Source organism: Ovis aries, chromosome 21, assembly GCF_016772045.2.
Source record: "Ovis aries strain OAR_USU_Benz2616 breed Rambouillet chromosome 21, ARS-UI_Ramb_v3.0, whole genome shotgun sequence".
Lineage (NCBI taxonomy): Eukaryota > Metazoa > Chordata > Mammalia > Artiodactyla > Bovidae > Ovis > Ovis aries.
Window position 1 is genome coordinate 43,095,077 of NC_056074.1, and position 70,506 is coordinate 43,165,582.

At 54.9% G+C, this 70,506-nt stretch overlaps 2 long non-coding RNA genes and 1 other non-coding gene across 3 annotated transcripts; 1 reads left to right on the plus strand and 2 right to left on the minus strand.

The window, feature by feature from the left end:
• Positions 1–11,157: 11,157 nt before the first annotated feature.
• LOC132658379 (uncharacterized) lies at positions 11,158–20,807 on the plus strand. Its single transcript, XR_009597958.1, has 5 exons — positions 11,158–11,224; positions 11,340–11,428; positions 12,176–17,065; positions 17,569–18,177; positions 18,780–20,807. It is a non-coding gene; the product is annotated as an uncharacterized LOC132658379 (long non-coding RNA).
• Positions 20,808–23,111: 2,304 nt separating this feature from the next.
• LOC132658380 (uncharacterized) lies at positions 23,112–24,703 on the minus strand. The gene is made up of 2 exons (XR_009597959.1): positions 24,594–24,703; positions 23,112–23,451 (listed from the first exon to the last, which is right to left on the minus strand). It is a non-coding gene; the product is annotated as an uncharacterized LOC132658380 (long non-coding RNA).
• Positions 23,220–23,322, minus strand: LOC114110190 (U6 spliceosomal RNA). Its single transcript, XR_003586517.1, has one exon. It is a non-coding gene; the product is annotated as a U6 spliceosomal RNA (small nuclear RNA).
• Positions 24,704–70,506: the final 45,803 nt, after the last annotated feature.

Genomic DNA, 70,506 nt, shown 5'->3' on the forward strand with positions numbered 1-70,506 from the left:
CTGCTGGTTTTCACAGAGCCCTTGGGCACAGGCTTGGCTTTATTCCCATTTCACAGAGGGGGCCACTGAGGCACAAAGCAGTCCAGCATCCCAGGACCCCAGGGTTGTGCAGGTCAACTCCACACTGTCCCTTCTGACAGTCTCTGTCAGGAAAGGGTCACTGCTTGCCTTTAAGTGAAACTGTTAGTTGCTCAGTCATGTCTGACTATTGGCGACCCATGGACTGTAGCCCATCAGGCCCCCCTGTGGGATTCTCCAGGCAAGAATGCTGAAGTGAGTGGCCATGCCCTTCTCCAGAGGATCTTTCCGACCCACGGATAGAGCCTGAGTCTCCTGTATTGCAGGCAGATTCTTTACCACTGAGTCACCTTCTCACCTGAGAAGCCTTGCAGGGGCTACAGAGACATCCGTCAAGTGTCTCCTTCCTCGGCACTTCTCACATATTAGCAATGTCCCTAAAAGCTAATCTCTGATGGCTCAGCGGGAAAGAATCCACCTGCCAACGCAGGAGACGCAGGAGAGGCAGGTCTGATCCTTGGGTTGGGAAGATGAGGAAATGGCAACCCACTCCAGTGTTCTTGCCTGGAAAATCCCATGGACAGAGGAGCCTGGCAGGCTGCAGTCCAAAGGGTCGCAGAGTCGGACATGGCTGAGCACAAGCCCTGGAAGCTAAAACCTGCAGCCCTCTCCAGAAGCTAAATCCACCTTCAGAGACAAAGACGCGCTTCCTTCGGGTGAAAAGAATATGCAATCAGCTCTCTGCATCTACAGGTTTCTTGTCTGAAGATTCAATCAACCATTCATCAAAAATACTGAGGAAAAACAATTTCCAGAGAAGTCCAAGAAGCAAAGTTTGAATTTTCCATACCAGCAACTGTTTCCAAGCAATTATATTGTGTTAGGTTCTTGTACGTAATCTGAGGGTGATTTCTAGTATTCAGGAGGTGAGCAGGCTATAGGCGCACACTACATCTTTTTATATGAGGGACTTGAGCATCTGAGGTTAACAGTCTCCACAGGGCTCCTGGATCCACTCCCCCCAGACACTGAGAGGCAGCCTTATGCCCATATATACCTGTACGTGTGTGCATGCTCAGCTGTATCCGACTCTTTGCGAACCCAAGGATTGCAGTCCAGCTGCCAGGCTCCTCTGTCCATGGGATTATCCAGGCAAAAATCCTGGAGTGGGTTCCCGTTTCCCTCTCCAGGGGATCCTCCTGACCAAGGTCTCCAACCGGCATCTCTTGTGTTTCCTATATTGGCAGGTGGGTTCGTTGCCACTGTGTCCCCTGGGAAGCCCATATGTGTACTTACAGAGATGGTGAAGGGCATGGAAGCCTGGGGTGCTGCAGTCCATGGGGTCACAGAGAGCTGGACACAGCTTAGAAACTGAACGATGACTATGCACGTGTGTGTGAGTACATTTGCACGCGCCTTCATATGTCTATCAGTGCAGATGATTCATCTGTATCGAAATATCATCAAGTATTTACCTGGATATAAAGGAAACTGACTGCACTGGTTGCCTGTCTGGAGGAAAGTGGCGGAGGGGCTGGAGGACCCAGGGAGGAGGATTTATAGCACGTACTTTTTCTTTGATACTTTTAAAATTTTAAACCATGTCAAGGAATTATTACAGATGAAAATGTCTTTAATGAGTCTTCTTTGAGAAAATTCAAAAGTATGTGAAAGGGTAGCCCTGAGCCCTTTCAGTCTCAATCGATCCTTCTTCTGTCTGAAGTCCAGCCGTGATGGCGTGTCTCCTCCTGTTGGCTGTGGGCTCAGAGCCCCTTGGCCTGGCATCCCTGGAGGGGCAGTGAGAGAGAGAGGCTGGGATGGACACCCCGCCCCTGCTTCCCCATCTGTCTCCCGCAGTGATTCTGGGCCGGGTGAGGCCAGACCTGCCGCAGGGCCAAGGCCTCTGCAGAGTCAGACCTGGAATCTCAAAAATGTCCTGTGGTCAGGCCCATGCTTTGCTGGTGACTCAGCAGAAAGGCCCAGCCCGCCCCACCCTGGGGAAGGCCAGCTCAGCCCTGGGTGCAGCCATGGGATTGCAGCTCCCAGAGCCAAGGTTTGTGGGAATGTGGGTCCAGTGGGAAATGCCTGGGTCCTTGGCCCGTGTCCTGGCTGGGCATGGAGCATGGACAGGACTGGTGCCTGCCTGGGGTGCGTGGCTCAGCTGTGCCCTGACTCACCAGCTGACCCTGCTCAGGTCTCTTCCCCTCTGGGCCTGCTTTCCCCTCCATGGGAGCAGGTACCAACAAAATGATCTTCAGTCCCTTCCAACATAAGGTTCTGTGATTCCATGTGAGAAATGCAGTGTTTCCTGCCTTATCAGTAAACAGAGGATGTCACCACCACAGGCAGGGATTGCAGCCACCATGGATGGTGAGCTGGTGAGCCCTGAAGGAACTCAGGAAGGAAAGAATGCCTGCTGTCTAGCAGCCATCAGACTGCAGCCACTCCCTAGGGTGAGCCTTGAGGAAATGCAGGATGTGAAAACACAGGATACTGGCCCCAGATAGCAGAGCTGCATATCAAAGAAATGACTTCAGTGAACCCACACTCTTGCATCTTTCCATACAAGCTCTAAATTCCTTAACTTGGGATATCTGGTTTTCTTTAATTAGCAATCATCTTTTGATGTTCAGAGGACCTGCCCTTTGTTGCAAAACTTCTCTATAACCTGGTCCCTCCCCTCACTTCCTCAGAGCAGTTCTCTCAGAGTCGCTTGAGATGCTGCCTCCCAGGCTTGAAGTCCTAAACATTCCTGTCAGGTAAATCGTAACTCTCAACTTTTACGTTGTGACTATTTTAAAATCTACACTCAGAAGTCACCAGAACTGTCGAATACAAGCTGCAGGTAAACAGCTGGATTTAAACACTGGATTTAAAAATGTAACATGGCCATTCTGCTACCCAGGCGTGTCAAGAGTGAAAGGGCAGAATCAGAGGGTCCTAAGGTCACACCAGTGCTGTGTGGTCACTGATCATCATGCGTGCCCCAGAGTTCCTTTTTTCCTCCATAAAATGGAGACGTAAGACTCACTCTGGAATGCATGCTTGAGAGGGTTAAGTGAGATGACACCTGGTCCCCAAGATATAAGACACTTGGGTGACACCTTCAGGCTTCTGCACACCTGTATTTGCCATCATATCTACACATGACCCATCCCATTATTGACCTAATGCTTCCAGTCTGCTTATTTTCATAATTAGATGTATTTGTTAAACAAATTTTAATAATAATGCTGTACATGGAGAAGAATCTAAGATACACACATAAATTTCGTCCTGAGGACACCAAGAGATGGAACTTGTCAGGTACGGATTGAGAGGGGGTTGGCGGATGTGTCTGGGGTCTTAAGAACGGGTTGCTTGCAGACAAAGAAAACAAACTTATGATTGCCAAAGGAAAAAGCGAACAGGAAAAAATTAAGAATTTGGGATTAGCAGTTACAGACTACTGTACATAAAATAAATAAACAACAAGCACCTACTGTATAGCACAGGGATTTATATTCAATATCTTGTAATAATCGTAATAACCTATAGTGGAAAAGAAGCTGAAAAAGAAATATATATGTGCATGTATAACTGAATCACTATGCTTTACACTAGAAATTAACACAAAATTGTACCTCAACTGTGGGGCTCCCCAGGTGGTGCTAGTGGGAAAAAGCCTGCCTGCCAACGCAGGAGACATAAGAGACGTGGGTTTGATCCCTGGGTCGGGAGGATCCCCTGGAGAAGGGAATGGCTGCCGACTCCAGTATTCTTGCCTGGGAAATCCCACGCGCGGAGGAGCCTGGGGGGCTACAGTCCGTAGGGTTGCAAACGTCAGATGTGACTGAAGCCTCTTAGCGTGCACACACGTGCGTGGACTCCAGCTCCCGGTGCCACGCTGTAGGACTGTGATGCTTGTCCATGCTAGATGTGGTAGTCTGTATGCACCAACCCCAAACTCCCGGTCCATCCCTCTCTCTCCCTCCGCCCCCGGATTGCATACCTCTTTCACCTTTTACGAAGGATGATGGACTGTTGATTTAGTTATTGCTCATCTCCCTGAACTACAGAAGGTCAGCTCCACAGGGGTGGAGACTTGTGTTGTTCCCTGCTGGGTCCCCAGCACCCTGAAGAGTGTCTGGCTCTGAGGGACGCTCTGCCGGTGTTTGCTGAATGAATGGATGAAGGGACACTATCCAAATGTCTAATCTAAGTCAGGGTACAGACACCTACCCCACAGAGAGTCAGTTGCCCCTGACACTCTCCAGAAACATGAGAAAATCATCAAGAGGGAAAACTGGAGGTGCAAATTCACCTTGAGGTGGTGAATAAAAGCAGTCAGTGTCGGGGGCAGGGACCGGCACCCCGAGCCATGGGGTCCAACCCGAAGGCCCAGGCGCTGCTCCCACGCTGGTCGGAGGGACGGGACCGGCCAGGCCGGGCTCCGCGTGGCGGCCGCCGTCAGCAAATTCTGCCAGAGGCTCCCCGTGTGTCCCTCTGTCCCCAGCTCAGCCACGTCTGGCTCCCGTGGAGCTTCGGTCCCAGCCAGTCAGTCAATGCTGCCGTCTTCCCCACGCTGGACGGCTTCCAAGCAAAGTATTTCCATTCCTAACCAGGTTCACCAGAGCCGGCGCCGTCCTTTGAGTTGAGGAGGCGGCCGGGGTGAGAAGGAGGGTAGTGGTGAGGGGCTGGCCCAGGGCCGGCCGTGAGCTGGAAGCGGAGGGGCTGGCTTTCCGGGAACCCTGGCCCAGCCCGAGAGTTAATCCCAGACGGAGGTACCAAATGTGAGGGGGCCACAGGGCTAACGAGGCGGCAGCAAAGCCCTTCCAGGATAATTGCTGCAGACCCCTGAGGAGGGGGCAGGGCAGAGCAGGGGGAGGAACAGAAGGCACGACCCCACCCCCTCTTTGAAGACAACTTCAGGCATCTCTGCAGTCGTGCTGGGAAGTTGCACCTACTTGGGATGCTGTGAAGATGGGAGCAAGGGTGTCAGAGCCACACTGAGGACTCAGCATTTCGGGGTCCCAAGGTCCTTGTCATCACCACGACCATTGTTGTGATCTCCACCGCCAGAGGTTAGCTGGACCATCCTGCCCTGCAGAACATTCGAATCCCTTTATTCAATGGTGGGCTTCGTGCTGAGAGGGAAGGATGGTGCGGTCCCTTCCAGAACCCTTTCTCAAATATCAGGAGAGAGAAAGCTCCCCATGGTTCTCTTTGTCACCTGCAGGATAAATCTGGGTCAGGAGCACGACGGCAAAGCCAAGGAGAGCCCTTCAAGGGTCTGAACAGCCTGACTTCAAGATGCTCACACCATCTTGGAGTTGGGGAAACACACGGACACAGACACCTGCCCACACGGGCACAGACACCTGCTCACATGGACGTGGCGGTTTTACTTGAAATTCCCCCAAACTTGGGACAATCCAAACACCTTTCAACTGGGAACACATGTGCATGGAAACTGCTTGGTCTCACACACACACACACACACACACACACACACACCTCCTGAGATGGGCCTGAGACAGGTGACAATGGGGAGGACCCTCAGAGCATAAGATTCTATTTGCAGGACATTCTCAGAGTGCCAAGCTGCTGGGACAGGGGACCAGTCTGTGCTGTCCAGGGAGGAAGGGGAAGGTGTGACTCCAAAGGGGAAGCTGGGGGAGGCTTTTGCGGCACTGGAACCGGCCTGTGCCTTGACTGCAGTGGAGGTCACACCACTGTGTTTGTCAAAACTCACATGACTGCGTGGTTTAGGACTGAATTGCATTGCAGTCAAATTTTACTGTAATAAAAATGTTTTAAATGGGCTACTATATATTGTAAGTGATATACTCATTTGTTGACATTAAAAATGTTTGTGTGTGTGCATTTGTCTTAGGAGTCTGGGCTGCAAGTGACAGAAACCCCCACCCTCAAGTGAAAATGGAAACTGATTGGCCAGAGTAACTAGATAGTCCAGAGGCAGAATCTGGACACCACATGACCCAGGGCCACTAAGGAGGCTGTCAGGACCCCAGCTCTTTCTGTCTGTCCATCTGTTCTCCCTGCATTGGCCTCAGTCTCAGGCAAGTACTCCTGTTTGATGGGCAGCTGCTCCAGGCTCACGACCCTGAGTTCAGTAATTCCATCAGGAGAAGGACACCTCTGCCCAGAGGTCACCATGATTGCAGGCTTGCAACACGGAAGGCTCAGCGAAGCTGAGCCTGGACTCAGGACCCACCCAAACTAAGCATTTATTTTTAGACTTTTTTTTTAATGCGGATTATTTTTAAAGCTTTATTGAACTTGCTGCGACATTGCTTCTGTTTTGTGTTTTGTGATGTTTTTTGCCTCTGAATCACGAATCTCGTGGGATCTATCTCCCCAACCAGGGGTCAAACCGGTACCCCACGCATTAGAAGGTGAAGTCTTAATCACTGGACCACTAGGGAAGTCCTGAAGCTTTTAACCAGGGTGTTACTTTGTTACACAAAACCCAGCACCCGGAATGACTTCCGGAACCAGGCACAGATCCTGCTTGGACAAGCTCACCATCGAGAGGCAGAGATGCTCTCGTGGGCTGATTCCTTCATTCACCCGTTTGCTGTGGATCAGGCACACAGTGGAAGATTCTGGCGACGTGCTGGGCACGGGGGCTCCCACAATGGACCAAATGTCGCCCTGCCCCTCGGAGCCCAGAGAGTGTGTGGGGGCATCTCCGTGGAGGCCCCGAATGCCGGCGGAAGGCCGCACACGGGGAGGACACAGTGCTGCTTTGGCTACAGAGCGCGCGCTGGGGACCCTAGAGCTGACCACAGTGGCGAGGGCCCGGGGCCCTGGGTCCAGCTGGCCGGCCTTGGTCCCCTCACATCCAGACATAAGCTGTCTGCTCTTCTAGCCAGACTCTGCTGCAGGCTTTAGCTTCCCCTCCCCTAATTGCCTCTGGCCCTGGCCCTGCCCTGCGGGTCAGCTCTGCCTCGCTGTCCTCTCAAACTGCCCCTGCGTGACTGGCCAGGTGAGTGACCAGGCCTTGTTATTCTGTCCCAGGACCATCCAAGGGGCCGCCCGCCCACGCTGCTTGGACTGCCGTGTGGCCAGGAGGCACTGGCCTGGGCTCCCCCATGGTCAAACATGACCCCTGACCCTGCCTGCCTCACCAGCACACGCAGCCCTGCAGGGGACGAGCCCTGTGGCCTCCGCGTCCTCCCTGCCATCAGACTGACCCAGGCTCAGAGTGTCTCCCAGACCTGAGCCGGCCCAGGCCTGTGCCAACCTCCCTGGTGTCCGGACTTCCGGAACCTCCCCCGGCCACGTCATGTGGGTCACTCAGAGCCTGGCGAGTCAGGTCAGGCTCCCAGACCCACCCCACGGTAGAAGCAGAGTCTGGGACTGGGGACACGGCCTGCCCAGTGCCCTCAGAGGGACAGCAGAGGATCAGACGGGAATCTGGGCACCCAGGCCCTGCTCTTGCCCCAGCAGCTAGACAACTGCACCCCCAAGGCCTGTACTAGCCATTCACTGGCTGATGGACATAGTTTTTTTTTTTTTTTCCCACTTGGGGCTATTACAAATAAAGCTAGTATAAACATTTGTGGGCGAGTCTTCAGGAGGCTGTGCATTTTAACTTCTTTTTAGTAAATGCCAGACGTGGCATTTAAATTTGGAGACTATCCTAGAGAGCTTTCCAAAGTGGCCACACTGTTATAAGCTCTCACCTTCAGGGGGATTTCCTGCAGCCCCCCACCCACACCAGGACTGAGAACGGCCGAGCTTTGGGATTTTAGGCGTTCCCTTAGGTGGGCTCCCCTCGCGGCTCATGGGTAAAGGAACCCGCCTGCCAGGGTAGGAGACATAAGAGATCCTTGGGTTTGATCCCTGGATCAGGAAGATCCCCTGGAGGAGGGCATGCCAACCCACTCCAGTATTCTTGCCTGGAGGATCCGCATGGACAGAGGAGCCTGGCGGGCTACAGTCCATGGGGTCGCATAGAGTCGGACACGACTGCAGCGACTTGGCGCGCGTGCAGTGGGTGGTGGCAGCTCTGTGGCCGTCAGGGACAGAGTCCCAAGCATGCCGGGCCGCTCAGGGCTGTCGCGGACCTCGTGGCGGCTCTCTGCCCCCTTCTCGCCTCTGTTTCCCTGTGTCTGTGTCCCTGTTTCCCTGTTTCCCTGTGTCTCTGTGTCTCGTCCTGGAGAACCTCCACCGCTCCATCTTCAAGCTCACCATTCTTTCATTCTGTAGCGGTCAATGCCCCTCCCCCGTATTAGTTTTACTCTGGGTGGCATTTCCTTTCTAGAAGCTCAGAGTGGGTCTTCTCCTGAGCCCCAGTCCTCTCTCCCCTGGGCAGATGCAGGGCCCCCTGCTTCCACAAATGCCCCCTTTCGAGTCATTCTCCCCATAGAAGCCGGAGGAGTTTCCTCTTTTTTTTTTTTTTGAAACCTAATGTGAATTCCTCCAATGTCTTCCTTTGTTTTTAAAATAGAATTCAAACTCTTGTCTGTCATAGAGAGTGGAGAAAGTGAGAAAGAGACGAACCAGTATCACACGTGAACACATACGTATGGAGTCGAGGAAAATGGTACAGATGAACTTACGTGCAGGGCAGGAATAGCGACGCAGAGGATGGCCTTGCGGGCACAGCGCGGAAGGGAGTGTGGGGCGAGCAGAGAGGATGGCAGTGACGCGTGCGCTCCCCCGCGTAACGCAGCCAGTGGGAAGCAGCCGTTCAGCACAGGGAGGGAGGCGCGATGGGAAGGCGGGAGGGAGGCGCCAGGCGGAGGGGAGGTTCACAGTGCCGTGCAGCAGAAACGAGTGCAACATTGAAAAGCAATTATACTCCGATTAAAAATTAAATTGAAAATAAAAGGAAAATCTTCAAACTGCTGGTCACGTTCACAGGCTTTTCATAGCCCAGCCTCCATACCGCCCCCTCCGGTGGTCCCTCACTCCCACCCCCAGCACACAGGTCTTCTGGACCACATGCCGCCATGTCCTCCTGCCTCAGAGCTTCCTCCCGCCCACATTTCTCTGTCAGGAGTGCAACACACACATTCGCGTGCACACGTATGAATGCACACACATGTGAAGATATACACACGTACATGGACATGTATGCATGCATCCACAGAGATACGCACTTGCATGTAAGACACACCCGTGCATGGACAAACGTGTGTACAGAGACACACGGAACACACAGAAAGACACACACACACACAGGCACACGCGTGTGACTGACCTCCACATGGCTGGCTCCTTCTCCTCTTTTAGGCAGCCCCTGATCATTTTTCTGATTGTACTGTTTATTTGTCTGATTAATTTGGATGCTTTTTTCCTTCATCTCCACCAGCATGTGACCCTCTTGAGGTCAAGGATGGGTTCTATTTTGTCCTCCGTTTCATTTCCAGCACCTTAGTATAGGGGCCAGCACACTCTAGGTGCTCAGTAGATGAATGAACAAAAGGATGATGAATGGACGGGTGGGGGGATGGATGGGTGGCCAGATGCATGATTGCAAGGTGGGTGGGAGGGTAAATCGCTTTGAATCCTGGATCTTCTACCTCTGTTCTGGACCTTTGGCAGGTCGCTTAGCCTCACTGAATCTCGGCTTCTCATGAGAAGAGCAAATGGGTTCAGGCAGCACAGTGCTCTGCTCACGGTTTGTCTTTCCCCACAGAGAACACATCCTCGGTCCTGCCTCTCACGCTCCCAGCTCTGTTTCCTGCGCCTGGCACAGGATCCAGCATGCAGTAGGTGCTCAATAAACGGTCTGTTGAAAAGATCAATACTCGAAAAGCTAAGTCACAGCAGAGATGCCCCAGCTTGCGCAGTTCTCTCTCCCTCTAGCCAGCGTCTTTAGCGTATCTTTTGTTTGTCTTTCTGCAGAAGAGCCGAAAGCCTCAGTCCTCGCCCGTTGCCCTGGGCTAGGTGTGCCCTGAGAACCTGTGAGGAGGGAGGCTGGAATGACAGTGGCCTGGAAGGCCCCTGAGCCGCTGGGGCAGGGGCCAGTTGGGCAGCCCCTCTCTCCCTGCCAGTGGCTGGGGAAGCTCTGAGCCTGTGGAGCCTTCCCTTTAAGGAGGTGTGACCTCCATTGTGTGGCTGTCCCTTGGAGCATGCCACTTCCCTGTGCCCTGGAGCAGGCCCCCAGGAGGGGCAGGGAGCTTTCTCTCCCTCTGCAGGGCTGCAGGGAACCACCTGGGCCTGGAGCTGCGAGCTGCTGTGGGAGGGAAGGGAGGCTGGAGGGAGCCAGTGTGGTGCAGGGAGGCGGGGCCGGCTGGCATCATCAGGCCGCTCACAGTTGGGGTGCCCAGAGCCTCTGTTCCCCCACCTGTCAAGCAGGGGGTGAAGCCATGCCCCTTCCTCAGGTGGGCACCACTGCAGCCCCTTCAGTGTTCTCCAGGACCAGGTGAAGGACAGGCAGGAAAGAAAAAAAAGCACAATTTTACTCTGATTTGATTTCACCTGCTCCCCAAGCCCAAAGGCTGGCGCCACACGCCGAGACTTCCCCAGTATGGCCAACTGTGCAGGTACCAGCAGGGGCGGGGTGGTCTCGACTCTCCAGACCTGGTGTGTCCCTGTAAACTGTTTCCACCCTCTGCCCCCCTCCCCCAGGGGACTGACTTCACCCTGAGCACAAGGCCCTGGGGCGTGGGGAGCTGCCACTCCGCAGAAGAGGAAGGCCGCCTGGGTCCCTCTGTGTCTTCACTCAGAGTGGCTCCCAGCCATACGCTGCCTCCCAGCATCCGCAACCCCCTCGCTGACTTTCACAAAGCCTCATCATGGAAGGCAGGACCAAGGTGCGGACGGTGAGAGAGTCTACAGAAATGCGATGCTCACATCTGGGGATGGAGTCCTGGGAGCGAGGATGCAGGGAGAAATGCCAGGGAGACAGAGGCTTCCGGAGCGAGCCAGCGGAGCATTTGTGGTAGGGTTTGCTAAGCCTGGGACCATAGGGTGGGGGTGGCTGGGAAAAGATTGGGGAGAAAAATCCAGAAGCCCAGCTTGGCCATGAGCTGTTTGACATGTCTGAGAGACCCCAAAGGGAGATGTCAAGTGGCTGGCCGGATACGCGGGTCGGAGTTCAAAGGAGCGGTCAAAGCTGCAGGGACAAATTTGGAAGTCATCAGCTTAAGGATATTTAAATCCATGGGAACTGGTGAGATCACCCAGGGAGAAGGATGGAGAGATAGGAAAGAAACCCTGGTCCAACCCCCCAGGAACCCTGAAGACGGTAAGTCCCAGGGGCCCAGGGACCCCCCCCCCACCCGGGTGTTTCAGGCACGTGGTCCCCTAGGCCCAGAGCAGTGCCCTGCTCCTGACAAATTTACTATATCCTTGCCATTTAGGGGTCTGCAGGCGAGCAGGATTGAGGCGGGAGGAAAAGAGGGGGAGCGGAGTCAGAGAGGCCTGGAGAAGAACGTGCTGGAAGGATCAGGTAGCCTCCTGAACGGACTCTCTCTGCCCAGGAAGGCGAGGGCAGAGAAGTGGCCTGGGGTTTGGCAACAACAGAGGTGGCTGATGCGGGCCCTTCTGGTGGGGTGGGCAAGGCACGGGCAGATGGGTGCCGAGAAGGGCAGTGGGGGCAGCTGGTGGGGCAATGAGGAGGTAATAGATGCCCCCAAATGAGAGGTAGCTGGGTGACCTGTGGGCCAAGTGTCAGTGGCTCAGGCGTGTCCAACTCTTCCCAACCCCGTGGACTGTAGCCCGCCAGGCTCCTCTGTCCATGGAATTCTCCAGGCAAGAATACTGGAGTGGGTAGCCATGCCCCTCTCCAGGGGATCTTCCTGACCCAGGGATCAAATTCAGGTCTCTTGCATTGCAGACAGATTCTTTAGCCACCAGGGCCAAGGGGACCCAGTTCAACAGAGAAGGAGAGACAGCGAGTGCTGGTGGGAGGGTGAAGTCAGAGGGGAAGAAGCCCTTGGGAAGGGTTAGGGGGAGCATGTCTGCACTAGATGGGAAGCTGGGGAGCCAGGGAGTAGAGACTAGGAGGAGCCTGCCTCCATCAGCCTTTTACACCCGGGGAAACTGAGGCTGGGAGGGAGGCGGGCTGCAGCCTTGCCATCAGGGAGGGGGCTGGGCCACACACTCAAGCTTTCCCTACGGGACCTGAGCAACCTGGAGGTCCACCTGGGACTCCTGCCATCCTCTCTCCTGTTATGTTTTCTGAATTTCCCACAAGGAAGCATCTCGGCTGCTGGCATTCTGCTGGAAGATGAAGTGTCCAGATGGGCACAGAAAGCTGCAAGGCGATCAGCTCCTTGGGGACCCTCTGGCTCCTTCTCATCCCACCCACCCCTGGACAGTGTCCCATCCCAATCCCGCCCAGCTGGGGCCACTGGACTCCTCAGGCTGGGCCCTTCTCCCAGCGCCTGCTTCCAGCCTGGGGGCCTTGGGAACCAGGGCCCCAGGATAAATTCCTAGGGCCTGATGGTGTATGGTGGGCAGACCCTCTCCTGGGAGGTCAGCGGTTCATGAACTGGAGGGATCCTCCCAGCAAGAGTTGAAACCTGAGACCTGCGAGAAAAGCAAAGGGCAGTCTCTGAAATCCAAGGCCAGACAAAGGCGACAAGCAGGAGGCCTGGGCTCAGGAATGGGGTGAAGCTTGGGGGCTCCTGGAGGGCAGCCTGCTGGCCTGAAGGGGAGGGCCCGGAGCCAGCCCCAGGTTTCCAGGTCCCAGAAGCCCAAATACACCCTTCATAACACTCCCCAGAGAAAGGAGGCAGGGAGGAGGCGTCAGACCCCACCCCTAGAGACTGGAGGCTGTGGGGGCCACACCCCACAAGTTGGGAGTGGGCGGGGTCGTTGTAGCCCAGACTTCCCAGGGATCTCCATCCTGAGTCACCCCCTTGCCTGGGGTCTAGCAGAAAATGTGGGCCTCAGACTGCCCAGGCTGTGTGACTGTGGGCAACTCACCCACCCTCTCTGACCCTGGTGCCCTGTCTGCAAAGCCAGACTCCAGGAAGTAACCTGCACCAGGCTGGGACTGCTCCCTAAGCAATTGCTGTATCCTTACCCCGGTGGAGGGGGCAGATGTTAGGAATCCAAGCTGCAGGCCCAGGTCAGGGGCCAACTCCCGCCACCCTCCTTGCAGAATTCCGCCCGCCCGGGGTGGGCAGCGGGGTGGGAGGGTGCGTCCAGGAGCAAATTGCATTCTTGAGGGTTTTTTACAGTCTGCCCTCTTGTCCTTCCCCTTTTGTGTCCATCCCTTTCTTCTCCCACTGCTCTCTTCCAAGGCTCTCAGGCCTCCGAATTAGCTAAACCCTGGGGAAGCAGCAGGGCCTGGAGCCTCGAGCAGATGTTAATCTGGTCTCCTCATTTGGAGGACCAGACGAGGCCTTTGTCCCCTGGGCAGTGCCTGCTTTCGCTGCCGCCGCTGGGCTCAGAAGTCTTCAAATAGGCCCCCATCCCCTGGCAAACCCCTTTTGCATAATCCACTGGAATCTCCCAGACAAAGGCCGCTTAGAAGTTACTTTGGGAAAGAGGTAGCCAGGGAAAGAAGGTTCCTGGGTGAGAAGAGGGCCCTGAAGGAAGCTGTCCTGTGGATAGATGCTCCTGGGTTATCTGAAGCGTCAGTTCATGCCGAACAGGGATGGGTTTGAGCCCTGAAGCCCAAGCGAGCAGTGACTGGTCAGGGAGTGTGAGCTTGAGCCGCCTCGCGGCTATCGGGTGCTTCCCGGTGTGGGGTTACTTGGGCTTCCAGGAAGCCCCTTAACCAGAGGGTGGCTGGGGCTGCAGACCAGCTGGGCTGCCCAGGTCACCAGGCGACCGAGGAGCTTTGGAAGCCCTGTCACCGACAGGTGACACATGCGTGCTGCTCAGCCGGGCGAGTCTGCGTGTTACATCACATCCTCGTCAGCCATTCGGCAAGCAGCTGCTAAATGACCAAAGTGAGCCGGCACTAGGAACCGCGACCACACCCTTATGGGCTGACGTTCTAGTGGAGGAGACAGAAAACAAGATAGATACACAAAGAAAGCCAAGTCCAGAAAATAAGGCAAAGGAAGGTACTTTGGGATGAGTTGCATTGCCCCCGATTCATGTTGGAGTCCTACCCCCCAGCACCCCAAAATGTGACCATATTTGGAGACGTGGTCTTTACAGAGGTCATCGAGGGAGAGAGAGGTCACTGGCGTGGGTCCTCACCCCATAGGATGGGTGGCCTCGCAAGGAGAGGAGAGGAAGACACGGATATCCATCGAGGGACCGCCAGGTGAGGACACAGGGAGGAGACGGCTGTCCACACCCGAAGGAGAGAGGCCTGGAACAGACCGCCCCACCTCCGCCCTGAAACCCTCAGAAGGAACGAGCCTGCAGATAGCTCCACTCTGGACTTGAGGCCCCAGAACCGTGAGACGGTCCATCTCTGTTATTTAAGCCATGCCATCTGTGCAGCAAGAGCGAGTGAATCGAGAAGGCAATAGAGGACGGCAGGGTGGGGATTTAATGGGGCGTCTGGGACAGCCTCTCTGAACAGAATTAAAAGTAAGAGCCAGCCCTGGACAGCAGAGGGGCAGGGTGAGGTCCTGGGAATGGGGAGAGCTTGGCCTGCCCTCCCAAACCAGCAGAAAGGCAGCGAGGATGCAGAGGAGCGAGGGAAGGGCAGAGAGGAGAGGCAGCAGGGGACGGATTTGTGTGCTGTGGGAGTTGGTCCTGGAGTGGCTGTCAGCTCCAGCCCTCTTCTGCCAAGCAAACCCCACGAGCTTGGAGCTGACCTGCAGCCAGAGCCCACTTGCCTCCTGAGCAGAGGCGATGGTTCTCAGCAACGTTCTTCCTGCAGAGCTGCCCTCCTGCAGCTGTGGGGTTGAGCGCCACGGGAGCCTTTGGGTTCTGAGCTGCATCGGAACCCAGACCATGCTCCCCATACCCCAGCCGCTGTCATCGCCCCTCCCTCTGGTCTCTGGACCATCTGTCTTGATCCTGTAGCGCCAGGCTTTAGCCCCTGGGTCCTCATGCCTCAAAAATGAATTTGACATTCAGTCGCTCAGTCGTGTCTGACTCTCTGTGACCCCCATGGACTGCAGCCAGGCCTCCCTGTCCTTCACTACCTCCCAGAGTTTGCTCAGACTTACGTCAATTGAGTTGGTGATGCCATCCAACCGTCTTATCCTCTGTCGTCCCCTTCTCCTCCCACCTTCAATCTTTCCCAGCGTTGGGGTCTTTCCCAATGAGTTGGCTCTTCATATCAGGTGGCCACAGCAGTGGAGCTTCAGCTTCAGCATCAGTCTAAACATGATATTATTGTTTTTTGTTATTTTCCTTTCTGCAGGGTGGTGATTCTCCTAGCTCAGCTCCTGCTGGGGCCCTCTGGCAGCTACACTGGGCTGGACAGATGTGCTCCTAGAACAGCTGAAGTCGGGGGTCTGACACCCTCCCAGCCCAGCTCTCCACACCAGGTCATGAGCCCCCCACATCCAGGGCTGCAGGCCCTTCCTCCAGACCCAGCTACCCAGGGCCTGGCCCAGGGGTCCCCCTGCACCCTGACCCCCACTTCCCAGGGGCCCTTGGCTCCCAGAGGTGGAGCTCACGGGGTGGCAACCAGGCCTGCAGACTCTGGAGACTGAGCCCACCCCTGCTGGGCCCAGCTGCCAGTCTCCCAGGGGACAGTGTCGCCAGGCCATGGCGTGGTCCCTGGGTGGTTTTCCCAGCCAAGAGGGGCCAACAGGTATGGACAAATGGCCGGCCAGCCCTCTCCGCCCGGCATCCCAGGAATGTGATAAGCCACCCATGCCGCTGACCCCCCACCCACCCCAGCCCGGCTTCTTGTGTCTGCCCAGCCTCCTGCCCTTCCTTCTAGCCCCTCAGCTGCCTCCCAGGGCCACCGCTTCACTGCTGACTAACCAAGGGATGAATAAAAACCAGGACGAGGCTGCAGAGGCCGAGCTCCCCAGGGCTCCGTGCAAAGGGCCTGGAGGCTGCGGTTCTGCACTCAGAGGAGAGACAGAGACGGGGGGAGAGAGAGAGACAGAGAGACAGAGAGACACAAAGAGAGACAGAGATAGGAGGAGAGACGGGGAGAGACACAGAGAGATAAGGAGAGAGAGAGAGGTGGAGAGACAGACAGGGGGAGAGAGAGAGAGACAGAGAGACAGAGGCAGGGGGAGAGAGAGAGACAGAGAGACACAAAGAGAGACAGAGATAGGAGGAGAGACAGGAAGAGACACAGAGGATAAGGAGAGAGAGAGAGGTGGAGAGACAGACAGGGGGAGAGAGAGAGAGACAGAGAGATGGAGAGACAGAGGCAGGGGGAGAGAGAGAGACAGAGAGACACAGAGAGACAGAGATAGGAGGAGAGACAGGGAAAGAGACACGGAGAGACAGAGACAGGGGATAGGAGGGTCCTCCAGCCCACACACTGCTTCAGTTTCAGGGCTAGAGGGTCCCCTGGAGAGGGAAGGGGTCCAGATTCAGACACGTCAGTTCCTTTGGTGACTAATCCCTAAAAACTTTCCAGAGTACTGGGGGTGCTTCCACCCCATCTCAGGAGGGCCTCTGCTTCCTGCTTATCCTTCAGAGAAGAGGCGAGAAGGGCCATGGAGACACAGCCAGCCAGGGCGCGGCGCTGGCTGCAGCCAGGAGGCTGCAGGCCTTGCGTTGCAGACCAGAGTGGTCCCCCGGGGTCCGGGGTCAGACGGGAGGGGTGTGGCTCTTCTTTGAAGGCAGGGGACCAGCAGGTGGGAGGTGGGGGCTTCACCTCGAGGGAGCCCACTCCTCTCCAAATACCACCTCCAGCCCCTCCCTCACTGCTTGGGGTCCATGGGTTCCCCTTTCCTCAGACATCTAGACTGTGTGCCCTGACCTACTGGAGAGGGCAGGGGGTAGTTCTGGACATCAGGGATCCATCAAGTAAAGACAGGTACTCGGCAGGGAGGTTCCAGCCCCGCTACATCACATTTGACTTTGTATCCCCTCCACCAAGCTCAGGGTCTGATCACTGCAGGGGCCCCAGACAGACTGGACTTAGACCAGTGGATACACCCCTCACTACATCTTCCATCAACCCTGCAAAGAAGGCAGATGGCCCCATTCCACAGCGGAGGAAACTGAGTCAAGGAGAGATTAAAGGTCTACGGTAAGGCCATACGGCAGGGGTGGAGCCAGCCTCCTTCCACTGTGCACCCAGCACTTGAAGGAAACTGCATACGAAATGTGACCCCCGTTGTCTCTGGGTGGGCATGGGACCCTGCTGGGGACCCTGGTGGCTCAGGTGTGGGCGGGTGGGAAAACCTCAGCCTTTCCAGAATCGAGGAAGTGCTGAAGGCGCCTCTTGTTCCCCAAGGAGCCAGAAACTGGCTCCAGGACCTAGGTGAAACCCAGGCAGGCTCTGGGTGGTGGGGTGCCCCTGCCCACAGCCCTGACAGCTTCTGTTGCCCTAGGTATGGAGCAGGTGAGTACTGGGGACTTGAAAAGATGTCCCCAGGACAGGCCAGCTTCGGGGAGGTCCTGGCAGCTGAGCAAGGCCAGGCCTGGAGGCAAAGGCTAGTGTGCAAATGAAGCCAGCCCCCCGGGCTCACCACCAGTGCCCAGGCAAACCAGGCACTGAGTTTAAGAAGTCAGGGCCCCTCTTTTCTTTAGGAATGCAGCAACGCAGACCAACTGAATTTCATGCTGCGTCCTCCGCGGACATCATAAGCTGCCTCTCGGGTCTTCCCCGGGACCACCCCAAGGCTCAGCTCCACCTCCCCCCCTGCATGTCATGTGTTTCCATCCACTCCCAGGACGGGCCCTGTGTCGGTGAGGTGGCCTATTTGCTTCCGGCAACTTCGTCCTGCAGGGAAAGTGCTCACTGCCCCTGGAACCCCTGCTGGCCACCACATCTGCTGTCCAGCCTCATCCCGGGGCACCCAGCCCTCTGCCTCCCACGCCTCCCACATCTCCCCCACCAGACCTCCCACCTTTCCCTCAGATGCCTCCAGCCAGCTAAGGCCCAATATCTCTGAGCTCCAAGCCTCCTCCTACCTGGATTCCTCTTCTGCTCAGCAGTGATTCCCTTCAAGACCCAGGTGGGCATCACCTCCTCCAGGAAGCCTTCCAGTTGTCCCGAGCAGTACTTCCTGCCTCTCTCCTCCACCTTAGAGTCCTGCAGGAAGCCAAACAGTGATCTCTCGCTCCGAAAGATGTGTCCACCCAGGACCTGTGACTGTGACACTACTTGGAAAAAGAGTCTTTACAGACGTAATTACGGTAAGGATCTCAAGATGAGATCATCCCGGGTTGGGGTGGGGCCTAAATGCAAGGACAAGGTCCTTAGAAGGAAAGGGGAGGACATGGAGAAACATGCAGAGGAGAAGGCCACGTGAAGGTGAGAGGAGAGATCAGAGTGATGCTGCTACAAACCAAGGGCTGCCGGCAACACCAGAAGCCAGGGGGAGGCCTGCGCTGCTCTCTTCCTCACAGCCCTCAGGCGGAACAACCTTGCCGACAGTTTGATCTTAGACTTCACATCTCCATAACTGAGATGGTGAATTTCTGTTGTGTGAAACCACCGAGTGCACGGCTGTTCATTACAGCAGCCCCAGGACTCGGACACAAGCTCTTCATCCGCAACTGCCCCCACCCCATCAGCTGCAATCTCGTCTCCCCCTCCCTGCAGGCTGCCAGCTCTTCACTGCTGCTTGTTGCCAGCATGGAGGTTGCTTGATTCACAGCAATAATACTTCAATAAACAAAAGTGAAGGGACTTCAAGGATGAAAGGCCAGGTTTTCCTGGAAAACCCTAGCCTTGCCGGGTGGCTCCATCGTGCCCACAGTTGACATACACTTACTTCCTCTCTTCCTCTTGCCAGCCTTCACCATGCCTGGGAAGAGCTGACTCACTGGAAAAGACCCTGGTGCTGGGAAAGTTTGAAGGCAGAAGGAGAAGAGGGCAACAGTGGAAGAGATGGTAGGATGGCAACCCTGGTTGAAAGGACGTGAACCTGGGCAAACTCCAGGAGACTGTCGGGAGTAGGGAGGCCTGGCACGCTGCAGTCCATGGGGTCACAGAGGGTTGGACACAGCTTAGCAACTGGACACCACCACCACCACCACCACGTCTGGGGACATCCGATCGTCTGGAGGAGGGAGAAGTCGGCCAGATCCCCACGGGCAGACAGGCATGGAGGGTTCTTCGTCCATCCAGAGGGACTCGGCACCATGCCTTCTGGGACGTGCCTCACCTTCTCACCTGTCCCTGCATCCTGCATCCGTGACAGCCTCGCTCATTTAATGCAGGAATAGTCATCACCTGACTGCTGTCCACTAGGGGTTGGGAGCACCTTACATATATGATCTGGTCCCAGCTTCCAGGGACCCCCCCACACACACCCCCAGTCTGGGAGACGAGAACAGCAGAGCCAAGATCCCCACTTGAGGGTCCTCATTTTGCCCTTCCTATAGCCTGGACGGCTCTTTCTCTTCCCAATCAGATGCCTGCGTCCTACCCATCAAGATCAGATGCTCCATAGCTTCTTTCAGATCAGATCCAAGGCTCTTCTGGCCTACCCCACCCACCTCTTCAGGGGAATGTGGGAGAGGGCAGTGGCAGAGTCTGATATTTTCTGCTGAGTGCATCCTTGGCACTCACTGGATTCTCCCAGTGTTCTCTAACGTGTTTAATAAGGTCTTAAGCCTCACCTCTCACCCACCTGCCCAAGCCTTCTTTTAGCCAGAGGGCCACTCTCCCAGAAGGCCCCTCTCCATGTGCAAAGCTGAAGGGGAGCTGGGCTTCTTAGTAGAACACTGACTTCCTGTCCTATAGGCTACAGGTCTAATACTTTGACCACCTGATATGAAGAGTCAACTCACTGGAAAAGACCCTGACGCTGGGAAAGTTTGAAGTCAAAAGGAGAAGGGGGCAGCAGAGGATGAGATGGTTAGATGGCATCACTGACTCAATGGACATGAACTTGGGCAAACTCTGGGAGACAGTGAGGGATAGGGAGGCCTGGCATGCTGCAGTCCACTGGATCGGAAAGAGTTGGGCACGACTTAGTGACTGAACAACAAAACAAACATTTTATAGCACCGATGCTGGTTTTTGTTTCTAAAACAAAACTTTTTAGCCTAGGTACTGGCATTTGGTGATTCAACACCCGTCTCACAATGGGAACAGGAGAGCCATCCACAGGCCAGGTGAAACTTGGTGGTTCTGGGGCTTTAGGCATGTGCCGGGCCTTGGTTCTCTCACAATGTGACCTACCCCAGCCTGACTCCCATCCACTGCCCCAACCCTACAGGGCCCATGCCTGCTTCTCCCACTCAGACTGCAGGCTCACTTCCACAAGCCACCTACTGCATTCTCAGCAAGTCTCTGGAGGGCAGCATGTGGTGGGGCAGTGAGTCCTGGCTGGGTCAACACCAAGGTGCTCTGCTTCCAAGACAGCTTTCTGCTGTGACCTGCCATGTCTCACTTGTCACTGGGTCTCTCACCCATCTGTGTTCCAACCCCTCCCAGGGTCGTATACTCAACCTTCAGCCAACAGGGAGTTCATCCATCCTTGCAGGCATAATGACACCAGAAAGCTCAGGGCTGGGGCCCAGACGCGTAAAGTAATATGCTGATCAAGGGGCAGGTTAAGCCACTGCAAAGGGACCCCAAAACAGAGTGGCCTAAACCAGGTAATTGATTCTTCTTTCTCATCGGAGCCCAAGTAGGCAATCCAGGACCAGTCTGGAAACGTGATGAGACAGGGTGCCCCTGGGTCCATGAGGCTTGAACTGACCCACGTTTCATCTCATCCCAGCCTGTGGCAGAAGGGGAAGGTCATCGTCTTTTTATTTGTGTGTGTGTGTATATATACATGTATATATATAATTTTACCTTGTTTTTTAAACTGGAAGACAATTGCTTTATAACGTTGCGTTGGTTTCTACCACACATCATCACTAATCAGTCATAACTATACATACACATGCCCTCCCTCTTGAGCCTCCTTCCCTCCCCCTCCAATCCCATCCCTCTAGGTCATCACAGAGCACCAGGCTGGGCTCTCTCTGTGTTATACATCAGCTCCCCGCTAGCTATCTATTTTACACACACTATGGTTTTTCCTGCGGTCATGTATGGATGTGAGAGTTGGACTGTGAAGAAGGCTGAGCGCTGAAGAATTGATGCTTTTGAACTGTGGTGTTGGAGAAGACTCTTGAGAGCCCCTTGGACTGCAAGGAGATCCAACCAGTCCATTCTGAAGGAGATCAGCCCTGGGATTTCTTTGGAGGGACTGATGCTAAAGCTGAAACTCCAGTCCTTTGGCCACCTCAGGCGAAGAATTGACTCATTGGAAAAGACTCTGATGCTGGGAGGGATTGGGGGCAGGAGGAGAAGGGGACAACTGAGGATGAGATGGCTGGATGGCATCACTGACTCGATGGACGCGAGTCTGAGTGAACTCCGGGAGCTGGTGATGGACAGGGAGGCCTGGCGTGCTGCGGTTCATGGGATTGCGGAGAGTCGGGCGCGACTGAGCGACTGGACTGAACTGAATGTATATATGGGCTTCTCTGGCGGCTCAGCAGTAAAGAATCTGCCTGCAATGCAGGAGACCAGGAGACGTGGGTTTGATCCCTGGGTCAGGAAGATTCCCCACAGGAGGAAATGGCAATCCGCTCCAGTGTTCTTGCTGGGAAAATCCCATGGGCAGAGGAACCTGGCAGGCTGCAGTCCATGGGATCACAGAGTCGGACACCACCCGGCGACTGAGCACAGTGTATACATCTCGGGGCTACTTCCTCAATTCGTCCCACTTTCTCCTTCCCCCGCTGTGTCCATGTCTGTTCTCTACATCTGTGTCTCCATTCCTTCCCTACAAATAGGTTCATCGGTACCATTTTTCCTAGATTCCATATCTGTGTGTTAATACACGATATTTGTTTTCCTCTTTCTCACTTACTTCACTCTGTTTAACAGGCTCTAGGTTCATCTACCTCATACAACTGAAATGCGATCCTTTTTGTGGCTGAGTAACATGCCATTGTGTAGACGTACCACAACCTTTCTCTTATGTGTGTATGTTTAAAGATCTGTTTATTAGGTCGCACCAGGTCTTAGTTGCGGCACGTGAGGCCTCCAGTCCTCACGGCGGCATGTGAGATCTCTAGTCCCGGCGTGCGGGAATCTAGTTCCCTGACCAGGGATCAAACCCAGGCCCTCTGCATTGGGAGTGTGGAGGCTGAGCCACTCGTCCCCCCAGAGAAGTCCCGAGAGCTCGCTGTCCTCCTTTCAGAGGTGGGACTTGGCCACCGCAATGTCGTCTCTGCTCGCAGTGCTGTCTCAGCGCACAGTCAGCGTCCACACGTCACACGTGTTACACATATGCCTGAGTGCTGGCTGTCACTGGCCACAGCCTGCCAGCCAGGGCCCACACATTGAGACCCTGCCATCAGGTCATCGGACAGCCTCAAACTTCTCCTCAGAGACAGAAACAGCAGTTCTCCACGTGTGGGCTCAGGAGGTCTGAGGGGTCAAAATTACTTTCACGATGACCCTGAAATTGTATTGCTGTTTCCCCTCTCATTATCTCATGAGCACACAGTGGAGTTTTCTAGAGACTGCATGAAATGGGACAACGTGATCACTTCTGATATCTAATAGAATATATGCTTCTGTATTCTTGTATTTTAAATGTTTTCTCCACTGAAGATTCTTTTTTTATTTTATTTCAATTTTAATTTATTTATTTTATTTTTTTGAGCTAATTGGTTCTTTCTTTTTTTAATTTAAATTTTATTTTTTTACTTTACAATACTGTATTGGTTTTGCCATACATTGACATGAATCCACTACAGGTGTACATGAGTTCCCAACCCTGAACCCCCCTCCCACCACCCTCCCCATTTCATCTCTCTGGGTCATCCCAGTGCACCAGCCCCAAGCATCCTGTATCCTGTATCTAACTTAGACTAGCAATTCGTTTCTTACATGATAGTATACATGTTTCAATGCCATTCTCCCAAATCATCCCACCTTCTCCCTCTCCCACAGAGTCCAAAAGTCTGTTCTTTACATCTGTGTCTCTTTTGCTGTCTCGCATACAGGGTTATCATTACCATCTTTCTAACCTCCATATATGTATTGGTGTTTTTCTTTCTGGCTTACTTCACTCTGTATAATCAGCTCCAGTTTCATCCACCTCATTAGAACTGATTCAAATGTATTCTTTTTAATGGCTGAGTAATACTCCATTGTGTATATGTACCACAGCTTTCTTATCCATTCATCTGCTGATGGACATCTAGGTTGCTTCCATAAAAATATGGAACACTTCACGAATTTGTGTGCCATCCTTGCGCAGGGGCCATGTTAATCTCTGTATCATTCCGAAGAGAGCACTGAAGATTCTTTAAAGTCCCTCGGACTGCAAGGAGATCAAACCAGTCAGTCGTCAAGGAAGTCAATCCTGAATATTCATTGGAAGGACTGATGCTGGAGCTGAAGCTCCAATACTTTGGCCGCCTAATGCAAAAAGCCAACTCCTGATCCTGGGAAAGATTGAAGGAAAGAGGAGAAGAGGGCGACAGAGGATAAGATAATTAGAAAGCATCACTGACACAATGGACATGAATTTGAGCAAACTCCAGAAGACAGTGAAGGAGACAGGAGTCTGGTGTGCTGCAGTCTGTGGGGTTGCAAAGAGTCAGACACGACTTAGCAACTGAATAACAACAGCGATAAATATCAACAGATGAAACCCACATCAACAAAATTTTTTGAAATATTCAATAATTTTTAGAATGCAAATGGACTCTGAGATTTTAAAAATTATAAACTACTGAACTAGAAGATAAAAACAAATTTGGGGGGAGACAGCTAGCAGAAATAGCTGCTACAACAGCCTATAAGGACTCTTCAGGCCTGGCCCTGGCTACCAGCTCACAGATTCATGCAACCACCTGGAAGCTCAGTCTGACTCTTAGACATTTGGAAACAGATATATTCCTTATCAGTTAGGAGCCTCAACAGCAATTCAGGGCCAGGCCTGGAGCTCAGTGCTCTAACTGTATTGTTACAAATCCTCACACTGCTCCTGCAGGCTTGCAGCCCCGTGGAGGTACACTTCCTCCAGCAGAAGGCAGAGCTGGGCTCCGTTCCGGGCTTGCCACTTCCAGATTGTACCACTTCTTTTTGCAGACTACTCGGAACCTCAGTTTTCTCATCTTTAAAATGGGGATGATGCCCCAGAGCCTTGTCGATCAGTCGGAGTAACCAGGAGTTCCAGAAGGCAGTTTGCATAGGGTTAATGCTGCAGTTCCTGAAATGGTGAGCCCTACCCAGGATCAGAGTGGGGCGGGAGGCGGTGGATTAGGACAGAAATACCACTCCCCAGCTCATCAGCTCTCCTCCTCTCCCAGGGCTCACTCTGACATTTAAGGCTCTGTCCACATGGCCACAACCTACATTACAAGAGAATTTCCTGTCCCACTTTTGAATTCTGCTGAGTCTGACTTTCCCAAGCAAGGGGTCGCCCCCTGAAGAGCAAAACCTGCTCTGTCAGCCACACGACCACGTTGTCTGGGGAGAGGAGCCGGGAAGCGGCCCCCTTAACCACGCTTTCTCCAAACAGCATTTGTAAACACATGCCTGGTTTATAACATCAGCAAACAGAACATGTTTTCCTACTTACCAGGAAATGCAGTGGAATGGCTGGGTTCCCCCACTGCGGCCCCAGCCTTCACACGCGTGCAGCAGATGCAGCTAGGTCAAGGTCAGTGAGCAAGAGGGGGCGGGGGGGGGGGGGCGCGGGGGCGGGGGGCGGCGACCAAGCCCTCCGTTTTGCACAAGTTCCCAGCGTTCGCACATGTTGGGAGCCCCCTGTCTCCCTGCACTGGCCAGGGAAACTGGCCCCACATCTTCCCGCCCCGCTGCCTTGCCCCCTGGCAACCTGCCTGTTCACGCTGGGGGGCTGAAGAGCTTTCTCTGGGACTAGAGTCAGATGGAACCATAAGCAAAGAAATGCGTTTCTAACTGCTCAAGCCCTTTCGCTGTCACAAGATCTTGAATGTCAACACTGACCACGCAGGGAAGCCCAAGGGCTATTGTCAGGAGCCGCAGCCAAGCCTCAGATGACACAATTGTACCAGAACCTTGAAAGGTCTAAGGAATTAAACACACACACACACACACACACACACACACACACACACACGCACACACCTCCTCCTCAATCCCCTGGGGGAGGGGTCTCCGCAAGGTAGGCGTGGCCGCGCCATTCATAGTTGCGAGGGACCGAGGCCCCACGCAGAGTCTAGGCGTTCCGCGGCCGCTGATTGGGCCTCGCCGCCGGCTGTTCAGCCAATCCGCTGTCTGGGAAGCTGGCCATTCATGAAAGCAGTTGCGGAGAGGAAGCTGGGGCGGGGAAGTACCGGGTTATCTGTGTGCCTCGCGGTCCCCCATTACAGCACCGGGCCTTCAGTCCTGGCCCTCCCGGGGCCAGCAAGGCGCGGGCCCCTCGTAGGGGAGACCCGACTAGAGGCTCAGAAACAGGCTAGGCTCTTTGGAAGTGCCTCCCGGGCAGGGCCTGGCAGCCAAACTCTGCCTCCTTCAGTCAACTGTGGCCATGAAGTCATTTTTTTCCCCCTGCTGATTGAAATCATCTGTTTTCAGTTCCCTGACAAATTCATTGAGTTCCCTCTGAGGCTGGGGCCCCTCGGCTGCACAGGCTGGAGTTGGAACTGTGGCCCAGACCCACAGAGTTTCATCTTCTTGGATTTACATGGGCTCCGGTTTCCAGAGACCCAGTGAAAGAAGCACTGTGTGAGCGGTGGCTGGTGGGCTTTAACAGCCCTCGCTCCAGCAGGGATGCTTCTTAAAGGGCTGTTTTAGGAGCATCCCTGTGTTCCTCAAGGGGCCTGGGCATGGCCCCCCAGCCCTGGTCTTTCAGATTCCAGGGGCTCCAGGTGACAGTGTGGACAAGGAAAGGCCCAGAGCACCACACATCTGCTCTCTTAAAAGGGAAACGGCTGAGTGGAATGCTTGTCTCATCTTCCTGCAGGATGAGCCCCTCATTTCCTCTTGCGATACAGCTAGTGGCTTAAACAACACATTCACGGGTTGAGTTATATTTTGGGAGTGACTGTTCCGCAGTTGGGGGAAGGGATGGTGTCTGCTTTTGCACTTACTCCTGCAGGATCATGCTGACTGTACCCTGACTCTATGGCCTGCCCTCCTCTGGCCTCAGTGTTCTCCTCTGTAAAATGGACATAGGAATACCTAGCCCTCAGCCACCGAGTGCATCCAGCAAAACAAGCAACACAGGGACCCAGTGCGTCATTAAGAACTCCATCATTGACATCGGCTGTTGGTTTGAGGTCAGTGATGACTAACTCAGAGGGCAAGAAAAGGGTCAAGTTGCATTCCCTGGTGCCAGAATCGAGACGCAGAGCCAACAGAGGGCAGTGGGCTCTGGAGTCTTGGAGATACCCCTTCTGAAGCCGCTCACAGTCCCCGGTGACGTGCTGGAGACACCGGAAGCATGAGCACTGGGGGAATTTTTCTCAATGGAAAGATTTCTTCATAACAAGTGTTTTGCAAACCCCTCCTGGGCTGTTGATAATGAATCTTGGCTCCTTGACTTCCAAGTGTGTTACGTAAGCCCAAGAGGTTGGCTGAAGGGAAAAAAAAGAAGTATGTAGCTTGAGATAGCAGGCAGGCAGGTTCTGCAGCTGTTCAAACTTTCATCCACCTTCCCAGGCCAAGCGGACTCCCAGCTTCGGGCCTGTCAGGACCAGGCTGGGGAATGTGAAGCATGAAATCTGGGTAAGAGAAGCCAAGGATTACAGCGCAGGCTGCAGGCGGGCCTCTCACAGGCCTTTCTAAAGAGCTAGCACCCCAGATTCCACTCCAGCAGCCTCCGTGCCTGGGGTGGGCAGAGAAGGATGCCCATTCCCACCCCTGTGCCCATCATGCTTGGCTCTGCAGCACCCATGCAGCAAGCAGGCATGGGGAAAACAAGGCCCAGGGACAAGACGGGGGGGATGGTTTCCTCTGAGGCCACGTGAGCCTCGGCGGTGGCAGCCACTGAGAGCAAATAAAGGAAGCAGAAGAGGAGCTGGGCTGGAGGGGAAGCCAGATTTCACCACTTCTCACTTCTGCTCTGGGCTCAATGGGCTTCTCTTTTCATCTGTTTCCTTAAACTACAGGTGTTGGGGTAGAAAGGCCTGTAACTTTCCTAATCTGGCTCTGGTTCCGGCTTTGGCAATGCAGATAAAACTGACGAAGACTCAGTGACCTATTTCAGCGTGGGGGTCAGAGGCCTGATTAAGCCCTGGGTAACTCAAGAAGGGCCACTTGTCTCCCTGAGCCTTTCTTCACTGTGTGCAAAATACTGACCACAGTGGGCTGTCAGCAACCAGCCAGTGGAAACAGGTTGGAGAAACCTTCAAGGCCACACAAATACATCTGGTATGTCAGAGTGTTGTAGCGTGCAACCTGGCATTCAGAACATGTGAGCCCAACTAGAAAGTGTAGTAGTTCGAACTGGCTAGCTCACTAACAAAGAACTTGTGCCCATCCCCAATCTGAATGACTTAAATCAAGGTCAGACAGCAGTTTCTGTAGAAATACTTTAGACTCTGTGGGCCATACAATCTCTGTGCAACTCTTCCACAATTATTTATAGTACAAAAGTAGCTTCAGATAAAACCTAAGTATGTTCTGATAAAACGTTATTCATAAAAACAGACGGTAAAAATTCTAAAAGATACATGTACCCCAATGTTTATTGCAGCACTATTTATAATAGACAGGACGTGGGAGAAATCTAGTTGTCCATCGACAGATGAATGGATAAAGAAGTTGTGCCACTACATATATATATACAATGGAATGTTACTCAGCCATAAAAAGAAATGAATCTGAGTCAGTACTAGTGAGGCGGATAAGCCTAGAGCCTGTTATATAGAGTGGAGTAAGTCAGAAAGAGGAAAACAACTATTGTATATTAATGCATATATACGGAGTCTAGAAAAATGATACTGATGAACCTATTCACAGGGCAGCAGTAGAGACACAGACATAGGGAACAGATTGTGGGCACAGCGGGGAAAGGAGAGGGTGGGATGAATTGAGGGAGTAGTATTGAAATATACACAGTGCCACGTGACACAGGGAGCTGAAACCCAAGGCTCTGTGGCAACCTAGAGGAGTGGGATGGGCTGGCAGGTGCCAGGGAGGTTCCAGAGGGAGGGGCCTATGTATACCTATGGCCGATCCATGCTGATGTATGGCAGGAACCAACGCAATGTGGGCGTGTGTGCTAAGTCGCTTCAGTTGTGTCCGACTCTCTGCAACCCTATGAACTGTAGCCCGCCAGGCTCCTCTGTCCGCGGGATTCTCCAGGCAGGAATCCTGGAGTGAGTTGCCATGCCCTCCTCCAGGGGATCTTCCTGACCCAGGGATTGAACCCACGTCTCCTGCATTCACGAGTAGGCTCTTTACCCCTGAGCCGCTGGGGAAGCCCCAATCAACACTCTGTTGTAAAGCAATTATCCTCCAATTAAAAATAAATAAATTAAGAAAACAGGCGGTGAGCCCAAATTTGGCCTTTAGGCCTACTGATTCTTGACTTAAAATGACAGACTCATTTTTCACTTGTGCCGCACCTCCAAGGTGGAGGGGGCCTGTGCAGTGCTTACTCCAGGAACCCAGGTGAGGGTTCATCTCTAACCACGCTTCCACCATCACCAAGACCAGACTCGTGTACTGGTTCTTAATACTTCTGCTCAAGTTTCACCAGCCAAGCAAGTCACTCTCAGCCACACCTGACTTCCAGGGGGATGAGAAAAACAATCCTATCATTTGTCCAGAAAGCAGGGAGCTGAGAATCTTTATTCTTACCTCCAGAGTAGGAAGCCTCGATTCTGGTCCTTTCCCCTGCCACCAGCTGGCTCTAGGGCTCTGGCAAGTCCGTTCCTGTCTCTGGACCCCAGAGGCATATTTTCTAGCTTCCTCTCAGGTCTGTGAGCACCACCACCATCGCGGAGCCCACTTTTCCAAACAAGGGACAACAATTTCATTCCTGCTGCACGTCTAAGGAGCGAAGACAGGCGTCAGCCAAGGTGTTTAGGTCCCCAAATTCTTATGCTGAAGCCCTTCCCTCTAATGTGACAGTTTTAGAAGGTGAGGCCTTTGGGAGGTGATTAGGGTTGGCTGAGGTGATAAGGGTGGGCCCCTTGATAGGATTAGGGCCCTTTTAAGGAGAGTGTCCCTCTACCTACCCGCATCTGAGTCTGCTTTCAGAGACGACACACACTCTAGGCCCAATCACGCCCAGCCCTGGCCTCAGAAGCATCGTGGAGAAGCTCAGAGAAGCCAGTGGCAGCCTGCTCATGTGTGCAGGCATGCTGCCTGTCGAGGCTGGATCTCCTCCCAGCCCACTCTGGCCATCCGGGGTACAGGTCCCCCTTCTAGAGGGTCTGGAGGGCCACCCTCCCTGTGTCTTCTCTGGATCTGCAGGTTTGCAGGCTCCTCCAGGGTCTCCTGTGGGAACTGCCCTCCAGCCCCCAAGTCCCCCTGACAAACGGAATCGTGGAAAATCAGCATACAGTTCAAAATGGAGGAAAATGCCCAAGAAAGATGCCTTTTGGAGTCTGAAGACATTTCTCTTTTAAGAGGGAAATTTGGATTGGGGAGGGCAGGGGGACGCCCACCCTCAGGTGTCCTGGCAGACAAATCGGGAGCTGAGGGGCCTCGGCGACCCTGCTTGCCGAGGGCAAACTCTTATAAAGAGGAAAATCACAGCCAGTGGAAGTGGAAATTCTAAACATAGAACTGGGAGGTAGGGAAGTGAAAATCTTTCTTCATCTTCCCCTAGCCCTCGTGGTTTTCACCCCCCATCTCTTTCGCTCCTAACTTTTAGGGGTGGAGGCTGGGGGGACACACTGGAGGCGAAGAGGGTGGTCAGACCAGCAGATGCTGCACCGTTTATGGAAGGACCACAGCAGCGTGTGGCCCAGCACACAGCACCCGCGGGCCCCAGCTGCAGGGCCCCAGTGCAGATACCTGGGGTGCAGGACGGCAGCTAGGTGGTCAGTGTGGGCGCCAGCTGTGCCAAGGAGAGCCAGGACCAAACGAGCTCCTGCTCAGAGGAAAAATCTGACTGCCCGTTTCCTTTTCTGGGGCTCTGAGAGGCCTGGGCTACCGCCCTGGGCCCCATGTGTCACTCCGGACCTGGGGAGGTGATCTGTCCCCAACACAAGCTGGGCTGGTGGCTTTCGTGATGAGCAGGGCTGTCACATGACTTGTTGAGTTCAGTGCAAAGCTCCCAGTGCCGCGGGACCTGTTCATGGCGGGAGCAGAGGAAATGCCCTGAGCCCTGAGCTAATGCACGGCGACCCTGAGGTCTGGCCACAGTGATGGTCTGGTCCCCACTCCGAGGCCAGCTTGGCGCAGGGGCAGCTGACCCCTGGCCCCTCCTGTCAGTGAAGGCAAGGTTCTATGTGCCTCCAAGTCAGGCGTTCCTGACAGCTTTTCCTGCCCGAGTCAGAGGGCAGGCCAGGATAGGGTCATCCAAGCCTCAGCTCCTAAAGCTTGCCTCCAAAAATAGGCCTTTCTTCCTGTGTCCGGGGCTTGCCACGGGCCCTGCAGGAAGATGTACATTTCCGAGGCGGACGGAGCATCTGAAAATTCTCGCTAGCCCCACGCTCCTGGGTCAGGCTACAGCCAAGAGTCCCAGGGCCCTGGGTGACACCTGGCCCTCGCTTCCTTGCCTGTCCCCTACACTGGGTGAAAAATGTACATTTTTGGAGCCTGAGTCAGGGCGGCATCTGGATGCATTAAGACTGTCAGGTGGGCCCCCCGGGGACGCCCCCCTTGCTGTGACCCGGACCAACCTCCCAGAACGTTCTCTTCCCACCGCCCTGGGAGCATGTGGCCACTCAACCCAGCTATGGGGCCAGGGCCACGGCCCCGGGAAGGCCATCCTCCCTGAGAGAACTGTCCGGCTGCCCGCCGTGAGTCTCAGCCCGCTTCGGGCAGCGCCCTGCAGATTCAGAGGTGGGAGCCCGTTTCCTGCAGATAAGTGATGACGGCAGGGGGACCCGGCAGGGGGGGCGGCCCATGGGGAGACTGTGCTTCCTTCAAAGCACCCCCCTAAGCGCTAATGAGCAATTCCAAGCATAGTTTCAACAGCATTTAGGGATTTCCTCATCCAAATAAACTTCCTCCCGTGTTATCTTCGCTTTTGGCATCTGGTCAGGTCCTTTTTTTTTGGGCTCATTTATTTATTTTTTTCGCTCCAAGATTCAGGGTGAGCCGCACGGAGCCCCGCTGCGGGCGGATGGGCAGGTGAGGACACGGGAATGTTTGAAGCGTGGCCAGTGGGGCCACGAAAGCCCATCCCTGCCCCCAACCCTGCCACCCCATGTGAGGCCCGCCTGGACTCCCCTTCCCTGGTGGGTGAGCCGCATGTTTTGGTCCCATATGCGCTCTGGGCTGTTGTGGAGGACACCCAGCTAGGTGGGCGCCCTGGGCTCCCCACAGGGTCCTGCTGCAGTTTTCTTAATGCCCCCACCCAGGCAAGGTCATCCCTTCGGGCCTGGGTGTGCCCGTCCGCCCTGCCAGCCGAGGCCTTGGGATGCGTGTCCACTGGAACTGGCCAGGACAAGCCCTGGGGGGCCTCTGGGCTGGCCTGGGGACTTCCACTGGGGTCCCCCGGGATCGCTGCGTGATGCAGAGTGTGAGATAAGAGCTTGGCTGGGAAGGTTGCCCATGGCCACTGCCTGCTGGACGCGAGCCCTTGGGTGGGAGCCGTGGATGTGCAGCCCCTGTGGGCAGCGAGGCCGCTTTGTGTGCTGCGGCTCCAGGCCTCCGGCCGTCACTTCCTGCGGCTCTGCACAAGCTTCGGAAGGCAAATTTTAGCCACAATAGGTGATTTCCTGATGGATCTGCTGATGCCAGGGGTTGACAGACCTCTCCGGGCCCGAGATGAAACCAGATAAGACGAGTTCTGTTTGGGGCTGGACGATTGGTCAGGAAATGAGGTAGCAGTTAACGGAAGTAGCATCAGTGCCTGGTATCTGGGGGAAGGCGGTGTCCCTGCAGGGCCCCCCCCCCCCGCCCAGCGCCTCCATGATGCTTCTGAAGACCACTGAGCAGGCCCCGCCAGGGAGGAACAGGCTGCCCACTCTAGGCTATGCTCCGGATGCCAGCCAGGGGCACAGGGGACCCTCTGTCCAAAGGACAGTTCAGGCTGGACCTCAGCTCACACAGGAGTCAGAGGGTGTCATCAGAGCAGGGGGATTACTGTGACCCAGGGCTGCCTGGGGACAGCCCAGAAACCCAGGAATCACTGTCCAGCAGGAGGCAAATGGAAGAGGAAGGGGGGAGAAAAAAAAGGAAGGAAGAAGCAGATAGATAGATAGACTGAGAGGTGGACAGACAGACAGATGGAGACTGTGTGGATAGACAGGAAGGAAGGAGAGAGGGAAGGAAGGTTAGCAGCAGACTGCTTGAATTTTTTTTTTTTTTTTTGAGAAAGAGAGAGAAGAAGAAACTAAACAAGAGTAAAGTTTGAACCCCTCCGATTGCTGCAGCTCAGGTGGCTGCCTAGAGCGCCTATTTCTCAAGCAGACAGGGCGCTGGCCCCGCCTGAGAGGCAGCAGCTACGCAGAGGTCCAGCCTGCAGGCTACAGAAGAGGGCCACACCACTGTTCTCTGCCCCACCTCTTGGTGGCACCCTGGGCCCGGCTCCACAGGCTCCTCTCAGGGAGGGCTGGCCGGCCTCATCAGCAAGCCCCAGCCCCAGCCAGCCTCAGCCCCTCGCAGAACCCCACTCCCTAAGGATAGTAGTGAGAGACACTGGATGTACAGAATGCTGCCCTGTGCCAGATGGCTGGATGGAGCCCCTCACATCCCAGCCCTGGTGAGCCCTCAGCCTCAGTGAGAGGGCTTCCCTCCTCCCCGACAGAGCCGAGAGCACAGTTAGGGCCAGAGGAGGGGTGGGGGGCCCTGACCCTGCAGGGCCTCTGGACCTGTCTGTCCCCTGCTCACTGCGGGAACGTCCCCCACCTGGAGTCTCAAAATCGGATGGATGGGGTCATCTCAGTCCTTCCCAGCTTTCCCAATACCCTTCCAAAGTTACACACGTACACAAACACATGTATAAACACACGTGTGCACACACGCTTGCATATACACACATGTCCACACATGCCCTCGGTCCCACCTGGGGCAAAGTCGCCTGTAGTCAGGACAGAGCACCTGATGACTGATATGCCGAGTTCACCCTCCTTGTAGCGGGGACATTATTTACACATAAACTGTGCTTCTCCAGCCTATAAAAATGCTTTTTCTGAGTGAACAATCTTCTTCACAGTCTACACACTACAGGTTTCCTGAGCAGATCCTCATTAATAGAACAAAGGAAATTCAGCCTTCCCGGCTGAAGGACCTTCAGTCTTTCATGAGTGAAGCCTGAATTTGTGATATTAACCTTGGGCATGTGCAATGCCTGTGAAGTCAGTAAGGACCCTGTAGCTCCACAAAGGTCCATATAATCAAAACGATGGGTTTTCCATTAGTCATGTACAGATTCGAGAGTTGGACCATAAAGAAGGTTGATCACCGAAGAAATGATGCTTTTGAACTATGGTGCTAGAGAAGACTCTTGAGAGGTCCCTGGACAGCAAGGAAATGAAACCAATCCATCCTAAAGGAAATCAAGCCTGAAGGTTCATTGGAAGGACTGATACTGAAGCTGAAGCTCCAATCCTTTAGCCACCTGATGCGGAGAACTGACTCGTTGAGAAAGACCCTGATGCTGGGAAAGATTGAAGGCCAGAGGAAAGGGGGGCAACAGAGGATGAGATGGTTGGATGGCATCACTGACCCAATGGACATGAGTTTGAACAAACTCCAAGAGACGGTGAAGGACAGGGAAGCCCGGAGTGCTGCAGTCCATGGAGTCACAAAGAGCTGGACACGACTTAGTGACTGAACAATGACTCCTCTGGCCCTTTATGGGTTGTCTTCAGCTGGCACAGCACTGCTGCAACTTGAGTCACATGGGGACCCTTGAACAAGAAGGTTCTGATGCCGCGGGTCTGGCACTGGTGTCTGCGTGACCCTGAGGTCTCAGGTGGCGCCCCGGCTGCTGGCCCTGAGTCACACTTCAGGTCACCCTGTTTGGGAACAATGCCTTGCCTGCAGTTTGGAAATTGACAGACTCAGGGACGCATCTGTGAGTCTCCTGCACAGACAGAGCAGAATGGGCAGCCCCAGTCACGAGATGCCTGCTCAAGGGACATCAGCATTGGTGGGGTAGGAGCTGGTGGCTCTGAGGCCAAGGTCACCAGAAGGACATTCCTGGCTTGCCCACAGATGCCCTAGTAGAGAGAGTTGGTGGAGGCTGTGTCCCTGGGGTCAACCCCCGGCAGTGTCAGGGGACAAGACAGACCCCCACCCCCAGCCCACCTCACCCTCCTGCACTTTGCCAGGAGAGGAAGCCAGTTGTGAGCAGACCGCAGAGCCAGACACACAAAAAAACTGCCTGGATCATGATCCAGACTCACTGGAGGCCCGGAGTCCTAGAGGCCTCATCCATCCTCCCAGACATAGGGATGAACGCTGGGAGATGGGGAGATGCCTGGGGGTGCCAGGTCGGGGGACGATCTCTCAGACTGCTACCACCTCTCCTTTGAGACTGTGGACTTGGGAGAAAATCAAGGATATCAGCGTTGGATCCATCCACACAGAGGCTGGCGCCAAAATCAACACTGATTCTCTACTGCTGAAGCACGGCCCATGTTACACAAACGGGATGTTTGCCCTGGTGACCAGGCCAGGAACTCGGGAATGCTGGGGCATCCGTGTTTGTTTCTTCAAGTGCCTTGTGAAGAAGCCAGGTCAGTCCAGGCTCCGGAGCCTGAGACGTGAGTCCCAGTTCCTGCACCTTCCCCAGCTTGGGACCTGTTTTGGTTTCCCATCCTGTCATGTGGGAATCATAGTTCCACCCATCCCCAGGCTTATCCTGAGGGTTGGACATGATGGTATATTGACCATAACAGAAAGAAAGACATCCAAGGCAAAGATAAACATATATCCATACCCCCAAAGTTGGAGGTCCCCAAATTTAAGAAACTCCTGATGTGCTTATGACCAAACAGTTTCCCTGGCCCTAACCCCACCACAAGGGGAAATCTGCATTTTTACAAAGCCCCTGGTGGTTTGCATGAGAAAGGAATTTGGGGTTATGCTATCTGGGTTTCCCAGGTGATTCAGAGGCAGAGAATCCCCCTGCCAATGCAGGATATTCAGGAAATGCATGATCGGTCCCTGAGTCTGGAAGATCCCCTGGAGGAAGAAATGGTAGCCCACTCCAGTATTCGTGACTTGATAATCCTTTGGACAGAGGAGCCTGGTGGGCTACAGTTCATGGGGTTGCAAGAGCCAGAACGACCGAGCAACTGAGCATGCACTAGCTGGATTCAGCCGTCCAGTGGTAAAACGGAGCATGAAACATCAGCCAGCTCAGACTGAGCACAAGACAAATCAAAGTGTTAGAAATTTTGAGGGTGAGCGATGTCCTCCAGGATAAGATGGCCCTGGGTATCCTTGGGTACCAGGAGGTAGGTGTTCGGGGCCTCCCTCCCAGGAGACCCATGTCTGCCCATGTCCTCCGTTCATGCAGGCTAATGTGTGAACAGGTAAGGTGGCTCCAAGAGCACAGTGAAGAGAAGGTGGGATTTGCAGGCAGGCAGCTGTCGTTCAGTTGCTAAGTTGTGTCCAACTCTTTGCGACCCCATGGACTGCAGCACCCCGGCTTCCTTGTCTTTCTCCATCTCCTCGAGTTTGCTCAAACTTATGTCTATTGATTCAGTGACACTATCCAACCATCTCATCTTCTGTCGCCCCCTTCTCCTGCCCTCAATCTTTCCCAGTATCAGGGTCTTCTCCAATGGGTTGACTCTGTGTATCAGGTAGCCAAAGTATTGGAGTTTCTGCATCAGTCCTTCCAGTGACTATTCAGGGCTGATTTCATTTAATACTGAAGGCAGGCAAATCTTGGTTTAAAACCTGTTACTCCCAGCTGTGTGGCCTCAAGCACACCCCAGACCCTCTTATTACTCCAGGGTAGTCCTTGGGGCCGGCAGCCTCTGCCTCACCGTGGGCTTACTCAGGATCTCAGATTCCAACCCAGACCTCTGGAGTCAGAACCTGCATTTTAGCAGGCTCTCGAGGGCATCCTTATGCACTTGAAAGCTTGGTAAGCCTGGTCTTTACCTCTCCAAGCCTCCTTATCCTCACTGCAAAAAGGGAAAATATTCTATGTCAGGAAGACTCCCTGCAGCTCTAGGTAACATAAAGGCTGTTTCCAAGTAGCCTAAACAATCAAAAGATAAGTTGGCTGCTGAGACTGGAGCCCAGGGTGGAGCAGGAATCAGGGTCAGTGTGGCCCAGGACATTATACCTACCCCTCCAGCGGCATCCTGACTATGCCCTGCTCTGCTTATGGTTTCACTGTTGGCCAGAGAGCAAGGCAGCGGCAGCTCACCACCCCCTCACATCAGTATGGGAATGAGCAAAAGGACAGACTGGAGCTGTCTCCTGTTGTCTCAACAGCTTCCCTGTTGAGAGGTATGGAATGCTTTTCCCCAGAAATCTCCATGAACTTTTGTCTCAAATCTCACTAGTCTATACCAAGCTGTGGTCAGTCACTGAACTAACTGAGGCTTTGATTCTGGCACCAAGCACTGGCTAAAGGGACTGATCACACTCAGGTCCCCCCGTGGACCCAAGATGTCTCACGTGAACTTCATGAACCTGGATCAGGAAAGTTCATAGGAGGGAAGTGCTAGTGGGTGGGCCTCGATGCTGGTCACTACAAGGTGGCCCTGTGTTGGGGGGTGGCAGCTCCCTCGGCAAAGTCCCTGGGTTCCTGGAACATACAAAGTTCCCCTGAAAGAGCAGCAAATCCTGACTGTCATCCTTGAAAGACTCTGCTAGATGGTGGTGGTGTGATCACTAAGTCGTGTCCAACTCTTTGCAACCCCATAGCCTGCAGCCTGCCAGGCTCCTCCATCCATGGGATTTCCATGGCAAGAATACTGGAGCAGGTTGCCATTTCCTCCTCCAGGTGTTCTTCCTGACCTAGGGATTGAACCCAGGTGTCTTGCCTTGGCAGGTGGGTTTTTTGTTTTGTTTTGTTTTTTTGCTGACTGAATCATCAGGGAGGCTGGTAGGTGGGATTTCCCAAATGCGGCCACTGTAATGTTTCTGGTCCCATGTCTCATCTCCTCTCCACTAAGGGATAGGGTCTGTTTTCCTCTCCCTTGAAAGTGGGCGGGGCTTTTGTGATCATCTTGATGAACAGATGTGACGCTGTCTGACTTCCAAGGCTAGATCACAAGCAGTGATTCAGCTTCCTCGTGGTCCTCTGTCTGTGGGAGACATCACCTGTGGGACCTGTGCACCCTTACCACCATCTGGTAAGGAAGCACAAGCCACATGAAAGGCTGGAGGCTGTATTGACAGCTTTAGGGACCTCTCAGCTGAGCCAGCAACGGCTACCTGACAACTGCCAGTGCACTCTGCTCATTTCAGCCCTGAGTCCTTGAATCTTCTAACTGAGGTCTCAGACGTCATCATGCAAAAGTGAACCATCCTGGACCTTCCCTGGTGGTCCACTGGTTCGGAATCTGCCTGCTGATGTAGGGGAAACGGGTTCAATCCTTGGTTCAGGAAGATCCCACATGCTTCAGGGCAACTAAGCCCACGTGTTGCAACGACTGAAGCCTGTGTACCCTGGAGCCCATGCTCTGCAGCAAGGGAGGCCCATGCACCACAAGTAGAGAGTAACCCCTGCTCCCTGCAGCTAGAGAAGGCCTGTGGGCAGCAGGGGAGACCCAGCACAGCCAAAATAAATAAATTTTTTAAATTAAAAAGAGCAAGTCATCCCCACTGTGCCCTGTTGGAATTCCCGGCCCACGGAATCAATGAGCATAAACAATGATTTTCTCTTGTCACTGTGGTAGGCAGATTAGTGATTCCCCAAAACGCTCACGTTCTAATCCCTACAACCTGTGAATGTGAATTCACCTTGCAAAAGAGACTTTGCAGATGGGATGAAGGTTAAGAATCTTGACATGGGAAGATTATCCTGTATTAACCAATAAGCACAATGTAATTGGAGTTCCCAGGCGGCTCAGTGGTAAAGAATCCACCTGCAAATGCAGGAGTGGCAGGAGACGCAGGCTTGATCCCTGGGTCAGGAAGATGCCCTGGAGGAGGGCTCGGCGACCCACTCCAGTACTCAGGCTGGGATAATCCCACAGACAGAGGAGCTTGGCAGGCTACATGGGTCGCAAAGACTCGGACACAACGGAGGGGCTTAGCCTCCAAGCATGCAGAGTGTAACAAAAAGGCCCTTATAAGTGGGAGGCAGGAAGGTCAGAGTGAACCAGAGGAAGACATGATGACGAAAACAAGAAGCTGGAGATGTGCAATTAGGGGCAATGCTCTGGAAGCTGAAAAGGACAGGAAACATCTCCTCGGAAGCCTCCAGAAGGAGTGAAGCCCTGGTGACTCCCTGATTTTCTGTTTCCCACCTCCATAACTGTAAGAGAGTGAATTTGTATTGTTTTAAGCCACGAAGAAGATGGTAATTTGTTGCAACAGCAATAAGAAACTAATGCAGAAAGGTTTTGATAATAAATTGTATTTTAAAAAATAGACATAGGGCTCTTCAGATTTTCTGCTTCTTCTTACGTCGCTTCTGGTAAGTTATATTTTTAAAAGAATGTTTCAATTTCATCAAAGTTGGCACACTTTTTGGCCTAAAATTGCTCACAATATTCTATTGTTATTTTTGATGCCTGTAGGATCTGTAGTGATAGCCCTTCTTCTCATGCTTTGCGTTTGTGAATTTGCATTGTCCTTTTTTCGCTTTGAATTTTGTTGATTTTTTTCAGAGAAACAGGTTTTGGCTTCCTCACTTTCCTCTATTATCTCTGTGCTTTGTGTTTCATTGGTTTCTGCTTTCATTTTTCTTATTTCCTACCCCCCATCCCCCCGCCCCAGGATTACTTTGCCCTTCCTTCTCTCACTTTATATGGAGGAAATTTAGGTCATTGATTTTATACCTTTCTTCTTTTCTAAGCATTTAAAGGTAAAGTTTCCCCTTAAACATTGCTTTAGCTGCATCCCGTTCATTTGAATACATTTCTGTTATTATTTGGGATTTCAGTACTTTTAAGTTAATTGAGACGTACTTTATGGACCAGCATTTGGTCTATCTTGGTGAATTACAATGGCATGTGAAAAAAATTTATTCTGTAACTGTAGGAAGTATTTTCTGTAAATATCGATTTTGAGGTCAGGTTGGAGATTTTTCAAATATCCTATGTATTTATTTGCATTTGGCAGGGGGCCGAGGGGGGCAGGTCTAGTTCTATCAATCATAAATAGAGGGTAAGTTGAATACTTTACTATAGAGTTATTTCTCTGTTTAATATTACCCATCTTTTTCATGCATTTTGAGGTTCGACTAGTAGGTGCATACACATTTAAAACTATGACTTAACCTGTTCACTATTGTACAATGTCCCTTTTCTCCCTCAATTATCGCTTTATCTTGAAGTCTGTTTTATCTGATATTAATAGTCACTTTTAGTGAGTAAATATCACATAGAGTTCATTTCTTATAGGCATAAATTGCATGTACAATTGAGTCTTATTTTTCTATTCCAATAACCCCTTTTAATTAAAGAGTTTACACTGTTAATATTTAGTTTAAATATTGAAATGCTTTATCATGTGTGTTTATTTTCGATTTGTACCCTCTCTCTTTTATTCTTCCTTGTTCCCCTTTCTGCGTCCATCTCTTCCGTCCAGCGCTCACCCCTGGAATCCTGCCACCATGCCATGAGGAAGCCCGAGGTGCATGCAGGGGCCAAACGTGGGTGTTCCAGCTGACCGTCCTGGTGGAGGGCTCATCTGAGAGCCCCACCGTAAGTGCCAGATGCACATGAGAGGGTGAGCCTCCCCTGCTATGCCCTGTCCAAATTCCTGACCCACAGAATCTGTGAGCCTAACAAAGGGTGAGTTTCCACCCTTAAGTTTGGGCTCATTGGTTGTACAACCTTAACAGCTAGAACAATGGTTTTGCAAGATTCTCAGTGGTAGTGCATACACCACACGTCACACTGCCTGCATTGGAAGAAAGAAGTGGTCCTCGAAACCAAGAGCCTGGTATAGTTGCTGGAAAGATCCAATTCCAACCCAGGACAGGAGGCATACCAGGAAAGGTGACCTTCGGTTAAAGGCTGGCCCCCAGCTGGCCCAATCCTCCCCGAGTCATTGGAAGGGGATGCATGCTTTCCAGAGGGACAAATCACACCCTCCATTTTTCTCCCCAGCACCAGCCGGAGTCTAAAAAATGCAGGGAAGGAGTAAAGGCCAGCACATTCCTGGGGAGGTGGACAGGAAGGGGGCTTTGCCTCCCTGCAGATACGTCCTTCTCCAGCGGAGCAAGGAAGAACATCTCACAAGTGCTCGTATCAAATCAAAATCTGAGCCTTGGATCCAGCCCCTAAGCTCTGGATCCCATTCTCTCTGCCTGTTTCATTATTTGAGAGCTGTCTGCACCCTCTCTGCCTAACATCTGGTCCTCCACGAGGCAGCACTGGCATGGCCTGGCAGCTGGTTAGAAGGTGGGATCCATGCTAGAGGCCAACTTGCTGACTCAGGACTCAACAAGACTCCCCAGCCGATTTTCAGGCTCTGCAGGTTTGAGAAAGAGTCCCTGCACTGACTCATCAGTAAATCCATCTTCCTGGGGGAGCAGAGGGACCCTCAGTCAAGGAGGAGAATCAGAGAATGACCCACAAAGTGCATGCCCTGCAGCCTGGTGTGGGGTCCTCGGTGCACAGAGACGCCAGAGGGACCTCACGCGGCTTCCAGCATGGGGACGGCGAGCAGGATTACCTCACACGCAAACCTGGTTGACAGGTGTTGGCCAGGCCTGCTGGGCTGACGACAGTGCGGGGAGGGAGTCTGGACTCTGCAGTAAAGAGTGCTGTGATCAATTAGTGATGTCTGCCCAGGCTGGGTTGAGGGAGGTGCCGTGCGTGCTTTATTTGCTATCCTGGCTAGAATGTGCAGTTCCCTGCCGTTTAAAGCCGCTTTCTCTCTCCGTGCTGGAAGGGCTTCTGAGCGACGGTGCAGCTCATGAGCCCATCTCTACACGTGCCAGTCAGCCACCCGTCACTCCCAGTTTCATGTGGGGTCTGGCTGGCAGCCCTTCATGGCCACCCTGCTTGCTTCCAAGCCTGCACTGTGGGTGCCCCGCCACCCATGGATTCACCATCTGACTCATTTCCAGCGGCCGTCCCCTTTACAGACCCTGCTCAGCTGTCTACGGAGCAAGGTGTCCAGGTCTGAATCTGTCCAGTTTCAGTCTGAACTGAAAAGCAAAGTAGCTGCGTATCTCAGATCTGGAGGCACTGCACAATTCTCTTTATTCCCAAAACGCCTGGTGCCCCATGGGAAAACCCTTCAGAGGAGACAGTTGCTCTGGCTTCCAGAAGTTCTCACTCAGACCTCCTCAGCTGAGCCTGGGTGGTGTGAGCAATGCTGTCCCCATTTCACAGATAAGCAAGCCAAGGCTCTGAGAGGCACTGAGAGCTGTGAGTCAGGCAGCCAATCAGAGGCAGAGCTGGGATGAGCTAATGAAAGCAGCCTTGGCTCCGTGTCCTGTACACGGGTCCAGGGCTCCCTCAGGGCACCCATTGCCAGAGGCATAACTGGGAGTGGGCACCATCACCAAGGAGAAAACTCCCCCAGCAACTCTGGAGGAGCTTGCTGGCCCCATACTCTCCCACAGAAGCGCTTTTGGAAGCAAACCTGATGACCTCAGCACATTTTTTCCAATCACACCCTTCCCCCATCTCCCAAAATCTCAGTGTCTTTGGATCATTTCCCTGTGGAGAAGGCCAAGGCAGGCCTGAGGGCCCTAGAAGGGGGCTCCCTCCTAGAGGCTTCTCTCAGCCCCCACCCCTCCCCAGCCACCGTCCTGGCCTGCTCGGCTGGGACACTCGGCAGGGAAACCACAAATAATTCAGCTGTTTGGGAGAACATCAGTCTGGGTTTCCACGGCAACAGCCTCTGGAGCCAGCTGTCCCGGCAGCTGACACTGCAGGGCCAAGCCAGCCCGCATCTCCAGTTGGAGCAGAGGAAACGGGTCCATGCTGGTCTCAGAGATTCCAGAATGCCCAGGACACAGAGGCTGAGCGAGGGGATCTTGGAAACCCCCCAGCTGTGGGGCGAGGAAGATGAGTACCTGGAAAAATGGGTCAGAAATCCCAGAGCAACCCCGCCCCCAAGTCATCACACATCAACTCAGCCGGCGGCCTCAGCATCATCTGTCCCTTTCCACCTCACCTGGCAAGGTGAGTCCTGCTGCGGCCCCATTGGGCAGGTGGGCAAACAGAGGCCTAGCGGGAATCTGTGTGGCTTGCCCCTTGGTTCCAGATCCTGTTTCCACTCATCTCTCACCCCATGGCTGCCTTTCCTCCACCCCTAGCTCCCAGAGTGTGGGCCCCCAGGGTCCTCCGCCTGGACAGTCTCTGAGGAGCAGAGGATGGGCTGTTGCCTCCAAGGGACCCCCCCCCCCCAGGACAACAGGAGCTGGTGTCTCCTGAGAGCTCGCTGAGTGGTGCCTGGTTGGCTGTGCTCTTTTTACCCATCCTGCTTAGGGAAAAAGGGAGGCTCAGAGAGGGGATGGGGGTTGCCCAGAGTCACACAGCTCCTAAGTAGTGGGGCCCAAGTGAGACAGGCTGGGACCTGGGACCCTTTGCTGCAGGGCCTGTACCTGGCCAAACATCTAGAGCAACAAAATACAAAGAAACTATAAGGGACTAAAAATAACTACCTGCATGCCCGGTTGGGACAAATTCTGGACAAGAAGCAGGAAGACCAAAAGCCCAACTGCCACTTCGGAAGATTTAGAAGTAAAAGCAGGGTACCGTGCATGTCTACCCTCACACAGTGCCACAAGGGGGTGAGCAGACCACCTAAGCCACGCCTCCATCCCGACCCCTGAATACACCCCTACCCTCACCCCATATAAGGAACCAGCTCATCCCTCCCAACCCTGGGGAGGGGGCAAGGAAACCTCACTTGTTCTCACTCCCCCTGCTGCAGCAGGGTCCCCAGTAAAGCCTTTCCTGAATTTCCTGTCTGGCCTCTGATCAATTTCTATTGATTAAGGAGGCCGACAACCCTGGTTGGTAACACAGCTGTGTGCCAAATATGCCCAGTTGGTGGCCTTGTGGGCACTGGTGTGACGTGAGCCTCCTGGAGCCCCTTGGAGCCTGAGATGCCCTGGCTGTTCACAGGCCCCGCCCACAGGCCCTGCCCACAGACAGACAGGACTTCCGGGGCAAGCAGTGGTCTCAAGGACCCCAGAGCCTGGGAGCAGGCCTTGTAGATCTTTCCCAGGGCCCTGAGGGCAAGTCCTGAGCTGGGTCCCAGGGCAGGTGCACAGAAGCAGGAGTGAGCTGTGTGGACGGGTGGCCACAGAACCACAAGACGACGTCATCTGTGTGATCCTGAGAGGTTTTGGCTGGCAACAAGGAGCACCAGGGATGGCTCCTGGAGGAGGGAGTGGAGGTCTGGGAGTGGTGTGGAGTGTTGAGACTCCCGGGGGTGTTGAGACTAAGGAGCCTCGGAGGCGGGAGCGGCCGGGCCAGGGCCAATGGGCCCTCCCGACTATGCATGGGAAGGGGCTGACCTGTACCAGGGAGAAAGGTGCGGCCAGAGTGGGCACAATACGACGTGGCTGTTAGTTGGTGAGGAAAGCAAAGGGGAGACGCAGAAGACAAAACAGAGGTAGAGGCTAAGATGTCGCAGGACGGGCGTCCAGTGGAATGTTACTCAGCCACAAAAAGGAACGCATTTGAGTCCATGCGTATAAGCTGGACAAATCTAGAACTTATTATACAGACTGAAGCATGTCCGAAAGAGAAAAACAAGTATCATATATTAACGCATATATACGGAACCTAGAAAGAGGGGACTGATGAACCTGTTTGCAGGGCAGCGATGGAGATGCAGACATGGGGAGCAGACTTGTGGACACGGTGGGCGGAGGAGAGGGAGGGACGAATTGAAAGAGCAATATTGAAACATACGCATTTCCATGTAAAGTAAATAGCCAGTGGGAATTTGCTGTGTAATGCAGGGAGCTCAAATCTGTGCTCTGTGACAACCTAAAGGGGTGGGTAGTGGTGGGCGGTGGGAGGGATGGTAAGAGGGAGGGGATATATGTATATCCATGGCTGATTCATGTTGACGTATGGCAGAAACTAACACAATATTGTAAAGCAATTATTCTCCAACTAAAATTAAAAACAGAACAGAGGTCAAGTTCACGGTCATGATATGTACCGTTAGGTCCTCTGTGTGTACTGTTTAATACAGTGGCAAGTTTGATTCTGAGTCCCCTGGCAGCCAATGCAAAAAGGGAAATGCAATCTGCCATTCAACTGATGAGGCAGAAGCAAGTTGCTTGCAAGATGCTAGACTGTGGCTACTGCTAAAAGAAGAGGAATTTCTTGTCAAGACAAGTTGATGGCGCCTGCTTGCATAGCAGCTGGACAGTATCTCTGCACAAAGTGATGTCTCTGTCTTAAAGTGTTCCTGGGGACAGGAGGACTGCCAAGACCTCGTGCAAGGGATCAGCCTGGGCAGATAGGCAGGCAGCAGTCTGCTGGGCAACCTTCTGCAAGCTGTGTTTGAACACAGCTTCTCAGCAGGAGAGAGGCATAGCCAATGCAAGCTGTGCCATCCCCATCCCCTCAAGATTCTACAAAGTCCCTGCCCCTCTTTCAGATGGGACAAAACCCCAGCACTCAGGTGGGCCATGAGCGAGTGGGAGGCACTGCCTCGGCATCTGCTGTTTACCCTTGGCTGCAGGCTTGAATCACCTGGGAGTCTGTGAGACCTGGTCCCCGAATCCACCCCCAGTTCTGATCTAATCTGCTCTGGGTGTGGTCCAGACATGAGGATTTTATTTAAAGCTCCCAAGTGATTCTCACGTGCAGCCAAGTTCAGAACCCTGACTCCAGGTGAGCTAGGTTACCTGTCTTCCGTGCAAAACTCGAGTTTGGCAAACGTCCAGCAGCAGAGAACTGGGGCGGCTCCCTATGGAACCCAGTCCTCCGGGGATGGTGGGGAGGGACGGCAGCCCAACAAGCCTCAAGGCTAAAAGGCAGGCCACCCATCTTGGGACGGGGCTTAGCCAACAGCCTGGGGGTCCTCTAAAAATAATTCGCACTTTGCTCCAAGCCCTGGTTAAATGGGTGGTAAGATCCCCAATCTTACTCTTTAGATAAACTTTTCCTAAATGTGTCCCACACACTTCTTTCATGGCATTGCGGGGGAAAGTGTGGCCTGGGCAAAGAGGTTAAGGAACCCATGGTACCAGCCTTAGATAGGCGTCCCCCCTCAGGCCCGATGATGCTCCTGCGTTACCGTTTTCACAAAGGCACATGCGGGTCTCCCCAAATTCTCTGGCCATGAAACTGCTTCCCAGATGCAGTATTTTTCAGAAATTGCTTTCATGGAGCCATGTTCTGGAAAAAGCTGCTGCTGTCATTGCAGCCAAACCCAGTTGTTTTTTTAAAAAATCATTTCTTAAAGAAATCTCCAGGCCAGTGCAAGTACAATATCAGCTTTGAACTGTGGAACTGCCCCGTGAACCTGCTGAGATAAAGTGATTGAAACAGGTACCCACAGGTAATCTAGCAAGTTGAAACAGACTCATTAGTGCTCAGTTAGTAAAATGTCGTAAGAGGTATGCTAAAAATGATGATCCTGGTTTCAGAACCATTGGACCTCTGCCCTTCTTCCTGACAGCAGTGAAAAATCCTAGGGCCAATCGCCTTTAAAGGAGATTTCCAGCTGCTGACAAAATAACCACGTCACTAGAAGGGTTAATATTTTTAACACATCCATAGCTCTGCAAAATAAATAAGGAAAAAATATGATAAGTCAATAGAAAGCTGCCAGGGATCAGAAAAAAAAAAACTGAAAAAAATAAACTACAGGCTGCTGACAGACGCATAGTCTGGGTTATGCTGAAGTAACAAACATTCCCAAGACTTCAGAGGCTTACAACTACAAAAGTTTATTTCTTGCTCACACCCGTCAGGTGGGAAGCAGCAGGGTCTCTACTCATTGTCAAGGTTGCTGGGGGAAAGGCTGGCGAAAGAAGAGTATGTAGACCCTGGCTCTTAGGATTGTACCCAGGGAGAGTACACTGCCTTGAACCCAGGAGGACAAACCCACCATGTGGGAACAACCCCACCAAAGAACACAAACATGAAAACAGGCAGACTCATTGTGACTAAAAAAATGCAAATCAGCAGCGACATGGATAGACATAGAAATTATCATACCAAATGGAGTAAGTCAGGCAGAACAAGACAAATATCATATGATGCCACTTACATGAGGAATCTAGAAAAATAGTACAAAGCAATGTATTTACAAAACAGAAACAGACGCATAGAAAACAAACTTCTGGTTACCAAAGGGGAAGGAGGGAGGGATAAATTAGGAGCATAGGATTAACAGATACATATTACTATATATAAAACAGACAAGAACAAATTATTGTGTAGCTCAGGGCACTCTATTCAGTATCTCGTAATAGCCTACAATGGAAAAGAATCTGCAGCTATACATCTGAAACTAACACAATATCATTAAGCAGCTATAATGGAGCTTCCCTAGTGGTTAAGATGGTAAAGAGTCCGCCTGCAATGCACGAGACCCAGGTTTGATCCTTGGGTAGGGAAGATCCCCTGAAGAAGGAAATGGCAACCCATTCCAGTATCCTTGCCTGCAGAATTCCATGGACAGAGGAGCGTGTGGGGCTAGTTTAATAAGTAAATTTTTTAAAAATTAAAATCAGAACAACAGACAGACTTAATGTAATTATTTGCCAAAGATTACAAAAACAGAAGCAGAAGTGAACGAAAACTTGCCATCTCCCTTTAGGCAAATGCTCATCTTCTTTGGCAAACAAGGATCTGTGTGTGCTCAGTTGCGTCTGACTCTTTGCAACTCCATGAACTGTAGCTCGCCAGGCTCCTCTGTCCATGAGATTCCCGAGGCTAGAACACTGGAGTGGGTTGTCATTTCCTCCTCCAGGGGATCTTCCTGACCCAGGGATCAAACCTGTGTCTCCCACGGCTCCCACATTGGAGTAGGATACTTCACCACTGAGCCACCTGGGAACCCCCAGCAAGGACGCTTCATTCTAAAATCGGACTGAAGCAACAAGCTACAGACTGTGCATCTAATCAGCTGCCCGTTTTTGCACAGCTATGAGCTGAGATTGGTTTATAAGTCATTTTAATGCTTGAAAACAATTTAATTAAAAAACATCCAGAGAAGAACTGTTTGTGAAGCAGAACAACTACGGAACATTTTCCGCTCAGTGTAGATGGAAACACAGGCACGCCCCTGTGTCTGCAGCTCCCCCCTGCAGAGCAGAGTTGAGTGGTTGTGACGGGGACCACATGTGGCCACAAGATAGGAAACGTACATCTGGGCTGATGCCCCAAGACCCCAGCTAGAGCCTCGCAGGGCCAACACCTCAGGCCTGGGGAGGTTCTGGACAGCCAGGCCCGGCGTGGGACCAAGCTTGGCCAGAGCAGCTGGAGCCTTGGGGCAGGGAGGGAAGGAGAGAGATGGTGTGCGCAGGGGGGGCAGACCTCGGGAAGGAGGCTTTATTCTGCTTGAAGGGCGATGCCATTGGTCCCCCTCTCTGTGGATGGCCAGGAGAGGCAGGCTGTGCTTTGGCTCCAGGTGGTGATGGGCGGGCCTGGCTGGAGCTGGCTTCCCTCAAGCCCCTTCACTCCCTCCCCACAGCTGTGACCCCACCCCACCATGAGAAACCATGTGCTGGGAGGCTGTGGAGACACTCCCGCCCCCAGGAAACCATAGACACCAGGGGGTCCGTTCATGAGCGCCATCTTTGTAGCAGACAGGTGACCTGCTCCCTAATAGAGGGATGAAAGTTCTAGAACATGTGAAGATGCAGATGAGAATTCTAGGCTGAAGGGAGCACTGTTGTTCATTGTTCACTCTGTCAGGTCTTTGCGACCCCTGGACTGAAGCAGGCCAGGCTTCCCTGTCCTTCACCATCTCCTGGAGCTTGCTCAAACTCATGTCCATTGAGTCAGTGATGCCATCCAACCATCTCATCCTCTGTCATCCCCTTCTCCTCCTGCCCTCAATTTTTCCCAGCATCAAAGTCTTTTCCAATGAGTCAGCTCTTCACACCAAAGTATTGGATGACCAAAGTATTGGAGCTTCAGCTTCAGTCCTTCCAATGAGTATTCAGGGTTGATTTCTTTCAGGGCTGACTGGTTTGATCTCCTTGCTGTCCAAGGGGCTCTCAAGAGTCTTCTCCAGCACCACAGCTTAAAAGCATCAATTATTTGGCGCTCAGCTTTCTTTATGGTCCAACTCTCACATCCGTACATGACTCCTGGAAAAACCGTACGAGGGAGCGTGGGAGCCGAAAATGTGATTCTGTAAGCAGAGCTCACAGACCAGGAACGGGAGTGAGGAACTGCGGGGTGACTGGAGCCCAGAGGGTATGAGGAGTGAAAGAGGGGATTTAAGGCTGAGAAATAAACTGGGGATCCACAGAAGCCCCTCCAAACTTGGGGGAGACTGTAGCATGAGGGTGTTCATTTGTGAGTTCACTCTGATAAGCCCGGGGCCATGCAAAACAATAGCAATAATAATAACAGTATTTATTAATAACAGCAGTCCAGGCTGGCTGTTAAACTGATTCCAAGCCTTGACTGCATCTGATCCTGCAACAGCCCTTCGAGGCGGGCGCAGTTATCGCCTCTACTTTATAGGCAGAGTAATTGGGGCTTCAGCAAGACCACAGGGCAGTCATTAGCAGAGGCGAGATTTTATTTTCCATCAGATACCCAGGAAGAAAGCCAGGAAACACAGAGACAGCTGTCCTGTGTATTGTCTGGGAGGCTGGGGGGCTGGAGGGGCGGGGGAGAGAAGAGTGACGGAAATGCAGCCCCGAGGGCTGAGCTTCAGGTAGTAAACAGCCGTGCTGAGCGTAACACAAACCCACCTCGCTGATCCAAATCCTGAAATTCAAAAAGCTCTGAATCTCAGAATTTTCTCATACCTTTCTAGGCACCAAAATCCAACCCGAAATTTTGTGCAATGAAACTCCACCTGGATTGTCAAATCTTTCTCTTTTGTTGTCGTCATTTAGCCGCTAAGCTGTGTCTGATTCTGCAACCCCATGAACTGCAGCACGCCAGGCTTCCCTGTCCTTCACTGTCTCCTGGAGTTTGCTCAGACTCGTATCCATTGAGTCAGTGATGCCCTCCTAACATCTCATCCTCAGCTGCCCCCCTCTCCTCTTGCCCGCGATCTTTCCCAGCATCAGGGTCTTTTCCAATGAGTCAGCTCTTCACATCAAGTGACTGCCAAAGTGTTAGAACTTCAGCATCAGTCCTTCCAATGAATATTCAGGGTTGATTTCCTTCAGGATTGATTGCTTTGATTTCCTTGCTGCCCAAGGGACTCTCAAAAGGCTTCTCCCACACCGCAATTTGAAAGCATCAATCCTTCGACTCTCAGCCTTCTTTATGGTCCAACTCACAAATCTGTACATGACTACTGGAAAAACCATAGGTTTGACAATACGGACCTTCGTTCGCAAAGTAATGTCTCTGCTTTTTAATATGCTGTCTAGGTTTGTCAGAGCTTTTGTCTCTTTGGGGTGAGTATCCCTATGTTTCATGGATTTGAAGTGGGGTACCACCCTGAACTCCACTGGGAGGACTGCATAGAAGGTGGAATTCATAATCATCTTCTTAAAATCCCGAGTCTTGTCATTGGCCTTCTGAGGAGGCCCTGCTCTCAGTCCTGGGGGTCAGGAGACCCCAGTTCTAGGTCCAGCCCTGCCCCTCCTGGTTCACGTGGTCTTCAGTGGGTGCAGGTCTCTCTTGGGCAGTAGGATGGGAGTAAGGCCGGCAGCCCCGCTCAGCAGGTGAGGCCTTGGGAGGGAAGCAGGAGGCTCCCACGCAGAGGGACGCTTTAGCCAGGGTGGTGCTCACCAGCCCGAGGGCGGTGGGCTTGGATGCAGGAGGCATGGGTCCTAGCCCTGGCCAGCTTGGCCACCACACGGCTATGTGACGCTGAGCAGGGGCCTGCCCCTCTCCGGACTTTTCTTTTCTCTTCGTAAAACACAGGCCCAACAGGGACCTCACGTCACCTGGGACACACGGAGCCAGAGAGACAGACTTCTCTCTTTCAGCAGTGCCCCCCCACAGCCCGGGGCCCAAGACCCCCAGGCCCAGGCTCCAAGCACCCCCAGGCCCTGGCTCCCCAGCCTCTAATTGAAGGGGTGGGCAGGCCTCGCCTTTCCCATTCTCCGCGGCATGTGCCTGCTTCTTGGGGTGGAGATCAGAGCATTTGGAAGGCTCGATTCCCACGGGCGGGGGGCCCCAGGCGGCAGCCCTGCGCCCACCCGCCCGCCCGCCCGCCATCCGGGCGGCCCAGAGCGAACTGCAGGCTCAGAGCCTGCCCACTCACACCCCGGGGTGGGGAAGGATTTCCATGGGGCTTATGGTGATTTATAATGGGAAACCTCCGCTTTCCCCGGACATTGTTCTCCGTGACAGAGGGAAGAAAGAAGCCACTAAATCTCCTCTCATCATAAGTAATGATGAAGCCCGCCGCTGCGGCCCGGTCCCCAATGCCCTCGACCGCGACAAAGTGCCCCATTGTCACCCATTACACTTTTCTCAAAAAACCTTCAGCCGCGCACAAGGCCGGAGCCATATCCTTAACTGGCTCTTCCTCATTGTCTGAGCCCGAGGGAAATAGAACGCGTCAGTCTGAGTAATGCTCCCTCAATACTTTTCAGGAGGCTGCTCGGGCCTGCGCCGGGATAAAGCCGCCCCCACGCTTTCTCAGGCCCCTCAGGCCAGGATGAAAGCTGGCCTGCGACGGGCAGGCCGCCGCCATGCCACCTGGCCCCCGGGGACAGGGCGGACCTGGGCCGGCCTGGCTGGTGGCCGCCCCCTCCTCCCCAAGTCGGCCCGGGGTTACCAGGGGAGCAGGGGAAGGATGCTGGAGGGGTAAGCGGGGTCTCTTTAAGGGCTCTCAGCCCTCAGATGGGGCCTTTGCCACGCCATGCCTGGAACTCAGAAGGGGCAGCTCCCATAGGTCTGAATCCCAGAGCCTTTTACTTCCAAGTGTGAAAGTGTGAAAAGAAAGCCAAAGTGTTAGTTCCTCAGTTGTGTCCAACTCTTTGCGACCCCATGGCCTGTAGCCCGCCATGGCTCCGCTGTCGATGGGATTCTCCAGGCCAGAACACTGGCGTGGGTGGCTGTTCCCTTCTGCAGGGGATCTTCCTGACTCAGGGATCGAATGGCACCTCTTGCGTCTCCTGCATTGCAGGCGGACTCTACCGTCTGAGCCACCAGGAAGCCGGCTGATTACATGCTGGTGTTTGTTCTCTGCTCACTCATCTGTCCTTTCCTTCGCAGTCTGTTCATTCCCGCGTTGCCTGGTGTTTTCATGAGTGGGTAAGGGGCTGCTGTTACCCGTGCCTTCCAGTGGGTTCAGGGAGGGGAATTGGCCAGCAGCTTGGGTTCCACCTGACACAGCACAAAACAAAATTAAAATGCAGCCCTGGTTCAACACCGAGGACCAACTCTGGACAGGACAGCTCAGCAGGGCACTGGCCCAGAGTCCTCTGAGGGCCGCCCCGTGTGACGGAGGGTGGCTGGCCGGTGAGGCTGCCCTGCTCTCAGAGACCTGGGGCAGAGAAAGACATGGACCCCGGGGCATCACAGGTGGGCCTCTCCCTGGCCCGTGAGGCTGGACTCACACACCCTTAGGCAAGAGCCCATGGGGAATTTGAGGTTGACCAGAGAGCATCCAAGCCCTGGCCCCACTCCAGCATGCCGTGCTTGGTCCGAGCAGTTGCCTGCTCTCAGCCGTCACCCCTGATGCTGTTGGCTGTGACAGTTCAGTCCCTCATCAGCAGCTGCAGAGTCCCCTAGGTGGGGAGGCCTCAGACACCACCCCGTCTGACCAAGGCCAGAGGCTGGGCCAGATGCAACCCCGGTGAGCCTCATGTCTCAGGAGCAGTGGTCTGGAAGGGGCAGACCCCTGCCTCCCCCAGGGAGCTCCCTACCAGGCCCCTTCCTTCTGGGTGACCTGGAACATGACAGCCTTTCAGCCAGAGCCTTAGCAGCAGCACAGAGCATGTTCTCAGGGCTCCGTCTCTGCCCCAGAGGTGGGTCTCTGAAGCCATGTGCCAGCTACGATCCAGAGGTGCCAGGGCAGGGGCAATGGGCAGGAGGAAACTCCCCCAGACCGGCACCTTCTCCTGGCATTTCTGTATTCCCGCAGTTGACTGGGTACAGACACCCACCACCGTGCTTTGGCTGATGCAGCTCTGCAGCATCTCCCAGCAAGAAAGGGATGGGCCTCCCTCCCGTTGAACCTGGACCGGCCAGTGATTTACTTTGACCAAGAGAATATGATGGAAGAGGCCAGATGCCAACTCTGAGCCCTGGCACCCCAGGCCCTGGGATGCAGGCAGGACCCTGGGTACAGGGTAGCCCACTACCCCTCTGAGGTTCTCAGAGAGCCCTTGCTGAGTTGCACGGGCTGAGGCTGAGCTGAGCTGAATTGAATGAACTGAACTGAATTGAAATGAACTAAATTAATCAAATAAACAACACTTGGCTGTGGCACAGGGCTAGGGACATAGCGTCATCTCTAACAATGATTTCGAGACGAGGACTGGCTTTTCTCTTCCTCTGGGTCTCCACCCCCAGGGCGGGCATAGGGTTGGGAAGCAAGTGCAGGGAGCTCTGGCTGCAACAATGGAGCATCCTTGGGAAGACTGCCCTTTTTCTCAGGCAGAAAACTCCAGAACAGGTAAGCTCCACACATCTCCTTCTTCCATTTATCTCTCCATTATTTGAGGAGGGGCACCTCCATGTGACAGAAATTCTGCAGGTCCTGGGATGAGAAGTGTGCTGACACAGTTGTTGACCTTAAGAGCTGGTTGTCCAGTAGAAGAGAGGACACAGGTATGTGTCAGGCGGGTATGGAGGGAGAGACAATGGTGAAGATGGGGGTAAAAGGGAGCCCCAGCTGGGGCCTGGCACCAGGAAGACTTCCTGGAGGAGGGGGGCACCTGGGCAGGAAGCTGGAGGAGGTGGGATCGACACTGAAGGAGAGGGGAGATCAGGGCCCATGTACAGGGGTGGGGCGGCGGGCAAAGGGGGCAGGGACATGCCAGAGGAAGAGACAGGGGCAGGAAGGTCCAAGGAGTTGCTGGCCTCGGAGAGAAATTGCAGTTTGTCCTCAGAGTAAACAGGAAGTCAGAAGGATGCGGTGGTAACAGCCCCATGGCTCCACGGTTCCATATCCGTAGCCACGTGGCTTTGCACGTGCCTCCCATCGAGGGTGGGCCTCAGACTGGGGTGAGGTCTGGGTGTCCCTACACAGAGCTTCCATCAACACACGAAAGAGACCCAGGTGGCCTACTGGCCCAAGGAGGATGGGGTTCTTGAGCAGACCTGGAACCCAGCCCCGCCCAGGGGAACGCCCACCCCATGCCCCTCAAGAGACACTGTCGTAGCCCAAGCTGCCACACCAGAACACACAGACTGTCCCGGTGCTGGTGGCCGGAGACCCAGGGTCTGCCATCCAGTGAGGGTCAGCCTCCTGGTTTGCAGACAGAAGTTGCCTTCCTGTGTCCTCACCAGGCAGAGGAGACAGAGAAGCCAACTCTCAGGTCTCTTCGAATAAGGGCACTGATCCCACTACAGGGGCCTCACCCTAATGACCTAATCCCCTCCCAGAGGCCCTGCCTCCTGACAGCCTCGAGTGTTGGCACTTCAACACTTGAATGGGGGGGGACACAATATTCAGTCCACAGCCTGCACTGAGACTCAGACCTTCCTAGAAGTGGACATGGATGTGTGCAAAGGGACCGGAAAGCTGCGGTGGACTCCTGCCAGGGTGGGGGGAGTGAGGCCAGGCCGCAGGACTCAGGGCTGGGCCCCAGGTTTGCCTCTCCAGTCCTGTGACCTAACAACTCCACACACCTCCTGACCGGGAAGGTGGGGACAGCGGTCTGCTCTCCTCCTGAGGTCATGGAAAGAAAGCAGAGAATAGCTGTCATGCCCTGACACCTGTCGGATGCTTGCAGGTCAGTTAACCACAAATGCTTTGCTTGCTGGTGATTTTAGGCCAGAGCCAACTAAACGCTGCCCGCTCCCTCCTCGGGAGCCAGCTCACCCAGAGCCAGTCCCCTGCTCTTGCCTGGCTCCTCCGAGGAACATAGCCCTGGCCCTGGTGGCCTTCTGGCCTACTAGTGGGCAGTTGGAGCGTGTGCCCGGGCTGGCAGACCTGCCCCCTCACCCCTCTCTGATCTCATCAGCAGCGCCCTCCTCCCCTGGACCTACCATGGGCCCACCCAAGGGGTCCAGCTGCAGCCCCTTCTTCACCCCGTACCTCCCCCGCTGGTGACCTCCGCTTCCCCAGACCTCCGGGGTGAGCCACCGGGGAGAAGGCCGTCTCTGACGTGGTCCTTCCACACAGGGGGCCGCGGGCCTGTCAGATTGGGCCACCCGAATCAAGGGTGATGATAAAACCTGTCCCTCCAAATTAGGCCAGAGCCCCCGGAGCCCTGCTGATGACAGCCAGTTGTACGCCAAGGACAAAGACTCCAAGCAGACCCTCGGAGGGTCATTAATGTGGATTGAGGCCCATTGTTTCCTCAAACGAGGCCACGAGGGTGCTCCTTGGGGAGGCACATCACGGGCATCCACATGTCCAAGGGGTCCTGGGTTCTGGCCTGGGGTCCCTCGGCCGATGCCGGAGGGGTGAAGCGGGGACTGGCTTGAAGAACATTCTGGAGAGGTGGCCGTGGGAACCAAGGAAGCACTCACTACTCAACATGGAGGGCTTTGCACTTTGCAAAGGAGCTTCGGTCCACAGCAGCTTTGGATCCTCCTCCACCCCCTGGGAACCAAGGCAGCGCCTCGCAGTCCACAATGCGCCCTTCACTCTTTCTCCCACTTGAGCTCTGCAACAGGTCACTCTCCCAGATGAAGTTCAGTGACCTGTCCAAGGTGACACGGCCCATTAGAAGAAGGTGTCAGATGAACGCATGGAAAGAAGGAAGGGAGGAAGGGAAGGAGAGAGGAAGGCGGGCTGACTGTGGATGGATTGGTAGGTGAGTGAACGGAAGGAAGGAAGAGAGGCAGGAAGGCATAGATGGATGGATTGTGATGACGGATGGATGGATGGACGAGTGGATGATGGGAGGATGGACGAGTGGATGATGGGAGGATGGATGGATGATGGGAGGATGGATGGATGGATGGATGGATGATGGGGGGATGGATGGATGGGTGGATGGGAGGATAAATGGATGGATTATGATGGATGAGAGGATGGATGGATGAATAATGGGAGGATGGATGGATTATGATGGGAAGATGGATGGATGGATAATGGGAGGATGGATGGATAGATGATGGAAGGATGGATGGATGGATTATGATGGATGGGAGGATGGATGGGTGGATGATGAGAGGATGGATGGATGGGTGGATGGGAGGATGGATGGAGGATGGATGGGAGGATGGATGGATGGATGGATGGGAGGATAAATGGATGGATTATGATGGATGGGAGGATGGATGGATGAATAATGGGAGGATGGATGAATGATGGGGGGATGGATGATGGGAGGATGGATGGATGGATTATGACGGATGGGGGGACGGATGGGTGGATGATGGGAGGATGGATGGATTATGATGGGAAGATGGATGGGTGGATGATGGGAGGATGGGTGGATGGGTTATGATGGATGGGAGGATGGATGGGTGGATGAGTGAATGGGAGGGAGGGAGGGAGGGAGAGGTGCTGACTGACTCACAGTTTAAGTCCTCAGCACTACTGAAAGGCATTCTGGCTGGCGTCTGAGACATAGTATGGGCTCAGTAACTTTTGAGTAAATAAATCCCTGGGTCTGCCGAATTGTATGTGCAACACAAAATATACAAATGAGCCTGACTTCAGTTCTCTGTATAGGCCCAACCATGAACCAAAGCCTGCTCCAGCGATGCATGAACAGACCTGAAAACTTGCACCACCTCGGAACAGCATGAGGCGGCTCCCTCCCTGCTCGCCTGCTCCAGGGCTTCACCCCTCATTACAGTGTGTTCCCGGAAAGAGCACAGCGCTCAGTGTCTTAGTTTGTGTGGCTGCTGAAACAAAAAGCCCCACACACAGCAGAAAAATGAAAGTGTGTTATCTCCCAGGCCTTGAAGCTGGAACCCGAGACCCAGGTGTCAGCAAAGATCCCAAACCCTTGCAAGATTCATGGAAAGAGGCAGCCCTTGTGGAGATGGACACTTGTTTGTGGTCACGGTTTGGGGGACCCTTCATTCATTCATCAGCACTCTGGGTCGTCTGTCCACCAGCCCCTCTTCCCAAGCATCCCTTTATCAAGACAGGTGCTCTGGGGCCCACGCCTGGGGTGGAAGCCCAGCTCCTGCAAGCATTAGCCATGTGTCCTTGGGCCTGTTACTTAACCTCCCTGTGCCTCAGCTTCCTCCTCCCCATGACAGATGACACTGCCTATATGGTAGGTTTTTGTGACGATGAAAAGCAAACACTTGTCTGGGATGTTGTGGGCACCAAGTCTGTTGTTTGCTGAACAGACCAAGAAACCGTGTAGGGAAGGTCCCTGAACTCTCGGACTCTCGCTCTTTCTCTCTCCAGGAGCCCCTGGGGAGGTCTCAGGGCTTATGTGGAAGAGGGGCCTGGGGTTCCCGAGGCAGGGAGGAGCCGGGTCCACAGGGGACCATGGCAGGGCGGCTCAGGACTCAGCCCTCAGCAGGCAGCCCTAGCCGCACCCCATTTTATGCATATTAGAGAGAAATCCAAGCGTGATGGTCCGCGATTGTTCCATTTGTTTACAGCATTTGTTCAAGCATATTTCTGGCAAGGAAGCTGACAATAAACCGAGGCCCGGGCGGCCGGGCTGGCGGGGCAGCAGATGAAGACAGCTGCCGTGGCGGGTGCTTCCCGGTGGGCTGGGGCCGGAAACCGGGGCTCTGTCTGAAGGCTTCAAAGAAGGGTCTTTGTCTGGGGCGGCCGAGCCTGGGGCCCCGCGGGGGCAGGCAGGCTGGGGCTCCCAGCCCTTGCGGATTCCGCATGGTCTCTCTCTGGGCCTCGGTTGCCCTAGCACACGCTGAGGGAACTCCGGGCACCACGTGCTTGCAGTGACCCCGCCTTGTGTTGGCTCTGGGGAAGCAGGGAGCCTCTTGGGGTGTCGCTTGTGTTCTGCAGCCTTCGGGGGGCAGACAGCAAAGGCTCCAAACAACATGGCACCTAATTGGCGGTGAGCTGGTGGGGGCAGGGGCTGCCCTGGGGCGTGGCCCCCAGAGTTAGGCTGCCTCCGAGAAGGGAGGGAAGGACCCCAGGACCTCACTGTCTGTGCAGGTGGGGCTGATGAAAGTTACACACCTCATCCTCCCGGGCTGCACCCTGGGCCAGAACCCCAAGCAGCTCTCTCCTGTTTCCTGCACGATATTCTGCACATAATTGCTGAGGAATGAATGAATGAATAAGCCAATGAACCAGTCAATCAAGCAACACACGAACAAACCAACGGATGAAAGAAGATCTGGCTCCTGCTCCAACTGAAGGACGAAGCTGCCAACTCCAGCCTCCCGGGCGTGTATTCCTAAGGGGTGTTCATAAAGGCCTCCTGACCACGGAACACTTTTTGAGGCTGTCTGTGAGGGATGTGAGTGTTTGGGGCAGGAAGAAAAAGAGGAAAAAGACCTGGCAATTTCTGGAAGGAGCAGAAGGCATCCTCCAGCTCGGCAGGTAGGCTAGCCCTGCCTGACTGTGGCCAGTGGGGGGCATGGCCAAGGGCAGGTCCCAGGGCTGCAGCAGCCTCCGAGGTCTGTGCCTTCAGCGTCCTTGACCTGCTGGACCAAACCCTGCCCTCGGGGCCTTCTCCAGGTCACCTCCTCTGTGAAGCCTTCCCCAAGCGCACAGGAGGGCCCTGGCTGCTCCTGTGTTCTGAGCAGGAAGAATCTTCCACCCTGTGTGATTTACAATGACATGTGTCCAGGTCTCATCTCCCACTGGCTGACTGGGAGATGACTTGAAAAAGGGATGTACCCAAATGCTGGAGCCCCTGTCTTGTCCCAGGACCAATATCAAGGTGTCAAGGACAGGGGAGGGGTCCAGGGCAGGAGAGGGGTGTTACCGGCAGGGCCCTCGCACTAAGCATTGCTCACACTGGGCACGGGATCTGACTTGACCTCCAAGCAAATAGGTGGTGTTCCTGACGCCCAGTCACAGATGAGGAAACAGAGGGTGCGGGAGGTGAGGGGACCCAGAACACGATGTAGCCGGGCCTCTCTGTTCCTCTGCCAAGGTGGCCTGGATGAGAGGACGGATGAGCTGGGGGCTAGGGGCTTCCTGGAGTTGGGACTGCTGATGCTGCTGAACCGGCTGGACTTAAATAACGTGCACTGGACAAATATTTATCCCAGACACCAGAGGAGCCAAGGAAGTCTCCGCCCCTCGCTCCAGGTCCCTGCTGATGAGATGGGACCCTCGGGAGGGGAGGGGTGCTGCAGGAAAGGGGCAGGCTTTTACCCCAGGAGACTCTGGTCTCCTGGAGGGGTGTCCCCAAAGAAGCACAGGGGGCGGGGACCGGGGGTGGCTCGCCCCTTGGGCATCTCCACCAGGTGACTCAGCAGCAGACTGCCCGGCGCCCGCTGCCCGGCCCTCTCCGCTGACCCCTCTGCCTGCCAGAGCCAATATTTGAGGTCAGGAGGTCAGCTGGCGTTTGTAAGCAGGCCATGGGGCCAGCGGGGTCTCCCTCTGGGGCCAGCGCTGCCTCTCCACTCCCTGAAGCTGCCAGGGCTCTCCCAGGCCAATCTGCAGGGTGGCGGAAGGCTGCTCGAGGCTCTGGGTACCTCCTCAGCCACAGCACGGAGCTCTCTCCAGGCCCCCTGCCTCAGAGTGGTACCATCTGAGATCCCAGAGGCATCAGGCCCCTGGCTGAGGACCCCCTTCTTAGCCATACAGGCAGGCAGGACAGGGACGACCCTTACACATGACAGGTAGACCGAGGCCCTGAGACAGATGGGGAGGTCTGCCCGGAGTCACGCAGCCCTGGGGCTCCCGGGCCAAGGTCCAGGCTCTCCCTTCGGGCGTGTGGTCCTCATGAGAACCCCTGGGTCACCTCAGTCGGCTGCCGAGGACAAGGCCAGCCCTCCAGCCACTCAGGAGGTGACGCAGCTTTGGGAAGATATCCCCCCGGGCCAGGGCCCCTACCTGACTCAGATCATGTCAGAGCCAGACCCCAGGCTAGCTTCGGGGTGGCTGGGAGTGGTGGGACTCAGATGGCCAGGCCTTGATGGGCCCCCCGGCAACCACCAGGCACAGCGTCCAGCCTCTGCTGGAACCCACCAGCCCCATGGTGTCCAGCGGCCCACCCGGCGCAGAGGAGCACGTGCTTCCCTGGGCCATCCTGTGAAGGCCGCAGAGGTGAAGGAGCAGGGAGGACCGCCCTGGAGGACGGGGGCTGGGGGGCGGGGGCTGGGAAGCCCCGGGACCTCTGCCCGGCCGTGTCCTCTGGCCCAGGCTCCTGGTCCCGCGCGCCGGGAGCCAGGCAGCAGGAAAATGTGAGTGTCAGCACGGCGACGCCACATTCCTGAGGTCTCGCTCCCCGCCTCAGGGCTGCCGCCCCCGCCTCTGCCCAGCCCGCAAAGCCATGCTGGTGGGTCCTGGGCTGTCGCGCCCGCCCCCAGCGGCTCATCCCTGGAATGCCCTCCCGCCAGCCCGCTGTGGCTTTGGCTGCCCCAGAGGCCCCCCGGGCCGGGCCAAGGCTTTCAAGTGTGTTCCCAGGGGGCCTGCAAGGCTGCCGCTGCCTCCAGAGGGCTGGGTATTTTGGGGGACATCCCCTAAAGGAAAACAGGGCAGGAATGCTGGAGGCTGAGCATCCTGTCCCTGAGGCTTGGGTGTGGCACTTGGAGCCAGGCGGAGCAGGAGGGGAGGGAAGAGGCCACAGAGGATGAGAGGGAGCAGGCGGGCGGCGGCCCTGCGGCCCAGGCAGGGCACAGGGACGTCCCTCCAAGGCGGCCTGTCTCTCTGCAAAGCTGCTCACCTCTTGCGCCTCCTTCTCTCGTCTGCAGGGTGGACAATGAGGCCACGCAGGGCAGGGCCAGGATGATCACACTGTCCACCTTGTCTTCCTCTGTCGCCCCTGCCTGCTGGTCCGGGGGTGTCTCCTCTCTCTGTCCCACGGAGGCCTGTGGGGCTCAGGGCCAGGCTTCCTGGTGCACCCCCCAGGGGAGCCAGGAGCAGAAATCCAAGTCCAGAAGGAAAGATGCTAGGGTACCCTCGACCTCAAGAAGCATTGGGCCCCCCAGTTTCCCATGCCCCCGGCTACCAGCTGTGCCCCTCGCCTTCCAGGGTCCCTTAGAGGGTCCAGACAGAAAAGCCTTAGAGAGGAGGGGGACAAGAGGGGGAACTGGGGCTTGGAAGTGGAGGGTGCCTCCCAGGCAGGTCTCCGACCTCTGTGCAGGACCCAGGTGAGGGTCTTCCTGGCCCCCCACCCCAGCGATGCTGGAGCTCAGCACAGGCCTCCACCTTCCTCCTCCTTGCCCCGGTCCCTCTGCTCAAGGAGCTTTGCTTATGAGCGTCACGGAGCTCCATGCCTTCTGTGATATCCTGGCTTCAGCTTTCCCAAGCACGACCACACCACACCACGTGGGCCCTCCTCGTGTATGAGGGCTGGGACCGGGCACCTTGACTGGGGGCGTATTGAGATTCAGAGATTAACCGGCCCCAAGGCCCAGCCAGTGGGCTCTGGAACCGCCTTGAGCCTCAAGCCCAGGGCCTCTTGGGGCCACAGCAGGCCACGCCGGGAAGCCGCCAGCTGCCCTTCCAGCCTCCAAGGTGGGCATTGTGCCACGGCCTCTCCCAGGGCAACAGGAGGGCACAGAGGAGGGGGCTTTTGTCCAGCCCCGCAGGAAGGCTGGGGACTCACAGAGCTGGCCCTGGAAGCGGCTGGGCACCCCGGCCGCCCGGGCAGAGGCGGTTAATGAACCCACCCCAGCACAATGGCGCGTTGTGCAGCCTGTCGGGCCGATCAGCGTGCCCGCCCGTCAGGACTCCAGTGCTGGGAACACACAGTTAAGGAGTGTGACCCTTCATGCCACTGCGGTGGGCAAGGCAGGGCCCCGCGGGGCCCTGTGGGGGGAGGTGATCAGGAGGACGTGACCGCCGGCTGACCCTCGGGGGACCCAGATGTCGAGGCTCCTCACCCATCCCTTCCTCACCCATCCCTTGTCCTTGGAATGTGGGTACCATCTACCATTCTCACCGCCGCAACTGCCCTGAGGACGCGGCCTTGAGAGAGCAGGGTGGTGCTGAGACCATCTGGCCGGACAGAGTACGTGGCCGAAGCCTAGTGAGGACTCTGTGTGAACGCGTGGACTTGGCAGGTGGACACGGTGATTCGCTGGTCTTACGGAGGCTCAGATGAGTCTCCTACGTAAGTTTCCGGCTTGTTCCACCCGCCACCTGCCCATCTGGAGGGAGCGGCTGCCTCCTCTTCTGTGTCTCTTGGCCCTCCAGCACGGGGACAGTTTATACGCCAACACCCCTGTGCCCCCTGACGTGCCCCCATCGAACAAGCGCCCCTCTGTCGCCATCTGGTACAGGGAGCCATCGTGAGAAGGGGCGCCGTAAGCACGGGGCAACGGGACCGCCAAGCCAGCCTGGCTTGGAGGGCTGGGTCCCCACGTTGTGCCAGGGATATAGGAGGAGGAGCCAGGCTAGGGCTCCAGAGCCCCTCCCAATTGTGACCTTGAGCTGACCCCCTCACCGCCTCAGTCTTTGCATCCCTACAATGGGCCCACTGCCTTCTGCTGCCCCCAAGGCCTGTGGGAAAGCATGCGACTCAAAGGGTGGAGACTCTACTGTGAACTTCACATGCGATGAGAAGGTAAGCTTTGCTCCAGGAAGCGAGAAGGCCACTTACAGCCTCGGTGCCATCATCATGGCCTCCAAATGCCCTTGGGGGGGCGGGGCGGGCTGGGGTTAAATGAACCAGGCCACCCACAGAGAGAGAGGACAGCTGAGTCCCCATGGCAGACCGCACTGAGCCCTCAGGGAACTCGCTTCTCTCTTAGAGCCAGTTCTCTGTCTGTGGAATGATAGGTTCAAGACTCCCAGGCAGGGCTGACCCCCTTGGAGACCGGCAGTCCCTGCCCGCAGGTAACCCAGTCCCGCAAGTTGGATGGGTGGGCCCTGACGTCGCCGAGCAGGAGGTGGGCATCCTCCCCGCCCCAACAGAACTCAGGGACCCCGAGGCAAGCGCTGAACCACAGAAATAGCCCAGCAGCGTTCCCACAGGCTTCTGGGTGGTATTTTTAGCCCTGGAGCCGGAGGCTCAGCTTGTTAAGAATAGCCCCGGGCAGTGGGAAAGCGCTCCGGCCGTGGGGGCGGTGGTGGCCGCTGTGAGAGGCCCGCAGAAGTCTGCTCGCGGCAGCCGCTCCCTGGGCAGGGCGAGATAGCATCTGGTCTGCAAAATCAAGCATGAAGGGTTTCTGTGACAGCCGTGACCGAGAAAGAGGGTGACATCCTCACCAAGCGCCCCAGTGGCCCTGGGCTTCCTGGCGGACAGCAGCCTGCAGGCTGGGGCTGGCCGTCCTCCTGGGGCTCTGCGCCTATGGGGTCTGACACACTAAGGGGATGACTGTGCAGGGCTGGGGGCCCCTGGGCGTGACTGTGCCCTGATCCCCCGGGGGCTCCTGCCCAGGGATGGGGGTGCCCTTCTCAGGTCACCCAGGCAGGGTCCACTGGGCCAGCTCCAGCTCGTTGGGTTGCCGTTCAGTTGCTCAGTCGTGTCCAGCTCTTTGTGACCTCACAGACTGTCGCATGCCAGGCTTCCCTGTCCTCTACCATTTCCCAGAGTTTGTGCAAACTCAGGTAGGTGATGCCATCCAGCCATCTCATCCTCTGTCGCCCCCTTCTCCTCCTGCCCTCCATCTTTCTCAGCATAAGGGTCTTTCCCGATGAGTCGGCTCTTCGCATCAGGTGGCCAAAGCATTGGAGCTTCAGCTGCAGCATCAGTCTTTCCAATGAATATTCAGGGTTGATTTCCTGTAGGATGGACTGGTTGGATCTCCTTGCAGTCCAAGGGACTCTCAAGAATCTTCTCCAACACCACAGTTAGAAAGCATCAATTCTTTGGTGCTCAGCCTTCCTTACGGTCCAGCTCTCACATCCACACATGACTCCTGGAAAAGCCATAGCTCTCTGGAAGGTCAGATATTTCTGCCCCAGGTCTGAGATGCTCCACCAGAGCACAGGTCACAGATGGGCCTGGAGCCTACAGAGCTCCCCTCCCTCGACCCTTCCCCTTCTCATCTGCTTCTCCAAGGGTGGAGGGAAGCTGCCCACCCCCACCCTGCAACCCTCTCTCCACCCCAAATCCTCTGCCTTGTTCACACGATTCCACTGATGATCGTGCCAAATGACCTTTAGTCCTAGCACTGAATCCTCCGGAGGGCAGGGCTCCGAGACGGCCAGGCCTCCCTGTGCTTGGGACAAAGGGTGCAAGCAATCGGCAGTTGTCGCTCAGCGAAGACAAAGACAAATGGCCAAGGAGTGACCTGCTGAGCCTCACAGCAACAGCCTCTCATCCAGCGCTTCCTCTGCTCCAGGGCCGTCCGTGGCCCCCAGCACCTGTGTGGCACGCTCCATCACTTGAGTCACGTCCGACTCTTTGCCGCAGTACCTGTAGCAGCTGGGTACACTGTGAACTGGCAAATCTCTGTTGCCCCCAGATGAGGATTCATCTGGAGACATAGGGAGGTTGAAGCAGATGAGGGCAGAGAGGTCTGGAGTCCTGGTGAGGTGGGGGCCCCAACACCAGCTCAGAAGCTGCTTTCCAAGGAGGGTGGCACCTGGTGGGGAGGAGGGCAGGACAGCATCCAGACACCTCAGCCAGGCATTCAGGGCCTGCCAGGGCCGTCCACATTGCAACCCAGTTCTACCACTTTCTAGGGGTCTGTCTTGCTCAGTGGAAACACCCAGGCACCCCGCTGACTGGGACCTAGGGAGACTTGAACCCCGGACGCTGCACAAGCTGGTGCCCCACGGGCGCACCTCCCCTTCCAGGCTGACGTTAAAAGACTTTGCAGCTCGTGTCGGGCTCAGAGCAGGGAGCTTCTCCCAGCCCCTCCGCCCCGCCTGTCCCAGCTTACCCCCGAGACTCTGGGCCTCCCCCTGGAATCCATTCATTTACCAACTCATTATGCAGCCAGTCAGCCATCCGTTTGTTTGTGGGTTTTTTTTTTATCCACGTTTTCTGAGCACCTGCTGTGTGCCAGCTGCTTGAGACATGAAGACACTGAGGACCCCAGGACCTGACCTCCAGGAGCCCCCGGGTTGGCAGAAAAGACAAGTGATGAGACTGAGAAACGCACGCTGGTGTGAAAGATGTGAGGGAAGGAGAGCTGGCGGGACCCTGGAGGCTCTGCTTCTGCTCAGGGTACCGGGGTGGGATCAGAGACACGTCCCAGAGGAGGTGCTGAGCAAGCAGATATTCGCTGAGTGAAACCATAGCTCCTGAGAAGTGCCTGGAACACCCTCAGTGCTCAGCCTGTGCAGCCGGGACCATGCCCTCCTGTTCTCTGCAAATACATGTCCACGCCTGGAACTGGAACTCTAAGAGCATCCTATTAGAGTGGACCAGCCCTTGGTAAACACAACTAGGGTAGGAAGGAAGACACCGTCTTCCCCGCAAAGCCTGTTGAAGAGCGGTGGCAGCCTGGGGGAATATCATGGGGGAAGAGGTAGACAGGGGATTCTGGCCTCTCTCCTGGTAAGCTGGAGGGGTCTCCACGCTCTGCCCAGGACCACCGATACAAACAGCCGGGAAAGGCACTCAGCCCGGTGCTCCCTTCCTTCCTTCTTGTGTCCTCAGCTACCTGAGACTCGCTCCACATGTGCCCCCCCAGGGCCAGGCACCACCCTCGTCCAGGACCACAAATTAAATGAAGAAGACAAAGTGCCTGCCCTGTGTCCCCGTAGCGCGGGGCACAGACCAGACTTTAAGACACAAGCGAATGAAGGAGTCTGTTAGAAAGTGATGCAGGATGAAGGGGGCAGAGCTGGAGAGACCCAGAGCTTTGGGGATGGTGATTTCGGGCAGAGATCACTGGGAAAGGGTGCCCAGGAGGAGGGCAGAGGCGGTGCAAAAGCCCTGAGCCAGGAGGGCATCTGGTGCATTAGAGCAAGGAGGCCCTGCACCCCGGGGCGGGACCAGAGGAAGCATGAGGATAGGGAGTCAGCTCTGGGGCTTGTCCGCTGTCGAAAGGACTTTGATTTTACACTGAGTGAGACCAGAACCGTTAGAGGAGTTGGTCTCACACCTTCCCAGATCAGCCTGGCTGCAGAGTTCAGAACAGATTGGGAAAAGGAAATGAGAGAAGTCAAGAGACCAGCAAAGGGGCCCAGATCACGCTTGGGAGACAAGAATAGGCATTGCTGAAAGTTGGCGAGGGGAGGTACTTGGAGCCTGATACATGCAGAGGGTGGAGCCAGCAGGATTTCCTGATTGATGGGGTGTGTGGAAGAAAGAGGGAGCTGAGGGCCCTGCCAAATGCCACCACCTGATCCCTGGAACCTCAGGCTAAGAGGACTTTGTGGGGGTGATTAAGTTAAGGATCTTGTGATGGGGAGGTTGTCCTGCATTGTCTGGAGAGGAAGAAAAAGGCAAGGGGGCCGGGGCAGAGATTAGGGTGATGCGTTGCTGGCTTTGAAGGGAAGGGGCCGCAAGCCAAGGGATGCAGGTGCCTTTAGAAGCTGGAAAAAGGCAAGGAACAGATCCCCCCTGACCTCCAGAGAGAAGGCTGCCATGCACTCCCTCCAGTGAGACCCATGTCAGACTTCTGACCTCCAGGCTGTGCAGGAATAAATGTGTGTTTAAGCCACTGTGATTGTGGTCCTTGGTGACGGCAGCCATGGAGACGAACATGAGGGCCAAGGGTGACTTAGTGATCCTCGTGTTCATGTCAGGACAGCCTCCTTGGTCCCGGTGGGCCGTGAGTGGAGATGGGAACAGATGGGTACATGCCATGCCCACACCAGGAGGTCTATGGTCTGCAGCTTGCTGTGGGGGAAGGACCTCCAGCTGTAAAGCAGACAGAGAGTGGCAAGGCAAAGAACCCACCCCTCAAGGAGTGGGCAGCTCCTCTCTCCTTACAGGCCCCACTTCAGATCCATAGAGCATCACTGGCCACATCCATATGTCGGCAGGAATTGCATCGCTCTCTGCAGCTCTGGGCTTGGTTTGCCAACTTGTTTGGGGGGAAGGGCTGTGTTAGAGCTGTAAACATGGGAGCTCATCCTAATTTGATGCTTGCTCTGTTTCTGTAACAGAATAAAACGGATTTTAAGCACATCCCTGGTTTCTCAGATGGTAAAGAATCCACCTGCAATGATGGAGACCTGGGTTTGATCCCTGGGTCAGGAGAATTCCCTGGAGAAGGGAATGGCCACCGACTCCAGTATTCTTGCCTACAGATTTCCATGGACAGAGGAACTTGGCAGTCTACAGTCCATGGGGTCGCAAAGAGGCGGACATGACTGATCGACCAACACTTTCACACTAGCAAACACCCAGTAACCCACGTGAGTCCTCTTTTCTCAAGGATCTTAAGGAGACTGCTATTGGTAACGAGAGTTATCAAGGCATGTGACATGCTCAGGTTCACTTCTTTTAATGAAGAGACTTTAATCCCTTAGAGCGGTCTTAGGTTTGCAAAGAACCGCCTCCCCACCCTTTTGTTAATATCCCCCATTATTGCTGTACACTGGCTACAAGTAATGAGCCCATATTGATGTATTATGTTTTAATATCTGTTTAAATACTTTTTTTTTTCTTTTTTGGGCCGAGCGACAAAGCCTGCAGGATCTTAGTTCCTCAACCAGCCACCAAACCCTCACACCCTGCACTGGAAGCAAGTAATCCCAACCGCTGCACCGCTGGGGAAGTCCCGCTGTATTATCATTAACCCAAGTCCAGGGTTTGCGTTAAGTTTCACTCGATATGGGACAGTCTGTGGGTTTTGTTAATGCACAACATAACGATTCCGCAGTTACCGTCTCACACAGAGTCGTTCCACGGCCGTAAAAATCTTTGCTCGGTCTGCTTATCCCTCCCTCGGCCCACCCCTGGCTGCCACCAAACTTCTCTCTCTCCAGAGTTTTGCCTTTTCCAGGCTAGTTAGAATCACACAGCGTGAGGCCTTTGCAGATTCGCTTCTTCCGTTCAGCAACATATATTTACTTTCCCTCCGCAGTTTTTCATGGCGTGATAGATTATCGCTTTTTAGGGCTGACTAGTATTCAGCCTGGATGGCCCACAGCTTAGCCACTCACCTACGCCTGGTGGCTGTCAGTTTGGGGCAAATTTGTCTTTTGTTTGTTTGTTTATTTTAAGACCATTTGTATTTTACTTATTTTTAATTTTTTGGCCATGACCTGTGGCACGCAAGAGGTATTAGTTCCCTGACCAGGAATTGAACCCACACCCCCTGCAGTGGTGGAACAGTTTTAACCACTGCACTGCTGGGGAAGTCCATGGGGAAATTTGAACAAAGCTGGGACTATACATACAGTCTATGGAATTCTCCAGGCCAGAATACTGGAGTGGGTAGCCTTTCCCTTCTCCAGGGGGTCTTCCCAACTCAGGGATAAAACCCAGGTCTCCCGGGTTGCAGGCAGATTCTTTACCAGCTGAGCCACACGGGAAGCCCGCAAGCAGACTTTCATCATTACTTCTGTTTTGGTGGCCTGTGGAGGAAGTTCCTTATCCACTGAAGGGCACTGGTGAAGAGTTGAGTGGCCTCAGGGTTTCTGGGGTGATGGGTGGCCCCGGGCAGGGTGGTGAGCTTTCTGAGATGGTGCGCAGTGGGGGAGGGCAGGTCAGGACATCTCAAGGAGGCTCCCTGACATCTCCCCCTCCGCTCCGAGCGCCAAACAGAGGCTGGGTGAACCTGATGGGATATCAGCCAGGAGTTTCCCACTCCGCGGAGAAGGCTGGGACCCTCAAGTCCTAGGACTCTGGAATGAGGCTGTCATGGAGAGCATAACTGCTCAGCTGCCACCACCACCCTGCGTGTGTGTGTGTGAGAGAGAGAGACCCTGATGGGGGGTCCCAGGGCAAAGGAGGGAGGCCCTTGCCCCCTGCCACCTGGTCCCCCACCCCTGACTCCAGAGTGCCGCACGGAGCAGGTACTGGCCAGGTCTGCAGTTTCATGGACCCCCCGCCCGCCTCGTGCGGCTTTGCCGGCTGGCTCCTGCCAGGCGAGGGCAGAAGTGGGAGATGAGGTTGGGCATGGAGCCGCGGCACCCCCGGGGCCTGCAAGGCCACCTCGCCCGCTGGCGGACCATCTCCCGGCCTGATTATCAGTGCCCATCTGGGCCGACCTCGCACAAACACAGGAAGAACTGAGACAAGATCCTCCACCTTCCTCTGATTGTCAGCGCCCAGTTGTTTCCTTGCGGAGACGCCATCCGGCGGCTTCACGGAGGCTCCTGCGCCTTGGCCTGGTCAGCTCCCCCTGACGCCCAGCGGAGAGAAGGGGCCAGGGAAGCCGTGTCCTCTGGCAGAGCCCAGACCACGGGCCGCGTGGCTGCCAGACGCAGGGAAAGACCTTGACCTCCCTCCGGTCTTTCAGGGCAAACCCAGGGGGCTTTCCGAGGCTGCAGGGGGCAACTGGTGCTGAGGTGGAAACAACTCCCCGAGAAACGCCTTCAGCTGCAGGGCGACAGAGGAGCCATCCCAACAGGATGCAGGTGACCCTGGCCAGGAGGCGGGGAGAGCCGCCCTCTCCCGGCACCCACGGCCAGCAGCAAAGAGCGGAAAGGAAGCGCGGAGGGTTGGAAGCGCCGGCCTTGGTGGGGAAGGTAGCCAGCCTCCCACACCGCTGCGAGGGTTTTCCAGTGGCTTACTGTCCCCACGTGGTATTCTCAGTGACCCCCGGGGCTGGAGGAGACCTCAGAGCCCAGGAGGTCGGTCCCGCACACCACTGCCCCGTTAGACACGCACACACGTGCATTCACGCGTGCTGCAGGGTCCGTGCACACACAGGCTCAGGAACCTCTTCCCCTGGGAAGGGAGTCCTCACCTCCTGCAGAGTTTACGAGACCACCTGGGGCTGGTTGGGCTTTGTCATTGGTCCCACCTCAAAGGTGACCTGAATTCTACTCCATCTGTCTTCGGGAAGGCTCAGCCACTGACTGTCTGCCCCTTCACAGGTGCCTGTAACAGCCTTGGGCATCCACAGTGGCCTGTGCTCATCTAATCCAGCTGCTCCTGCCCACAGCAGCCTGATTTTCCTGGGAGCAGGAGAAATTGCCTGCACCCCCTCCCCAAAGAGCCAGCCTGGGAAACTCTGTAGTGCAATCTCCGTACTTGATGGACTGAAGCAGCGTCAAGCCCTCCCACATGCAAGAGGAGTGGGCAGAGACCTCACCTGTTCATCCGCAGAGCGTCAAAGAATTCACAACCATGTTCGAAAGCCACCATCAAGCTCAAATAGGATGATGGATCCTCAAGGTGAGGGGGCAGGGGATTTGCCTCCCACCCCACCCTGAGCTCTTTGGCAATGCCTGATGCTGTGGTCTGAGTGGTCTTGTCCCCAAATCACATGCTGAAACCCTAACAGCCAAAGCAGTCCCCTGGCCGTCCAGTGGTTCGGACTCCGTGATCTCACCGTCTTGGCCTGGGTTCAACCCGCAGCAGGGGAACGAAGATCCCGCAAGCTGCACGGTGCGGCAGAGGACAACCAAGTCCAAGCAACAGAGCAAACCCTAACACTCAAGATGATGGCCTTGGGAGGCGCAGCCTCTGGGAGGGGACCCATGCCCATGAGACGCCCCAAGGAGCATCCCGTCCCCTTCCTCCAGGTGAGGACGCAGCGGGAGACCACCGCGCCGGCACCTTGACCTTGGACATCCAGCCTCCTGGAGCCTGGGAATCAGTGGCTGTTGTTTCTGAGCTGCCCCGTCTGTGGCGCTCTGTTAGAACTGCCAGAACGTGCTGAGATGCTGGACGCGTGTCTGGTTGTTACAGCTGGGTGAGAGTGTGGGTGAAGGGAAACACCCTACAGGGTCCAGGACAGCCCCTCAGCGACGGACCCAGCCCCAAACACCCCTGGGGCTTCGGAGGGGAAACTGGGGCTAAGGGATGTGGCCTCCAGGTGTGGTCCCTCTGCCGGCCCTGGGGGCCACCTCGGGGCTAGGACGTGGCAGGACAGCTGGCCTGAGGAGCAGCTCCTCACCCCTGGCTGAGGTCACGGCTCTTTGGGCAGCAGCAGAGGCCCAAGCTCTGGGCTGGGAAGGCCAACGGCATCCCTCATCCCCACTCGGCTCCTTCCAACTGGTGACCC